Source organism: Salvia hispanica, chromosome 5, assembly GCF_023119035.1.
Source record: "Salvia hispanica cultivar TCC Black 2014 chromosome 5, UniMelb_Shisp_WGS_1.0, whole genome shotgun sequence".
Taxonomy (NCBI): domain Eukaryota; kingdom Viridiplantae; phylum Streptophyta; class Magnoliopsida; order Lamiales; family Lamiaceae; genus Salvia; species Salvia hispanica.
This window is the reverse complement of record NC_062969.1, coordinates 38,309,699-38,378,933: the sequence shown is the minus strand read 5'-3', so window position 1 is coordinate 38,378,933 and position 69,235 is coordinate 38,309,699. Positions and strand designations below refer to the sequence as shown.

Sequence of the window (69,235 nt, the reverse complement as noted above, 5' to 3'; positions counted from 1 at the left end):
ACTGGTGTTTGGTTTCTAAATATCATCATAAACCCCAACACATCAACAACCATCCATCATCCATTTTTCAAATTCATCGGCTACAAACAGAGAAGGAAAAGAGACGAATGCCAACCTTGTACAGTATACTCCACGCTCGCATCATCGAGTAAGGGCTTCACATCATTTTGAAAAATCTTCGACGCCGATTTCTTCCCTCCGTAGGGATTCACAAATATAAACAGCCGCCTCGGCCTTCCTGAATCCAAACACACAAAATTGGAGCCAGGCTGATGAAATTGAAATTCCTACCATCCAAATTACAGCATAAATGTTGTGATTACCGAGTGAATCCAGATAATCCTGAAGTTTTTCAGTCCAGATTCGAAGAGAATCGCTCGATAACAGCTCCAGCGTGAAGGTCTTCCTGATCAGGGCGGATTTACTAGTGCAGCAGCAGATTCCAGCTTCGGCTTCCGCAACCGCTCTAAATTTGATCTTCAATCCGTCGACGGAGAAACCTAATACCTGCTTCTCGATGTCCAGCCGGTGGTCGTCCCAGCGGAGTTGACCGGCGGCGGAAAAAGTCGCCGTCGTTGTGCCGCCGTTGGTGCGTACTTGGTCGGACAATATGCATTCATCCTGCTCCATTCAATTCAATACAATCAATATGAGATAATTTAAGTGAGCTCTTCCCAAATCATACAAGTGTTTTGATCCAAAGGAATTTGATTTCTTGTTGGATTTGGATTCTCCGCTTTGGTTGGTTGAATGGTTTTGTTAATTGTTGTTTTGCAGGAAAAGTTTTGTTAATTACCAAACAAAACCCTGCTTAGTGCCTATTTTAAAAAAATTATAAAGAAATGGACAAAAAACTCTTCCTAGTGGCAGTGGAAAATGGAAATATTCGGACACGTTGAATTCCCTTTTAATTAAGAAACAATTTATAAGTTGTTTTATGTAATTTATTTTCTTCTCTTTTAAAAATTATTCTTTGGTAGGGGTGGGCAACATGAGGTGGACTGTAGAGGTTTACTCGACAACTACATATACAAATAAGATTAATATAGTTATACTTCGTCCGTTTCATAAAAGATGTCATATTTATGGGACGACACGAGATTTTAGGAGGTTTTGTTTTGAGTGGTGGGTGGAAAGAGAAAATAGTAATATTTATATTAATGTGAAAGAGAATTTTTTCCGGAAAAAGAAATGTGACATCTTTTGTGAGATAAACTTTAAAGGAAAGTGTGACATCTTTTGTGGGACCGAGAGAGTAGTATTTATTAATTTGTGTACTTATTTTCTCTCTTTCCAATTTCTACAGAAGCTAAATTATCAAACAAGCCTTTTCTCCCTAAAATTTGAACGGCCCGAGATAGTTTCTCACTAGATCTTGATTGGAGGTTCATGCTTAATTGCAGTCGTATTCAGTTTATACGTGTAAAATGTATAATTAATACAACTAGTATAGTTTACTTGTGAAGCTTTATTGGATTGTTGTAACTTGTAAACTTGTTTTTGGCATGTTTGTTGATCATGCGGAGCATATGATTGGAATTCTAGACGCATCCAATATATGTGAATAGTTAAATCAAGTATTTTTTCAGTCGTTTGCAAAAACTCAACACTATTACTATTATTCAAAAAGAAAAATGTTGATAGAGAACGCGTGTTCCTCCAATTTAGTTGACTCCGAAGTGAAGAAAGTGCAAGAAAAGGAATAATTATGTAGACCGTCTTTAGATTATGGGCCATGCTTTTTTAAGTTTTTTAATCAAAGTAGTAATTAATTTGCTATGAACTATGGAAATTATATAATGCAGAATAGTCTATAAATACCTCCTCCGTCTAATTAGCCTAATTTCAGGTGATTGATTTTCATTTATATTAAAAAAATAATATATATATTCTCTCTTAATTTATTCTTCATTTATTTTACTCTCTTTTTATCTCTTCTATTTATTTATTCTCCGTACTTTATTTTCATTCAACTTAACTCAATGGAGTATAATTTTTTAAAATTTTGTACCCAAAAAATTCCAATCATTTGTAGGAGGAAGTACAATACAATGGGATACACATAAAAATTTGTAAATTTGAATAAATATAGATATATTAGGTCGAAAAGGCAAAACACAATGATAAATGCAAAAAAATAGGCCATTACTTACTCTGAAGGCAATTGAAAGTTTGGTTCTCATTAGTTTCAACTAGGAAGCAGAGAGAATATGACAAAATCATGCCCTCTCACAGTCCCCCTGTTCAACCGAAGCCTTGCCTCTTGTCGAAAATTAAAAAAACTGAAGCCATGCCTCTCGAATACCAAATCATAATGAGTCATTAACAAATGTATATTGTTTCTATGACACATGGAGAAAAAAGTTTAAAAGAAATAGAGGTTCAACATAACATCCAACTCAAGTTTTTGGTCTAGTTAGTAATGGAAGCTAAAATAAATTATATACCAAATCTTACACATACAATCTCCAATATAGATACCCTAAAGGAACCATCCAATCAGCATACATTAAAACAAAATCTCAAAGTAGATCTCCTTATTCAGTTATTGCATCAAAAAACAAAAAAATGTTACTACAATCCATCTTCAAATTAGCATACAATGAAACAGGCCGCAGGATTCTCTTCATGTGCTCATATGGAAACAATGTTGGCTCACATAAAATCATAGTCATCATAACCATCATAACCATCACATACAATGAAAGCAATTGTTTCTTCTTTCCAACTGTAAGCAATATATAACTTGTCATAAAACTAGTACCATGACAAACCAAATTCGCTAATGTAGGATGCAATTGAAAAGTGGCAAACCTGTCTTCTTTTTGCTTGCATTGGCTTCTTTTTCAGCTTTTATTGCAGTAATGGACGAGGCAACTTCTTCGGCGTCTGCTCCTTTCAAAAAAGTCAATGACAACCTCATAACAGCCTTGAGCAGACCAATGTAGTGATAGCTTTTCTTAATAGAGAAAATGTATAGGGCATCACACATCTATGCAACAAATGCAAAATAAACAGGTATAGTGAGGCAAATATCACGAACCTCATATGGACGAAGTTTATGAGAGATGAGTTCTGCATATTCCAAAAAGTCACTCTCGCTGTTTGGAATAAAATTATCCAGAGTCTTTTCATCACCCTTCTTGGAAAACAATTCTGTAGTAGCACGAGAATGAAGATGGCTGAAAAATTGAAATGCCGAGCATAAAAGACTACCTCTGCTGCCGAAGTTTTTCTTCTAAAGGATCTAAAGGCACCTCTTGTATGGCTTCAACAGCTTTCACCTTCTTTTCATCTGGTTTTGCTGCAGTCTTTTTAACAGCCTTTTCAGGAGGTGGAAGCGGCTGACGACATAAAATTGGATAATGATAAGTACCATAACATACAAGAAAATTAAGAGCAGCAATGCAACCAAATAGTGCTTAGCGTACCTTCGCAGGCTCCTCTTCAACTTCCCAAGAATCCTTGATACCATCTTCGTCCAAATCCTCATCATCCCAATTGCTCTTCAGAAGCTCCTTTTTGCTTAGGAGATCTGGAACAGGCTCATCTTCTGAAGCACAAAAGGATCATCACATTAAGATATTGGAAAAGTAACAGAGCAAACCAAGATATATTCATTATTTTACAAAAAAATAAGAAAAACAAGATGAGATGTTTAGGGTGTAGTCTAGTTGTAAAAGCCAACAAAGATCTTGTTATTGTCCACTCAGAGTTATCCATATTCACTCAATGATACAACTCTTGAGACTTTCAGTGACCAGTTTCAGCAAGAATGATCGGTATTCAAAGTCAAATTATTACATTTATTAGAAATCACAGGATATCTAATCATGGCAAGAAGTTCAGATCCTCAACCCAAATTTTTGGTAATTTCCCATGAATTTCGAGAACTGGAATTTTGCTAATGACGAAACTACCATAACTAATCCAAAAAACAAATGTTATCAGAGGCCAAAATCATATAATGAAAGTTATCCTAGAGCGATTCTGTTATAGCAAATCTAGAGTCCTAGATCAACCTCAGGTTCATGAATTGATGATGCATTATGACTATGTCTTATACTCCTGACCAAGAGTTCACACTCCTAACCATTATAAAAAAATGCAATTAATTATAATAGAATGGTGAATATTGTTGGTTTTTGGAACATTGTTGTATTTGTTGAAAATCACGACATAAATCCGAGCGTATTGCATAATAATGTGCGTGAAGGCCGTCAACAAGAGCATGTTTGATAGCCTTATGCAATGTAATCGAATAAAATCTGTTTAGCTTCAGTTTATTGTCTCTTTTCCCGAAAACTAAATACACATGTCCCTCCATTTGAAAAATTGAAGAGTTGATTTGTGGATGAATAGCAACCCTGAATCACCCTTTAAATCCCACAATACATCAACGTCTTGAAGCATCTTTGTAGTTTCACCAACTAGAAGGAGAAACGTGTGTGTCTCTGGACGCCTGCACTCAATCAAAGTGGTAATGAGTTGATAGTCCAGTAGCTTGGACTCCACAAAGTAATACACGCCATTGAAGCCCTTTGCCCCAAAACGACCTCATGCATCATGTATGCCAAAAATTTCTCGTCCAATTTACAGCATTGGATAGGCTTGCACTCAGGGACGGATCTAGAAATTCTGTATAGGTGGGGCAAAATTCCATACAAACACATTTTAAGGATTTTAGAAGGGGCATTTATAATAGTATTTCAAAAAAAAATTTAAAAATAATGATCAAAATAGCACTAATGAATTTTTTTGAGGTGGGGCATTTACCCATTGTATGATGCATGTACATCCGTCCCTGCTCGCACTCATGTCCAGCCATGATATTCCGTTAGATATGATGGTCTTGTTGGTATAGCATGGTGATTCATATTTAGGTATATCCACAAGCGTATGAAGCTAGTATAGTAAATGCTCCCTCTGAAAAATATGGTCCAAGTTTGATTCGGCACGGATTTTAAGAAATGTGAAGAAAATTGAGTTGCAAAAGTTAGTGGAATAAGGGTCCCACATTTATATATTTGTTTTGTAATAGAATGTGAGCGTAAAGAGTTAGTGGAAAGTGAGGACCATTTACTAAAAATAGAGAGAAAAAAAAAAAGGTGGACAACTTTTCACGAACGGACCACAATGGCAAAACTATACAGCATTTCACGGACGGAGGGAGTAGCAAATAAAAGTATGGACAAATGTTTTTTTTTTTGTTATATGTGATATCAAGTTTATACGTGACATATCAATGTCCTTGGTAATATGTGCAAAGCTATTTCATTGTTCAACTAGTTTGTATTCTTGTATTCTTCTACCTGAGCGACAAATCTAAAGTCACTTGGCCAGTTGCTTGCCAAGTGCAAAACATATATTGCTCTAGTTTTAGGCGATGGCGTAAAAGGCTATCAAACTATGCAAAAGTTAGAGAATTGATCAATTCAAAGGAAGCCTTTGCTCGTCGTCAAAGTGGATGGTATGTTTGTTCAGTATTTCGCCAAATAACAGCCTTTCGTGACTTGAGATGTAATGGGTGTTTAGCTCAAACACATATGTAATGGGTGTTTAGCTCAAACACATAGCTCATAACTCACTCATAACTCATAAGAGTATGAATCATATGTCGTAAATTTTCATTTTGATTTTGATTTTCATTTTCATGAATAGGGCGGTGTTGAGCTCAAACATGATATCAATATGAATCTTACGCCCTAACTATTTTTTGCATTTTAATTTTAGTTTTCATTAGGGGTGGGGAAACAGTTCTTGGGTTCTCGGTTAACCGAGAACCGAACCTTATTTTTCGGTTCTTGGTTAACCGAGAACCGAAAAAATAAGGTCAAGGTTCGGTTTCGGTTAGTGGGTTTAGGATTTAGGCGGTTCTCGATTAACCGAGAACCGAAGGGTTAAAACCGAATAACCGTTTGATTTTAATATTTAATTTTATATTTATTTTATACATTGATTTTAGAAGAGTTAAAAACTAAAAAGGAATGTAAAAAGTTAAAAACCCTACTGGAAAACCGCCGCTGCATTCCTATCTTTCTCTCACTGGAACCGTTTTCTACTTCTCTTCACTCCATACCGCTGCAACGAGGAGGCGACGACTCCGATTCCATCCTCTTCTCTCCACGCCGTTGTTCGAACTTTAAAGGTATACGTGTAATATGTAATTATGTATGTTTGAATTTGAGGTTTTGAACTGTAACTACAATAATTTAACATATCTAATGTCTTCATGTAGATTAACCTTCCCAATTATCAATTATGGAATAAGAATAATGTGAATGTGATTTAAATTTTAACATATACACATGTAGTCATGTAAATTACCGATTTGGAAATAGGAATTTAGTAATTTACTTTGAACTCAATTGATCAAACTGAATATTTAAGGAATTTAATTTCATTGGAAGTTCGGAGTTCCGAGTTCGTAAACCATTCTTTAGTCTTTCCGATTTAAGAATATATTTATTTGAAGTAGCAACATACTTTCCAGTGAGCATATTTAACCTGTAGTCCATCATGATTCATGCTTCTCAACTTGTATTGCAGAACGGTAATACAATGTCTGAATCTCTCCTTCAAGCAATAGTTAGCAACCAGCCAGAGCACAATGTCGAGACATTAGATGATATTGAAATCTCTCCTTCTCCATCAACCTCACCCAGTAACGAATCCCAGCATTAGCAAACTTTTTAATTTTACTGAATGTATACCACTTGAGTTCGGTTCCTTCGGTGGAACCGAAGACCGAACCGATCGGTTCCTCAAATAACCGAACCGACAAAGGGTTCGGTTTCGGTTCTTGAATTCAGAAAATATGGGATTCGGTTAACCGACTAATCGGTTCGGTTCTAATTGAACCGACCGAATCCCCAGCCCTAGTTTTCATGGAGTATTATTATCATAAATTAATACTTGTATTCCAAATCTCAAAAGTACAAAATTTCGATAAAGTCGTCATACTAAATTGTAAAGATTGTAAAGATTGACAACGAGCCAAGTTCTTAAATTGTAAAGATTGACAAACAATTGATGCAATTCTATTATTGAATTTCCTACTAAATCATAGCAAGAGGAGAAATTTGAAGAAACCAGAGCAAGAATATGAAGAAATCATGCCAACACACACATACGACGCCTATCCACTTATATACAATGACCAAAAAAAGTAAGTACTTAATTCATACACAAATGTATAGTTTTTGCTGAGAGGAAGAAATAGATAGTATTCAACAAAATATCCAAATCAGAAGTTTTTGGTCTAGTTGGTAATGGAAGCTAGAATAATGAATTACAACTCCTTATGTACCAAATTTTACACATACAGAAGGAACCACCATCCAGTCAACATACATTAAAACAAAATCTCAAAGTAGATCTCCTTATTCAGTTATTCCATCAAAAAAACAAAAAATGTTACAATCCAACCCCCAATTAGGGACATGAAACAGGCTGCAAAATTCTCTTCATATGCTCACATAAAATCATAGTCATCATAACCATCATAGCCATCCACCACCACTGCATCATCTTCTTGTTTGCCAACATGCAATTGTTTCTTCTTTCCAACTGTAAGCAAAATATATAACATCATAAAACTACTATCACGACAAACCAAATTCGCTAATGTAGGATGCAACTGAGAAGTGACAAACCTGTCTTCTTTTTGCTTGCATTGGCTTCTTTTTCAGCTTTTATCTTTTCGTTTGCGATTGCGGTAATGGATGAGGCAACTTCTTTGGCGTCTGCTCCTTTCAAAGAAGTCAATGACAACCGCATAACAGACTTGAGCAGACTAATGTAGTGATAGCTTTTCTGTAATAGAGAAAATGTATAGGTCATCACATTTCTATACAACAAATGTAAAATAAACAGGTATAGTGAGGCAAATATCACGAACCTCATATGGACGAAGTTTATGAGAGATGAGTTCTGCATATTCCAAAAAGTCACTCTCGCTGTTTGGAATAAAATTATCCAGAGTCTTTTCATCATCCTTCTTGGAAAACAATTCTGTAGTAGCCTTAAAATCAGCTTCCTCAACAAGCCTGTAGAAACAAAGCACATGTATTGATAGATACTCCGTGTTAGTTACTTAAGTTAATGAAAAATAGTTATTTATATTATTATAAAACTGTGACTGCAGATAATGGAAGTTCAGTGACTGTTTCTTTTGGAGTTCAATGATGTCAACCACCCCAACCCCCACAACTGCAAGAACTAAAAATAGAAACTCTAGTATGAAATATGAGCCAAAATGAATGACAGGACGTATTGCGTCAACTTTGATAGCACGAGAATGAAGATGGCCGAAATATTCAAATGTAAAGCATAAGACTACCTCTGCTGCCGAAGTTTTTCTTCTAAAGGATCTAAAGGCACCTCTTTTATGGCTTCAACAGCTTTCACCTTCTTTTCTTCTGGTTTTGCGGCAGTCTTTTTAACAGCCTTTTCAGGAGGTGGAAGCGGCTGACAACATAAATTTGGATAGGATAAGTACCATAACATACAAGAAAACTAAGAGAAGCAAAGCAACCAAATAGTGCTTAGCGTACCTTTGCAGGCTCCTCTTCATCTTCCCAAGAATCCTTGATACCGTCTTCATCCAAATCCTCATCATCCCAATTGCTCTTCAGAAGCTCCTTTTTGCTTAAGAGATCTGGAACAGGCTCATCTTCTGAAGCACAAAAGGGTCATTACATTAAGATATTGGAAAAGTAACAGATTAAACCAAGTTACATTCATTACTCAAACTAAAAACAAGAAAGGCAAGACGAGCTGTTTAGGGTGTAGTCTGTTGTGAGAGAGAACAAACATCTTGTTATTGTCCAGTCAGAGTAATCCATGATTCCATATTGACTCAAAGATACAATTCTTGAGATATTCAGTGATCAGTTTCAGCAAGAACAATTGGCATCTAAAGTCAAATGGTTACAATTGACATTTATTAGAAATCACAGGAGATCTAACCATGCCAAGATGTTCATATCCTCAACCCAAAATTTTGGTAATTTTCCCATGAATTCCGAGAACTGGAATTTTGCTACTGATGAAACTAGCATCACTAATTCAATTACCAAAAGGAGAATTATACATCTACTTTGAAAAAGAGATTATCAGAAGCCAAAATCGTACAATAATAGTTGTTGATAAAATAGCTAACAGAAAGAAAGAATGTTAACCAATCTGAGAGCGATTCAGTTATAGCAAATCTAGAGTCAGAGATCAACCACAAATAAACCCAATTTACACAAGCCAAAGCAATCGATCAAATTGGGTACAGAAACAAGTTGCATAAATGATGAAAATACTACAATTCAACAACTAAAATCAATCGAGGTAATTGAAAAAAGAAATCGACAAAAAAAAGTACCCCAATCCTCCATGTAGTTCCGCTGCGTCTGGACTCAAAACTCTTCCAACTTTCGATAACTCCTCTCTATAACAGACCAATTCAGAATATAGTGAACCAATTACTTCAGAATCATATTAATTGAGAAAAAATATAGTCACAAACCACCAATCAAAATCAACTGAAATTTCTCGAAAATTAAAGATCGAACCTTTTATGAGTTATGTGCGAAACAGCTGAAGCGCAAAAATTGGTGAGAGGAAACACTCCAACAGGGGTGCTATGTAGTAATTTTTAACACTGGGACGGCGACAAGAGAGTGAGGAAGGAGAGAGGAAGTGGTGGAGTTATTATTAGGGTTAAGCAAATGGCTGTTCATTCCTCCTGTTATCCGATATATAGAGGCGGTGTTAGGGAGGTTTATTAAATTTGTTTTTCCTTTTTTGATCTTTGGGTCATTAAAAAATTCAATTAATTTATTATGGCAAATATATGCCGCTCTCTTTTCTTGTAAAGAATATAAGCATCTAATAACTTTTTACATTTAATTGGTATACTCCATTTCTGGTAAACTATAACCAGTCCACGTCCCATAAGAATATGCATTTTTAGTTATGTACGAATTATAATGCATATTTAATAAAATAAAATAGATAGTTTAAAAAAAATATTAAAACATTATTAATAGATAATAGTTCTCATCTCTTTCAGAATTTTTTTTTAAAATTAGAAAATACATATTTTTATTAAACAGACTAAAAAAAATTGTAATATTTTTATGGAATGGATGGAGTATAACTTATTCCTTTTAATTACTTCAATATTTTATGTGTTAATGTACATATCTTCACAAGTGATGATGTATAATTGAATATTCATCTATCTTTTCATAAAAGTAATTATATCTATTTAAAAAGTAATGAATTCTAACAGAAAAAGATAAATTAGGGAAAAAAGTAAATTAAAAAGTTATATTTCTCATTTATCTTCTCAAAAAGTAATTATATCTATTTTTAAAAAGTAATGAATTATACGAGAAAAAGATAAATTGGGAAAAAAAATAAATTAAAAAATTATATTCATTTATCTTCTAAAAAGTTAATTATATCTATTTAAATAGTGATAATTCTTAGAAAAAAAGATAAATTAAAAGACAAATAAAAATGACTAACTCTTTACATTTGATATAAAAAGGAAAGATACATTTCCAAAATTTAAAAATTAATAATCACTTTACAAATGTTCTTTCTATTGAAAAATATATTTTTATAAAGAAGAGCTAAATATGATATATATTTTTCTTAACAATTATAGTGAACTACACAATTGGTCCCTAAACTATGCGTTTCGCATGCAAACGGACCTAAGCTTTAAAAATATTATGGTAGCCCCTTAAGGTGTAATCATTTCCATGGTACTTTTCACTATTCATTACAATGTACCAAAAATGCCCTCAATACATGAAGGACATTTTTGGACTTTCAAATATAGGTACGGGATATGACACTTTCTCTATCTCTCTCTAATATTAATATGATATTTTTCTTATAGTTTGAATACCTAATATGATATTTTTCACTTTACTTTTTCAATTATTTTATGTCAAATCCCCTTTCTCTTAAACTATTACTACAAAGTAAACTTTAAAATAAAAAATACTATTACTATGAAATTCATAAATATATTAATTATAAGAATTAAAACTATAAATTTAATTATCAAAATAATTTGTAGCTAAATTTAATTTTGATTGTGATTTAATTATTTTTAATATTAAAAATTAAAAATATTTATTAAGAGCATCCCCAACACATGATATGCAGACGAGCATGCTTGTGTCGTCCGTATGGCATATCGCAAGCTCGTCGTTGGGCTCGTGCAGGCGAGCTTCGCTTATTGGCAAGAGCACACACTCCTCCTCCCCCGCGAGTGGGGTGTCATTTTTATCTGTTTTATTAATTATTTAAAAAAATCAGAAACATTATAAAAAAATTTTAAAAAAAAAAACCACTTCAAAAAATATGGCCGTTTAATAACCGTATTTTCAAATTTTTATTTCATTTTTTATTTTTTTTTATCATCAATACATCCAAATTATCTATAAATAATCATTCATCACCCAATTATAGAATTTTAAATTTACCGCTTGTATTTTTAATATTTAAGATTTATATTATGCAATTTTAAGTTTCTAGGATTTTAATTAGTCAATTTAAATTTTTAAGATTTAAATTATATATTTTTTTAATTTATTAATGAAGTTTTATGACTCCATTAAATTTTTCTAGTAATTATAGTTTTAACAATAGAATAGTTGGACCCATAAATAGTGAAAAGTATGTTCTTGGAGAAGAGTATGGTTGTGGATATTATGTCTTAGTTACAAGTATGGAATAAAATATAAATAAAAGTGGTATCAGGCTATGAATAGTGAAGAGTGATAAGTCGTATTCTAAGCCTTGGTTACTGGTCAGTATGTCGTGATTTACATGTATTATCCGCAAAGAAGTTGCGTAAGTGTGCAGGAAAAGGGTCTCGATCATTAGGAGAAGGTTCGGACAACTCAGGTGAAAAGAGCGCTAGAAGGTACTAACCAGAATGCATGCCAGAAAGAAGGCTCGAGATGGAGAAGAAGGATTGCTTGGATGATCAACCACAAACAAGGGCAAATGAGTCATTTCGCGAAGGAAGTCTACCCTAAAAGTAAGGGCAAGCCTCCCTCTAAAAGGAGCCACTTGGAGAGAGAGAAGGAGTTCGGCCACTACACTTAGCTAGAATTCTCTCTCGGAAAAGATCATTTCCTTTAGCATTGTCCACATCTTCTCATTCCTCGCCCAAACCATGGTCACCTGAAGTTCCAGACATCCACCAGAGTATCACCATCTATCGTTCCAGCCAGTTCATCTCGTAGTAGTAGTAGTTTCATCGCCCGGAGTGGCAAAACAATCTTAATCGCTTTCTTAGTTTAAATCTTTACTTGTTTTCTTTCGTTGGATCTGTTGCATAACTTAACTCTTTGTTATCTTTTGAAGTATTTTGTTGAGATCCAAATGTTTTTAGTAATGAAGTTTGTTTTATGCATCTCTTTTGGTTCGAATCTGTTTCATTCTGCCTAGGTAGCTTAGATCCAGTTATCGCGTTTATTTTCTAAGTGTTTAAATATGTTTTCGTTTGAGTAGGCTAGATCTGGGTTTGTCAACTAGAATTTCGAGTTTCTTTGTTTCAGTTTAAGGTTTATGCATGAGTTTTTCATTTTACGTTACTGTCGTCACCTTACATGTTAGTTAGTAGGAGTAATCTGGAATTATTGGCTGTTAATCTTTGAGTTTAAGCTTTTAATTTATGGATCTTATGTTTGAAGCTGTAAATCTGAGTTCATCCATGGAGTTTGTGTTCATTTAAATCTTATGCATACTTGTTGAACATCACAATACACTTTTTCTAGGACCACTTTGACTTTTTAGTTACTTTTTGCTTTTGTCCTTTACTTTTAAGTTTGTACCCTCCAGACCTGTCAGAGTAGACACCCAACTACTATTCCATATTACTTTTTATAGTAACCGTTTTACTTTCCACATGTCTCCAAAACACCTTGTCCCTCGTTCTCACGTACACAACCACATGTCTATCACTTTCACGTCCTCCAATCAGTAGAGTACCACATTTAATTGCTGCTTAGGTAGAATCTCAACCCAAAAGCGTGGTAGCTAACCAAAACCTTCCAGATTATCACCACGATTATCCTAACGTATCCATCTCTGTGGGATTCGACCCTTACCTCCACTATACTAGCCAGATTATTGATACCGGCTTCCGGTCGTCGTGCCAACGACACAGCTAGGTTGGGATTTTCATCCTGATCAGTTGGATATACCTTTGCATTAACACAACACCGAAAACCTCCTCTTTCAAAGAGCATGCTCTCAGCGGAGAGTACGGTTGAGCATGCTCTAAGTCTCAATTTCAAAATGAAAAGAAATCATGTGGAGAGAGAGAGACTATGGCGGTGGAAGGGGAGGAGGCGACAAGGATGCTATGGTGAGAAAATAATTGGGGCACATGCTCATGTACAAAGCGCGCAAATGAGGGTGGGAAACGGATGTTAGGTATGGGTTACCATAATATGACTCGATACCTATCGGGTAGGGTACCCTATATCTAATTTACGAGATCTTGTATAGGATCGAACAATAAGATTTAGGATATGTCGAGTGTTGGTTATTTGTGATTTACTATTTTGAAATTTTTTAATTATGTTTGGGGTTGTTCGGCTTGGTTATTTATAATATAACACATTGGCTGCTTTTAATTATGTTTTCTAAAATTAGAAGATGAAGTATTTCTCTCTCCTCGTGCCTACTAAAAATGTAATAATATTTTGTACGAAAAATTGGTACTTGACACCTCAAGAACAAAATCACTAGACAATGAAGTGTAACTCAGTTGGTAAGACGTTCCCCCCCCCCCAACTGATAAATCCGAGGGTTCGAGTCATTTGAGGTAGATGGGAAACCATTGTTAATAAATTTTCCCTTACCAATGTCACTATCATTTCACTCACAATCCGGTTAATTCTCCTTTAATTGTGTTTTTTATATAATCGAAAATATTTTAAAAGAATTAGTGTCTCAATATACAAGCATTTGATCTCCAATTATTAATATGCCATTATATTGGCACCATTTCATGTCTTCGGGTGTACAATTAGTCTAATTCAGATACCTACCCAAAAAAATCGGTTGGGTATTAGCTGGGGTCTTAGGTTATTTTCGGTGCAGGTACCTCGTTTTATTAGATTTGACACCGAATTCGCTGCTCTTAGGGTGTCCACAGTAGAAAAGCTCATGGTCCTGCCCAAGCCACAAAAACTTGGCCAAGGCCAAGAAACTTGTCCAGGCCACAAAAAAACTTGTCCACCCTAATAGTGGACAGGCCCAAGCCACAAATTAATTATTTTTCATTTTTTGTATATGTTAATTTAACTAGAATAAAAATTATCGGACTTTAGTGATCCTGGCGTACTTCTTCTAGACCTAGTCGTGTGTACGCTCGGCGCTGCCTGGCGGTTTGAATCTGTTGCACACCGCCAAGACGCGCTTCCAGAAGCATATGTCGGTCTGATCCGTGCCAACTATGGCATCCGTCGTGACCGCGTCCCAGGCCCTGGCAATAACAATGGACTCCGCCGTTTTGTACAAAGTCCTCCATCGACCGCCACCGCCACCGCTATCGTCACCACTGCCGCCACCTCTCCCCGTCTCCACACATCTGGACGTCAGGGTCTCTGGTGTCCCCATCAACTCCTCCCACGTGAATCTATTAGATTAATCCAGAGGAGATTGGGTGGAATGGAATTGGGAGGACTGGAATTGAGTGGATTGGAATTGCTGAGAATGGGTGTCAGAACGCGGAGAGTTGATCGCGTCCATGTTGGGTCGGTAGTCGCCCAACCCCGATTGGGGACGACCCACGTTCCTCTGCTGATGAGAGGGGGACTGACCCCGATTTTGGGGTGTCAGTTGCCACGGCACCGGCGATGGCGGACTCCATATCTGGGATGGACTGGGGGCTGAGACTCGATCTCCAGGGTTTGGGAGGTGGAAAGTTGTCGTATCCCGAATCTCCATAGCCGGGGGAATTATCATCTCCACCTTGCATTTTGAGATTATAAAAATTGTAGAGAAGGGTGTAAAATATGTGGAATGAGGTATTTATAAATAATTTTTGAAAATATTAAAAATTAAAAAACAAAATAAAAAACAATCGTGACGGCGACGCATAGATGCAGTGTTAACTTAATTCATTTATCCTTCTTGTTCATGTGTTCTTTATCTTTGTCTAAAGTGTATCATCTAATGGTGTTATAAGCAATATGAATATCTATGCGAAAATTATTTGAAATTAAAATTTTGAAGGAAAGGAGAAAGTGGGGTTTCTTGAGATTGCTAAACTGCTCTCTTCCCATTTGTGAAAACGGCTTGAATGCTGCTGGGGTTCATTGTCCAAACCTCCCGAAGAAGTTGCTTGCAAGTTCTAATTTAACATTCTATTTTTTTTTGTGGAGACTTCCAATTCAATATTTTCTAGTTTTTGTCGATGATTGTCTGGATGGTGATGTTCAATTTAATTCGGGTGGTGATGTTCTCTCGATGCAGATTCAGAGAGATTAGGCGATTTATAGAAATCGAACAGAGGGAGATTAGGCGATTAAGAGAGATTAGGCAATTTCTCTGGGACAGAAATTTTAATTTTTTGCCTGACAGAGGGAGATATTATCGCCATGTATAGAAATCTGAGTTTTTTTAATAAAATTTTTTAGCATAACATAACACAAAACGACGTAGTTTTGTGTTCCGACTGCCACATAAGATAAGTTTATGCCGGAAAATTTCAGGGTTGGGTCGTTCGGGAAATTTGCACAATCCAGCAAAGTTCGTGATTTTTCACACAACTTTTAAAGTTCACGGGAAATTTCAATTTTTTTTGAAAGTTAACAATTTTAGAAGCAGTTTACCATTTTTGTTTTAATATTTAGCCCATTTCTATGGAGCTTAATGGGCCTCGAGCTATTTTAACTATCAATTCAATACGACCAAGGCCTAATCAGTCGATTCAGTTCCATCTTTTCTATATCATTGGGTATAATTTTTTATGTTTTTATCAGAATAATTTTTTATCCTCATACTGGCTCAAATTTCTTGAGAAAAAATCAATTCATAATTCTATAAGTGAATTCAAATCCAGTACCCCAATATATTTCGTTATTTTGTCCTACTATCAAATTCGTGAAGAGTTAATGGTGCGAAATAACTAAATAAATACTTAAATAAAATGTTATCCATCAACTTAATTTTAATAAATTACAATGAACTTTGATATGAAAAAATTTAGAAGCTCTTAGTATGAAATGAGTTCAATCGTACCAACGCGTTTCATGTTGAAACTGGTTCGGATGATTTCAATTTTGTATAAATTTCAGTTTGTGCAGTGATATGGTTAGTCAAATTAAAATTGGTTGAATTTAGCTACAATTCATATAAATTAAGTTGATGGCCACTTTTTGTTTCCATTATCTATAATAACTATCTCAGATTTTGCATCATTAGTTATTTCAATTATGCTTATTTTAAAATAAATTCTCTAACAATATAAAGAATCACATTTAAAATTTGTGACCCAAAACTATTTTTAAAAAAATATATAGCCTACTTATGAAATATAAACTTATACAATCAATTATTAACTAATAAAATTGAAATTAAATGATAAATGATTAAACTATTTGGTAACCAATGAAAGTAAATAAGGTCGAATTTGAATGAAAAGAGAATGTTGTTATTTGAAAATAGTACTCACAAATCACAATAGAGCACAATTTTTTTTATAGATCTCGTTGACCCCAGTGAATACAATTTTTACTGTCGTAACTTTTGATCAAGGCCAATTTTGATATTTCATGCCATCGAATTGAAGATCTTTTACTAAAAAAACAATATTGATATGCACTATCTATATCAAAATGATTTGTGCCAAACTAACTAGTATAATATCAAAATCAACCTTGACACTAAAAACACAACGTTGCATCAAACTGAAGACAAATTACGGCACCCACCATTGTACTAAACCTTGCTTGAATCGTGATACTTGATAATAAAACACATTCTAAGAGCAATAAACCAAAAAATATAGGATTTCTAAACAAAAATTAGGATTTTTAAAACAAAAAATAATGTGAATATGAGAAAGGAGACCCCTGCACATGGAAATAAAGTGTAATTTTGTTAAGCCCAATGAATATGATACCCACGTGACGGGCCATATTATTACTCTCTAATCAAAATCATTTCTCTCACAGCTTTGGAGCCATTTGAGGGAACACATTTCAACCAATTATCGTGGCCCCATTTCTTTCATTAAAACGCCCCTGCATTTTGAATAAATCGTCAATTAACCGTTATACATATTCAAAATTCATCTTTGATTTATATTGTTAATCATTATCTTGTTTACAATAACATATAATTAGTCTCATCATCATTACTCCCACTTAGTCCTTCAAATAGCAATGATCAAGACTATAGTGTATTATATAGTATTTACAGAGCAGATATTCCGCCGATACCAAAAACCAAAGATTACATATTTCACTTTGTTACTGATCATATACGTAACATCAGTAGCGGATCCAGGATCCGGAAACGGAGAGAGCGGAATATATAGTATTAGCTTGATTTAGTGCGGACATGATTATTTTTTTCGTTGTTTAGAGAGACGGCGAAGATAAACGGATGGAGCGGACATGGTAATTTTACGTCCCGATAAGAGGGAAATAGTCGCATGGAGGGGGCGACCTGCCCCCCTGATCCGCCACTCGGTAACATTTTGTTAATTTGTATTCAAATGAATTTCGAGCCCCAAAAATACAAATCCTGATCATCCATTTTCATCTTATTCCAGACCTGAAAATGAAAAGATTCACATCCTATAAAGCAAAAGGCATGATGAGAAAAAAGCTGTTTCAACAGTTACTAATCACGCAGTTTCATCCCCTCCAACACAAGTAGATTTTCCCAAACTCAAGTAAGCCAAAAACAAAAGCTTAAAGCCACATTCATTCCCATACAGGAATGCCGCGCCACACCTGCAGATTCGTCTCCACCTTTCGATTAAAACTTGAAACTAAGCTGAGAAGATGGTAACAACGACCTCCATGGCGACTCGCAGCTCGCTCGAGCTCATGCTCGATAAACTGCAGCAGCTGGAGGAGCAGCCGCCCGACACTCTGCCGCCGCTCCCCGCTAGGGCCCGGAGAGCCCGGCCGCCGCGGCCGCCGGGCAGGCATTCGCAAAGAAATGGAATTGCAGCTGCGTCTCACCATTTTCTGGAAAAGGTAATGTTGTGATTTCATCAGATTGATAAACATGCTTCGATTCAATTGAAATTGAGTTGTTTTTTCTGTTTACAGAAGCTAGAATTTGGGGAATTGAAAGAAGGAGCAGAGAGAGGAGTGTGCAAGATCCAGAAATGCTACCGCGGTTACCGTGTTCGTTGCTGCTATTGGGAGCTGAAAAGGGGAGTGATCGCCCTGCAATCGTGTAAGCGGTTAGAATACAATTTTTGAAAGCAAAACAATCTCAAAATTAATGTTCACTTCTGGTGCAGTTATTCGAGGCCAAAACGCTAGAAGGGGATACGAACAAAGATGCAGAATTCTTAGTGCTATTATCACAATACAGAAACAAGGCAGAAAGTATCTCGAGCTTCGCTCTGGTAAATCAATACGCCTTTAATTTATGCTCACGAGGATAAAACGGATGAACTTACGATTTCATCACCTGCTATTTTGATCTGCAGCCAGTCTGAATCCGAATCAAATGAAACGGCGGCAGCTAGAAGCGGAGAAAACCAAGGTTAAACGTTTGATCCGCACACAGAAATTAATCTCGATCTCCCTATTTTCGTAACAAAATCCAATTGAATTTTCCAGGATCAAACTCGAATTCCGCACACATCTCTGGTTGATCTTCAGAAGCGAGTAGTGAGAACAGAGGCCAAGCTCAGGGCGAAGAATGAGGAAAACGCCGCGTTGAAGAGGAGACTGTTGGAAATTGAGAAGAAATGGCAGCAGCGCGAGGAGAGGATGGCGTCAATGGAGAAGGAGTGGCAAGATCAATTAACATACATACAAGTGAGATCAACATATACATTTTCATTTGAAACTGTCAATTACCAAATCAACAAAAATATGAGCATGCGTTTAATCACGCAGGAATGCTTAGCTGCCACAGCTAAGAAGAATCAATCGCCTCAAATCCGATTTTCCAATCGATTCCAAAATCCAGAAAACGGAAGGGGTTTGCATATTCCGATGAAATCCAATAATAATGAGGTGGATGAAGACGATGAAGTTGGAGAGGAGCGAGTGTGCCTCAAAGTCCGCCCTCGCGAGGAGCTTCAGAAACTGAGTGTAAGATTTAAGGAATGGAAGAAAGAGTACAAGAATAAGCTAAGGAATGCACAATCAACCTTCAAGAAGACTTCAAAGAGCCACAAGAATTGGTGGGGAAGATTATCCAACTAATTAACTCGATCATCATTTAAATGTGCCAACAAGTCTCCCTATTCTTTCTCCCACTCCTCTATGCTTGCACAATTGTAAACATGTTGAATACCAAACATTATTTGAAATAGAAGATCTCTTCTAGTTTCATTAGATGTGTAGCACTAAAAGAGAAGACTACTGCTATTGTTGATATAAAATCATCTCATTCGAGAAGTACATGGGAAACTAACCGTTATTTAATTGAACTATAGTAGTACTACTAGTTAGTATATTTGTTGGGCCAAAGGCCCACAGCCAACTAGAGGCTGGAGCACTAGGTGGTGAGGAAAGGACAGTAGTAGCGGGTCCAATAGTAGTATAAACTTATTATGTACTTATAGGCTGAAATGACTAATATCCCAGTAATAACAACGATTATGAATTTATATACTTCCTACGTTCCTAAGAATTACTTTTTGCCATAAAAGTCTATCCCAGTTTAAGAGCCACATTTAGATTTTTTCATATTTGGTCATACAATTTTACCCCATTGTTTATTAAAAGTCATTATGTACATTAAAATAAACCAAAACAAAAATAAAAAGGGACCCACCTTCAACCAACTCATTTCATTTATTACATACTCCACCATCTCACTTCATTTATTACACACTTAACTCTTTCTTAAAACCCGAGCCATACCTATATCTAACTCCTAATCTGGGACAGAGGGAATAGTATTCATTTATCTTCAATCCAAACAATAAAATTTTCATTAATTTTTCTTTTTTCTCCGAGCTCAGTGCTATATTATTAATTAAAAAATTTATTATACTTAGTTAATTTAATTGTAAGTAATATTATTTCCGTCACTGCAAGGATGTGATCGATGCATGTCGGCGCGATTTCGGAATGCCACCCGTTGATGATTATGGCATCGAGATTGGGGGAGGGACGTCGTCGGAGGCGGCAGCGGCACGGGCGACGAGGACGAGGAGGAGTGAGAACCGAGGGTTGTATTTCTCGACTTTTTATGATTATGTAATTATTAAGTATTATGTAATTTTTTTAATGAAGTATTCGAATTTTCCTATATTCCGTGTCGATATTTTAATTTCGTAAATTGAATAATTGTGAATTTTAATTTTATTGCGGGAAGTCCTAGTGCAGGGGAAGTCCTAGTGATGTGGCAGTGGAATGGGAAGTCCTAGTGATGACGTGGCATGAAGTTTTTGTGGGAAGTCCCAGTGAAAGTCCTAGTGGGAGGGGCGCCACCAGAGATGCTCTAACTTAATCAAGCTCATTTTTTACTAATTAAGATACAATCATTTAACTTAGTAATGAATTACTGTAGTAATACTCCCTCAGTCACATGTTCTCGCACTTTTCATTTTAGACCGTAAATTTGGAATTGATTTTTTAATTTATTAAATTAGAATTTTAAGCATAATGAATAATGAGTGAGCTCTTAACTTAATCTAACATATTAATAAAATACATTAATTCTAACTACTGCTATTTATTAATTCTAACTACTAGTACTATTTATTAAGAACAAATTATTCGGTCCACCTCCATTGGATTTAAGCCCACTTTTATTTATTCATAAAACAACAAATAAATAATAACTTAAAAAATATAAAATGTGCACGGTGAGCAGGGCTTCTTCTTCGACCATTTTCTTATTCCACCCTCAAGGTGAGTTTCAGAAATTTTCTCCTCCCTTCTATTCTATCCCCACTTTTCAATATCCACAAAGAATTGACTTGGATGCAATATTCATAAAAATATGCGTATGTGAACAGTGCCGACCGTGTATCACTGTTCAAAAACCCAAAAAATGGGGGATTTGCGATAGGTTTCGGAACGTGGTTGGAGGTGATTCTTCCCTCAATTTTGCGTTTTCCAGTACCGTCCCCAATTTTGAGACACAGCCCCAACTCCAATTTTGAGAGAGAGACAGGACAACCCGCCTCCTCCGCCATCCCGCAGTATCAAGGTGTGCCCCCGGCGCTTCGGTTGTTAAATCGTGTTAGTTGTGTTATTCATTGAGCTGATGAACGCATCAACCGTTTTTGTTTATTTTCTGAATTGAAAAAGAGTTCTCTCTCGAACACCAGAATTGTGTTCAATAGCTCATTCACATGATCAAAGTATGTTCAATTCGACACCGATATCCCCCAAAACCTCCATATCGCCATCTCCCTCGCACCGCTAATTGATGTTTATTAGTATTATTGAGTTTTTTATTGACTTATTCTGCCATCATGAATTAGATTTCTTTTCTGCTTTCCTCAATTTCCGCATGATTAACCACTGCACTGTCATATTTTGAATCAGTTGGGTCCAACAGTTCTTCTTTGACTTGTTTTTGCGGCAGGATTATTTATCATGGTTGATGAATCATAACTCTGCTTTGGTGTGCTACTCATTCATGCTATGTCAATGACAAGCTCTTTGAGAAAGCTCGCGTCCTGCGTTATCCTTGATTTGGATGGAACACTTCTTAATACAGGTGGTGTTTATATTCTTTTGTAGAGATCTTTTATTCATATAAATGCCATTAAGATACGAAATTCCTTTAATGATTATCGTGCATAAATTGATCAAAATGGAAAGATAAGTACTTTTACTAGTCTTTCTGGAGGAATAGATTGCCATCTGCAGTAGATGATGAGCGTAGATTTACTGCAATATGGGCGCGAGATGAACTTTATAGGGCTTTATGTTGTGTCCTCTAGTGCTACTTATTTAGATTTCATTTATATTAGACGCCATTGTGCACGATGTCTTGAAGGCTTACCTGGTAAAGTATGGAAAGCAATGGGATGGAAGAAGATCTGATAGAGTCGTTGGAAAGACACCCTATGAAGCTGCAACTGCTATTGTTGAAGATTATGAACTTCCCATAACTACAAATGAGCTTTTATCAGAACTTTCTCCAATATTCTCCGAGAAGTAATGTTGCTTATCTTCTAGCTCCTCTCTTATTTATATTATTGATGAAGTTGGTAATTATTATGATCATGCATCTTCTTACTTAGCTAACAGTTGTGCATTGTTCTTTTTGAATATTTGGAACTTTTGGAATTGCATATCAATTTACGCTGGTGGGACATGCATGTTTTCCTTGTTTCATCTTACTAAAGCCTATTGTGTTATTTTGCAATGCGTTGTCTAGAAACTTATTTAGCAACTTGCTCTCATGAAGTACTCTCTCTCCATCCAACTCAAATGCCACATTTCTTGTTCATACGAGATATTATGAGTGTTTTTCAGAGTGTTAAGTGGAGAGAGAATAAAGTTGGATATAAAATAAAGTAGAGAGTGGTGTTTCTTTTTCTAGAAATGTCACTTTGAGTGGGACATCCAAAAAGGAAAATGTGTCACTTTGAGTGGAAAGGAGTGCATATTTCTTAGAGAGATTCTAATATTTTTCTTCAAATATAGAACAATGATTCTTTTTCCCGGTTTATGCAAAGTGAGTAACTTAGTTTCCAGGTTTTCTTACCTAAACTTTGCACAATTAAGGTTTGAGAAGAAGAGGCACACTTGGTTGATTGAGTAAATTATGCCATCTTTGCCTATGGAGATAATTTACTTTAGGAACATGTTGGCGCGGTTTTCATTTTCTCCCATTTGGTTTTCCTTGAGTTATTATCAAGTAATAAACTAGTATGTTTCAATTATGTTATTGGCAATATGTACCTTCTTTCTTGGTGAGGACTACCTAATTGTTATTTTAATTTCATATTAGGTGGTGCAGCATCAAAGCCCAACCTGGCGCCAACAGGTTAATTAACCATTTGAGGAGTCATGGCGTGTTGATGGGCTTGGCTTCAAATTCCTCAAAGGAAAATATTGAAACTAAGATTTCTTATCATCATGGTACTTGGATGTGAATCTGATTTTTGCACCCACATCACTGTTGTGTATGGTTTTCATTTGCATTTCCTGTGGCAATAAAAACTTGTAGGATGGAAAGAATCGTTCTCTGTCATTTTAGGTGGTGATGACGTCACTTCTGCGAAGCCATCTCCTGAGATGTAAGATTAATTAAACCTACTTTATCTTGCTACTTTGGATGCTTCTTTCAGAAAAGAAAGCCGTAATGGCCATATGACTTTGTGGTTTATCGTTGCAGATATCTTGAAGCTGCTAAGAGGCTGGAGGTAGAAGTTGCAAGTTGTCTTGTCATTGAAGATTCACTGTAAGTATTAGTGAAGTACTATGTTGCAATGGGTGGACAGTAATACTTTGAGCAAGTTGATATTTTGAGATTTGTGGTACTTGGATTTTTCTTCTGAGTACATTGAATGTGTTATTTTGCCATGGAAAACATTGCATGCTAACCAGATATGTTAGTTTCACAAAGCTTTAAGGACTAGAAATGGTATCACTCACTTTGTAGAATGAGTTTCTTATATTTTTACTCATGTACATGCTTCTTTCCTATAAATATGTTGTAAGTTTGTGTAAAATTAATAAAATTACAATGCTATTATTATTTCATGTATTATTTATAGGCCGGGTGTTGCTGCTGGTAAGGCTGCTGGAATGGAAGTGGTTGCTGTTCCGTCACTTCCTAAACAGTCCCATAATTTCACCTTGGCAGATGAGGTGATTAATTCCCTCCTAGACTTGCGACCGGAAAAGTGGGGCCTACCCGCATTTGAAGACTGTGAGCTGCTCTTTCCCGTCTTTGATTGCTTTGTTACATGCTATATTCTACATATTGATTTAGCAATTGCTGCAGGGTTGGAAGGTACTTTACCAATAGAACCATGGTACATTGGTGGTCCCGTCATCAAGGGCTATGGCCGTGGTTCAAAGGTTCTCGGGATTCCTACAGGTTTTTCCACAAACAGATGAATCAATTACTCTGGTTGTTGATAGAGTAGTTTGGTCTAACAAACTTGGTCTTGTGCTGCTCTTCCAGCTAATTTGTCGACTGAAGGTTACTCGGATCTCCTCTTGGAGCATCCTTCTGGTGTTTACTTTGGGTGGGCTGGACTAGCAACTCGAGGGGTTTACAAGATGGTAATGAGCATAGGTTGGAACCCTTACTTCAACAACACCGAAAAGACAATTGTGAGTCGTGCTTGTTTTGCTCTCTTCTGCAATCTGTTTTTTTTCTTTTCCCATTCTTATTGTATAAAATCATTACAGGAGCCATGGTTGCTTCATGATTTTAAAGAAGATTTCTATGGTGAAGACCTACGTCTTGCTATTGTCGGCTACATACGGCCTGAGGTATGTTCTCTGATCATTGTTTCACGCGAAGAAAAGATATGTAACCAACGTTAATGGTGTCGTTGTACAGACCAACTTTTCGTCGCTCGAGAGCTTGATAGCAAAGATCCACGAGGACGGAGAGATTGCTGAGAAAGCGCTTCAACTTCCCCAGTATTCCAAGTATAGGGATGATCCATATTTCAAAAGTTCCTAACACAGTTGCCAGTTTCTGGATGAAAAATTCAGACTAATGTTATTACTCAACTCATCAATTTATCAGAAGGCGAAAAATGTGATGGATGAATGCTTCAAAGTAACTCATTTTTATTTGGGGATTGTAATTAAAGAAATATCTTCATATTAAATAAATTATACTCATTGTAATTCAGCTATGAACCCTTGATCAATTGGATTGTAGTAGCGCCGAGTATTATATTCACAAGAATTCTAAGTAAATGAATGTGAGTATCGAATGATCATTTTTACCTCTATTTTCTTTTGCTTGGTATACGATATATTTCTACTAAATAAGAATCGCTATTCCTTCCCCAAGACATGGGTTCCATCATTCTATTCCTAATTTCCTATATCTATTCTTTTCCAGTCTTCATTCTATTTCTCATTTATTTCATTTCATCGTACGAAGCATGTCATAGGTTTGTACTACTAATTAACTACTCCCTACGTCCCACATTTGGAGTCACTTATTGTTATGACTCAGATTTTAAGAAAGAGTTGAAGTGTGTAATAAATAAAGTGAGATGGTAGAGTGTGTAATAAATGAAGTGAGATGGTGGAGTTGGTTGAAGATGGGTCTTTTTTGACTTTTGATTTTTGTTTTGATTTATTTTAATATAGATAATGATATTTTTATGTAATTTTGAAGAAGAATGAGATAAAATTGTATGACCAAATATGAAAAATTCTAAAAGTGACTCTTAAATTGGGACGGACTTTTATGGCAAAAAGTGACTCTTAATCTGGGACGGAGGGAGTAATGTGTTTGAATCGTCCAATTATAATTTCTTATGGAGACTTCAATAATACTCCCTCTGTCCTACATAATTTGGGACACTTTGCCCGGCACGGGTTTTAAGAAATCTAATGGAAGGTGAGTTGAAAAAGTTGGTGAGATGTGAGTCATACTTTTAAAGTATCAGTTTTATAATAAAATGTGAGTATGAATGAGTTAGTGGAATATGAGGTCCACTACCAAAAATGGTAAAAGTGAAATGTGTCAAATTATGTGGGACAGTCCAAAATGGAATACTGGGTCAAATTATGTGAGACGGAGGAAGTAGATTTTAGTTGTTAATTTGGTTGATAAGTTAATACTCTCTCCGTCCACGATTAAAAGTCTCATTTCTAGATGACGCAAGTTTTAAGAAATGTTAAGAAAAGTGGGTGGAAGAAAGTAGGAGTCCCACTTATATATATTAGTTTTAAATGATATGTGAGTGAAATGAGTTAGTGGAATGTAGGATTCATAATTACCATTTATAGTAATTATGAACCAGAACTCTTATTCGTGGACGGATCAAAATGGAAAAACGATACTCTTATTCGTGGACGGAGTCGGAGTGAGTAGTTGCTAACAGCAAGTTTTCGTTAATTGTTAAAAAACTTTACTTTTTTATTTACTTATAACATTTAATTTCTGGACCATATTGTTAACGTAAATAGAATCTAAATATTTTATTTTCTGCCTGAACATTTTATGAGTTGGTTATATCCTTTATCTTGGTAACATAGGTTACAAATTTGCTACTTCACTAATTGCTACAAAACTAATCCTAAAAAGCTTTTTGTGTTAATTTCGTGTAGCAAGATAGAGTACATTATTGTTCAGCAAAACACAGAAAAATTGGCAGCTCTCAGTAAAACAGTGCTCAAATATAGTTGGCATGTGGTTACATATATCTTATATAATTATATTCCATTCATAGACAACTCTAACCTCCATGTTTCTTGCAGCCCCATTCCTAAATGCAGTACACAGGAGCTTTGACGGGGCGATAAACGAAAGGTCTCACAGCATGAGAATAGCCAGAGGGGTGCTCGTAGCTGAACTTGACACCCGCACTTCCATCTCCAAGATGCGTGCAGTGGTTGTGGAAGCTGCTGATCGGCCTCGCTAGACAGGCATCCCAACGCTCACTCTCTGGCATCGTCTCAGCTACTGTGTATATCCCATTTGAATTTGTGAACGCCTGGTAGTTTAGGACTTCCCCGGACTTCGTTATGCAGAGCACAGCCACCTCAGCACCTGCGCAAGAATCGGAAAACTCAGGATATCTTGAACTTATAATGACTGCTTATGCCTTGAAAGGTTAACCGGGAACAAACAGGGCTAAACAGGATACTGGAAACAAGTGAAAAGGAGCAATGTATTTCATTCTCCAGCTATACCAGATCGGTTGCTGATTAAACTTGGCAAGCAATTGAAACAAATTGAAAACATGCGCGCTAATTGATATAATCGTGCATATCAGCAGAGATAAAGTGAAAACTCTATGCCTTATAGACCAAGTTCATCAGACAAGAGTGAAGAAGCCATAGGGTTCTAATCCATTGACAGAAAGATAGGGGCAATGCCCTTAATTTCCTCCCCAGTAGATATCAACACTCTCCTAATGAAGCTAGGATGCCGCCATCATAATCCTACATTATATCTAGCTTTGCGTTCCTCAATCCTTATCCCGCTGTTTATCATGAAACTTGGACAAATCAATCCTCTTGAAAGATCTAAAAACAAAAGCGACTGATAGACAAACATGGGATGTGTCCACACTCGAGACAAGCACAAAATGAGAAGCATAAAGTCATCAGGACAATCCAACATTTGCAGGTTCAGCAGAAGCAAACTTCTATGTGTCCAATCCGAACAAAAGCAACATCATCATGTTCTCAAAGAAGCCGAAGACAGCTGAATCAGTCATTAAATCATGAACTACTACACAGATCATTGATATACATAATTCACCCCAATATCTAGATTACTATTCACAGTCACTAAGAAAGTCATTTCAACAACTATATACAATTATCAACAAATCATTCTCTGGGAGTTTACATAAAAAAGGCGAATCACATCATCTTAGAGCATCACAATTAAAAGATTTATACTCCTCTTACGATACCTAATTGAACATAACCCTAAAATTTCTTATAAAATCAACTAGCTCGGTGAAAAATTGAATAAAAATTACAGGATAAATCACCCGCCAATATTGGCAAAAGCAATTAGTATAAAACTAAAATTGGAAGCAGAAATGAAAGGGGTTGCCTGCTAAAACGTGATCTTCGGGGCCGATGGAGGAGTCGGCGCACACGTCGCACACTACTCTGCCGTGGATTTCGCCGGTCCATGCCATCACTCCTTTTGCCATCAAAACCGTCATCAAAGCAGCCGCAATAAGAAGCTTGGACATTTGGTATGAAAACTACTTTCAATCTTTGCTACTGCACTAAATATGTGCTTCTTCTCATTCATTTCATCATTTCAATACAAATGCCACGCGACACTTTTATTCCTATGAATAGGAATTTTGTACAGTATATTATACCATAAAATTATCTATTTAAATGAATTTTCAGCAAATGCTAAACCGATAATTTTCTTATACTAATATAAATATTAGTAGCATTCTTTGAACCGTAGGTCATATACTAATTTAAGTAGGAGTAGCATCTAATATTCCCTCCGCTCCAATTCTGCGTATTACTAAGGTTTTTTTGTTGATGTGAAGGTGAGAGATTTGTGGACTTGCTGTTAGATTTGCTGAGGCTACCAATTATTTGGCGGAGATATATGAGTGAGTTAGATTTGCTACCTATGTCACAAAGCTTTGTTATGGTTTCTGATGGCTTAAACAAATTGTGGGGAACTTTATTTAGCCAAAAGATACTGTAGAATAGTTGGAGTTATCTGTTCTGATTCATCAACTCTTAGTGCCTATTTGGTAGGCATGTTAAGATAACACGAGATAATTAGAGTAAGATGGGCTTTATAAGTGCCTAACATGGGCCTCCTCTTATCGATCAAACAGTCAAATAAGCCCATATAACTCATATATATATAGGCTACCAAACAAGCACAATTTATGCCAGGAAAGTGATCCTCAATGTGCTCACTCTTGCTGCATACATGTCCATGCAAAAATCATGATTTATCCTTCTACTTTTACATGTGTAGAACAATATGTGTCTTGTTGAAGTAGCAGACTATATTTTTCCAAGATGTGGCCTAATGTTTTGTTTGCACTATTCAGCTTGAGTCCAATTATAAGTGTTGCAGACACTTAACTATCTTTTCTTTCTACCCATCATAACATTGAGTCACAGTTAATTACCTTACAGCAACAGCAGTAGTGTGTGCATGCCCCATTCCAATTTGGGTCTTGGGGCACATCATCATGTGATCACTCTGCCATGTTCAAAGTTGTGTGATACTCTATCTTCAACATTTCCATTTGGGGTGTCGAAAGATATTATTATCCATCTGAACTAACTTCTAACACCAACTTATTCCGGATATTCATAATTGATTAATTTGGTGTGTTTGGTATTTGATTCTGATCCTCATTCTTTGCTCAAGCCAAGAATCACCAATTTTGATCCTGGATGACTATTCTTCCTTCCCAACTAATGTGTTCATATCATACACGAGTCAATGAAATCGTTGTCTGCCATAACCATCAAGGGACCATACTCATCACCATCCACTCCATACTTTTGACCCTCTCTAAAAACACCCCTTTTTCTCCCAACTCACAACTCTGGAAACAACTGTATTTGGAACATCTGACAAATTACAGGTGACAACTTTAATGTCTTGCAACATCTGTGTGATGAGATCTTGTACATGGAAATGAGAGTAGTGTGTATAATTGAAGGGTGATAAGAGTGTGTATAAGCTTGGTATGTTGGTGGATTTAAATGCCAATTAACTGGATTTGGCGTCTGACAAAAAATACCCCTTTCTTATGGGACACCTTGCCTCTTTTTGTAAAGAAGCCGCATCATAATACTAGCTTCTTCTCCTGCTACTCCATGTGCTATGTCACCACTCCAAATTTATTCTCTAGTGAATGAATACCGACAAAATAAGTTAATAAATTATTGCCAATTAAACATACCTATGTTGCAATATTCACCTTACCTAACCTTAACTTACCTTTTAAAAAAAAAATAAAAATAAATTAATAACCTTACCTTACCTTACCTTATAAAATACTCCCTCCGTCTCCAATTAAGAGTCACACTTTTCCATTTCGGTCCGTCCCCAATTAAGAGTCACGCTTCATTTTTACCATAAATAGTAAATAGGTCCCACATTCCACTAACTCAATTCACTCACATTTTATTATAAAACCAATATAAATAAATAGGTCCCACATTCCATAACTTTTTCAACCAACTTTTCTTTATATTTCTTAAAACTCGTGCCTGGTCAAGGTGTGACTTTTAATCGGGGACGGAGGGAGTAGTTAGAAGGATTATATGATCAACAACCTATTCTTTCTCTTCCTTTGGATTTTCTAAGTAATTAATCTGCTTCTTCTTCTTTTGATTAATCTTTGTCTGTATATAATTACATAACCAAGTCCCAGGCAAACTCACTTTCACTTTCCCAATCTTCCACACACGTATTCTTGCATGGGGAGGTTTACAAGTAGACTCATCAATCCCATTTCAAAAGCCCAAAATCATGATTTAATTTGGTAAATCATGAATTCTCTCTTCTCATTCGTCACCACTCTCTACGCTCTCCTACTCCTCTACTTCCCCTCTCACTTCTACCGCTTCCTTCTCTCTCCCGCTCTATTCTCCACTTTAATTCTATTGCTTTATCTTCTCCGCCTCGGCGCCGCCCAAAGATCTACCCACTCCGACTCCACGCAACCGTCAACCGAAGAATTCCGCGAATCTACGGAAAAAAACGGATGCGATGAGAAGAAGGAAACGAGCCATTTGTGCGCGGAGTCGTTCGTGGAGTGGGACGTCCGAGCGCCGCTGGAGGTGATATACGAGGAATGCGAAGGAGATGACGATAATTCGGATTCGATCCGCCGGTACGCCTCGCTCTCGCTGTTTTACCCGGAGTCCGACAGCGACGCTTCGTCGGAGGGGGATTTCCCGGCTTGGGATGGAGAAGGGTTGATTGAGATCACGCTGGATGAGAAGAGGAGGAGTTGCGACTTTGAGGATGATAATCTGATCGAGATCAATCTCTCGCCGGGAAGATGACGTGGAATTCGGAGGGGATTGATTAACCCGTAGTTTTGGTAAATTGTGATGATGATTAATTAAAAGGAGAGACGTTTTCTGGGGTTCTGGGTTTTAGAATTGTATTACATCAAGGATTAACGCGTGGTTAGTTGCTAAACCCAAAGCTTCCTAATGATGAGCTGATTTATGTATTTACTGGTGTGCCCTCACAGGCCTAATCCAATTTTCCTTTTTATTTAAGTTTAATCGAATAGTTGTATAGTTCTTATACTCCCTCCATCTCCGATTAAGAGTCACACTTTTCTATTTTAGTCCGTCCCCAATTAAGAGTCACATTTCATTTATACCATAAATAGTAAATAGGTCATACATTCCACTAACTCAATTCACTCACATTTTATTATAAAATCAATATAAAAAATGGGTCCCACATTCTACTAACTTTTTCAACCAACTTTTCTTTATATTTTTTAAAACCCGTGTCCGGTCAAAGTTTGAGCCCTAATCGGGGACGGAGGGAGTAATTTATATGAATTCATTATTGGATCTATCAGTGAATGACTATTCATGTGGTCCTTTTTTTCATTTTCAGTCACATAGCATGGGTTTTGAATAAGACAGTCACTATTCTATTGTATGCACAAGAGATAATACGAAACTAAACGGCTAATAAATTTGGTTATAATTGAATTATTGAAAAGTTGAAACTTCTTTCTTAATTTTAGTAGTTGTAGAAAAATGATGGTAAAACTTCTCCTTTATAAAGGAGAAATCTTTTTGGGAAGTACACTTTTTTTCTCACTTTAATTTTTTCCTTTCGCGGTTCGGGCATGAGTGATTTATATACTTAAAAAGGTGGTTTCCATGGATTAGGCGAAAGGCATGTGGAAGTGAACATGGTTTGTGCTGTCCCTGAATTTCATTAGCGAAAGGGATATCACGATGAAGCAAAATTCCTTTTCTTGTGACTCTATACAATTACAATATTACAATTTCAATTTGTGTTGTGAGGTTAATCTTAACTTAGGTGACAACCATTATTTTATTAGTCTGATGTCCAAGTTCAATCATTTTTAATAACTTCAAACTTAACATCAAGATGAACTCGTAATTCATTAGAGAATTAAAATAACTCGCAACCAAACTGTTGGAATAAAGAAATCAAGTAATTGGAGAACAAGAAGCTAAGAGATGAAGTTATGACAACTGATTTCCTTATTCCAATTTTACTTGCTTGTGTTAAAAAATAAAATGCGAAAAATTAAATACTATTGCAGAAAGTAAAAAACGGGAAGAACTTTAAAGACTACATTGTGAATGACTTGAATTGAATTATCTCAATGGTTACACAACCTTTTATAGGCTCTAATTCTAGCTATACATGAAAAATATATTCTAATTATACTAATATCCTTTTATTTGATTTTCCATAATCTTTAATTGATTTTCTTCATTATTCTTGCCATAACTTCATCTCTTACCTTCTTGCTCTCCAATTACTTGATTTCTTTATTCCAACACAAACCATCTCAAAACATCTCAAAACAACTGCACGATGCAATCAAGAGTTTTATCCGGGCATTTATGATAAAAAGATGATCATTATTTTGAGCATATTCTATGCAAATCAACATAGTATATACGGTAATCATTTTTATTAAATTTCATAAATTGAATAAAATGTATAGAATTTTAGAACGAGAGATTTTGATCATGCGATGAGATTAGTGTGAGAGCTGATCATGAATATGACATAGAAATTAATCATACAAGATGTGATTAGGTTTACTGATTTGTGGATTATAAGTTTTGTATAAATCTGGAGACTTATGTGGATTTATAAACATGTATGTATATCACAATCTGTTATTGTCATGAGATTGATATTTTGTCACTTTGCTTTGCTGCAGTACTGAATTAATAGCGATGTCGACATATTAATGGAACACAGCCCCTTCCTCTCACAAACATCTTGGTTGTGCAACAGGAACAAGACCAGCAACTTTGGGTCTATATTATGTTTATCTATGCTCACATGTCTGCAAACGTTAGCCGCCACATTGATTTGTTTATAAAATTACTTATTTTATTCATACTTTTTTTATAGGTTAACTTATTATATTTTATTAATTATATTATAATCTTCACATATTCTAAAACTCTGAATCACCAAAAAAAATTGGATGTATAACCATTTTGGACTATTTGCTCCAGGCGAGGTGAGGTCTCACTTTACTTGATTAATAAATAGACTAAGTCTACGATATAAAAATGCAATTGCAATGAAACATTGGTGACTCTATGTACAGGAGATTCTACCGGTGTGACGAAAGGACCCCAGCCAGGAACTGCTTGCTACTAAATATGAATTGAGGAGAAAGCTTTACAATGCCCTTTGTCGTGAACCCGACCTTACTAGTGCTATGCGGGTGAATCCCAAGCTGCTAAGAAAAGTTCGTTTGCAAGTGTGACTAACCGATACATCTTCTCCGGTCGCTCTTGTGCTGTGTATAAGAAATTCAGAATGTGTCGTATCATTTTTCGCACACTAGCAAGTAACTTAATCTTTACTTTTACATATTACTACCAAAGGAATATGTTGAGTTTCTGTTTTCCCAAATCTAAAAGGGAGTGGCAAGCCAATTATGTTGACGTTGCTTTTTCTAAGCAAATCTATACTATGTGCCTAGATTAGGAATACTTTGCATCGAATCGAACTTTTCTTTACTAATTTTTTTGACAAAATCTATATTTGAAGACGGAATATATTCATTCAATACTAATGAAAACTAAAAATCTGAAAATTGGTCTAAATTGAAAGTGTAGTTTATTTTCTTTGAAATTATGATGCATGACCTATTCCATGTAGGGCAGATGTGGCCCGTTGCGTGTGATGGGCTGATGGAATGGAAGGGCCCAGAGAGAAAATGGGCTAGGAGTGCCATGTGGCAAGCCCCCAGGAGGATTTTAGATAATGAAATGGGAAAAGGAAATGAGATGGAGAAAAGGGATTGGACAACGATCGGAGACATGGAAGATAAAAAGGGATGATTGTTGCCCTTTGGTAACATGGGCTTTTCATTTCCAATTTAAATTTCATACATATCCATACAAATCCCTATTCCTAATCTCAATCCTAATCATATGATTAGACCTAATTCTTGGTCTTAAATTATTACTTCGTTCGTCCTATTCTAAGAAGTACATTTTTTATTTGCCACAAAATTTTATAAGTACTTTGTTTTGTGAATTGAACAGAGAGAAAAAAAAAAGTAAAATAAATAAATAAATAAAATTGAGAGAGAGTAGTGTTTTAATTATAAGCAATTTATCGAATAAAATGAAAGCGTATCAATAGTACGATAAAGAGAGTATTATATGAAGTACTCCCACCGTCCCAGATAATTCGTCCCAGTATTCCATTTCGGTCCGTCCTGCATAATTTGTCCCATTTCATTTTTACTATTTTTGGTAGTGTCCCCCCATATTCCACTAACTCATTCCTACTAACATTTTATTACTCCCTCCGTCCCGGCTAAGATGACACATTGCTTAGCCGGCACGAGGTTTTAGGATTTATTGGTTAAAGTGTTTAATTGGAGAGAGAGAAGGTGGGTGTAAGTATTAAAGTAGAGAGATAAAAAAAGATGGATATTTTAATAGGAGTGAGAAAAAGTGGTTGAGTGTGTTAATTGAAGAGAGAAAGTTACCAAAAAAAGAAATGTATCATCTTAGTTGGGACAAACTAAAAAGGAAAACGTGTCATCTTAAGCGGGACGAAGGGAGTATAAAACTCATACTTTAAAAGTAGGACTCACATCCCACCAACTTTTTCAACTCACTCCCCATTAGATTTCTTAAAACCCGTGCCGAGTCAAAGTGTCCCAAATTATCTCGGACGGAGGGAGTAGTATATAATTCCCCGAAATAAGAAAGGGAAATCGAAGGGAAAGGGGAAGAAGAAGGAGAAGGGGGGAGGGGGGCATATTATTTGGTGTTGGTGATGTGGATTCATTTCTGAATTCTTGGCCATGTACAACATTATCTCTTTCATCTTTATCTCACGTTCTCAATTCGTGTACTCTCAATCATTTATTCTATTCATAAAATCATCAAAGTTGTTATTGGTATTTAGCTTTAAGAGAAACAAGAGATGGATTATGACCTGGCAACTAAATTTGTAGATATTTTTCCTATTTCAACTATAGTTTTCTGAAAACAAACACTAAGACAAAAACTAGCCAATATTTTTTTGCGGAGACTAGGGAAGGTGCTGGATGGTGCCTTCCACATTTACTAATATTACAAGTGTGTCAACTCTTTTTGACACACTATATGTTTAGTGACACATTATTAATATATAAATGATGAGCAGGAAAAAATGGCTCTCTGAGTCAACTAACATCTCATATAGAAAAAGGTTTGTGGTTTACCTTTTGGCTTTTTTCCTTCTTCTTTTCAGTGGTTTGGTTCACTGACTTTATCCAAATTGCCATTTTTTTACAAAACTTAGGCCAATAGGCAAGCGTTGTTTATATACAATAAAAAATCGTCAAGACTTTAGCTATAATTATGCACTATATATATAATTATAAAGCGAAAAGTATATCAGCACAGTATGCTAGCAAAAGGGTGTTGGCGATTACAGTTGAAAGCTACTTCTTGATCTCACTTCAAGTTTTAATTTTTGATACTTCCTTTTCCACTCCTTTCCTTTGGGTTGGAGAGGAACAACTCTTTCATTTCAAGATTTCTCAAATACTCTAATTTTATCCTATATTGTTGTATTAGTTGCTCACCATATGAATATGTTACATTCAACTACAAGTCTACAATGGATTGTGATAATATACTAGGAAAAGAGCCTGTGAAGTTTTTAAAGTCTGATAATCTCCTAATGATTCCTTTTCTTGAGGAATGTAGATACATTTGAATTCAAGATTGTTTTCTATTACTGCACCTGTGGATAAAAACTCAAATAAATATAATGGTTGCTGTCTCACATTGTGTAAATGTGCAGGGTAGGCAGGGTGTGAGAACTTGCTGAAGCATAAATGAATCCATTCCCCAAAAGAGGAATGGATCCAGAACCAAAATTTCCTTCAAACTCTGGCAACTACCATGGGCGAGTTCACCCTCGATCACCATTCCCAGATGAAGTATTGGAGAAAGTCCTGTCATTCGTTGATTCACATAAAGACAGGAGCTCAGTCTCCCTTGTGCGCAAAGATTGGTATAATGCTGAGAGATGGACAAGATCAAAGCTTTTTATTGGAAACTGCTATGCAGTGTCACCAGAAATAGTGGCTAGAAGGTTCCGAAGAATTAAGAGTGTTACACTTAAAGGGAAGCCAAGATTTTCGGATTTTAATATGCTGCCACTGAATTGGGGTGCTAATGTGCATTCTTGGTTGGTTATGTTTGCCAAAGTTTACCCTTTCTTGTAGGAGCTGAGGCTGAAGAGGATGACCATTACCGATGAGAGCCTGGAGCTCTTGGCAAAGTCATTCCCTGGCTTCAAGGCTTTATCTTTGTCAATGTGTGATGGATTCACTGAAATTGGGCTCAAAGCAATTGCTAGTCATTGCAGGTGCCATCTGCTTTTATCTTTTATTATTAAGTTAGTTCATTTGTCTGTGTGTGTTGATTACTTTCTATTTCGGCTCCAGTTTTGGACCTTGTGGTTTTCTGGAAGCAATAGTACTTTATTTACTGGGGTTTTAATTTATTGACTTTTAGGGTGTGTTTAAAATTTAGGTTTTCTGGACAGCTGTAGCTTCTATTTTTAGATAGTGTGAAATGAACCATTTATCGGCTAGATGATGCAAAAGAAAATTTAGCTCTGTGTCCATGATAGAGAAATATGTTGCCAGCATATTGACTAATAAGCACCATATGATGACACTGAAAGAGGACATGCTTGACTATTTTCCAAGCTTGAAGTGGCTCTGAATTGATTTGTTCTTAACATTAATGAAGGAGATAATTTAATCTGTACATTTGTTTCTAGGAACTTGACTGAGCTCAACATACAGGACTGTAGAACAGAGGAGGTTGGTGGAGGTTGGTTAGGTTGCTTCCTGGAAAACTTTACTTCGCTGGAAATTCTAAACTTTACTTGTCTTATGGTGATGTAAATTTTGATGACCTGGAGAGACTTGTTAGTCGATGCAAACTACTAAGAGTTCTGAAGGTGAATGATAGAATTACTTTGGTTCAATTGCAACGGCTGATTGTGCATGTTCCTCTACTAACAGAGCTTGGCACTGGCTCCTTCCTGCAAGAACCTATGCCTCGCCAATATGAAGAGATTGAAACTGCATTTTGTAATTGTAGAAATCTCCAGGCTCTTTCGGGTTTGTGGGAAGCAACTCCCTTGTATCTCCCTCTTCTTTATGGAGCTTGTGCCAGTCTGACTTTCGTGAACATGAGCGAAGTACCCCTTCAAAGTGGTGAATTCGCAAAGTTTCTTGCTCACTGCCCCAATTTACGATGCCTTTGGGTAAGAATTTGTTTTTACTTCTTTATGAAATTTTATTATTGGAGAAACTTGATGATCATAAAATAAGAAAACGATATTGAAATCTGCTCCATCATATAAACTATCAGTTAAGTGCAAAATTAGCTAAACGCGCACTGAATGAGTGCCGTTCTCATTTTTCTATAAGACGGTTTCTCCCTGGATTGGCATTATTGCAGTTTCTTCCTTCTTTAAAGTAGTATACTTTAATGTCTCCTTACTTGTAGTCTATATCTCAAAGTTCCCTCCATATGTAGGTCATGGATTCAGTTGAAGACAAGGGGCTTGAGGCTGTTGGTTCGAGCTGTCCCTTGCTTGAAGAGCTACGTGTCTACCCTGCAGATCCATATGACAGGCATCATCGTGATGGAGTGACTGAATTGGGTTTCTTGGCAGTGTCTCGTGGATGTCCCAAACTCCACTATGTTCTCTACTTCTGCAGGAGGATGACTAATGCTGCTGTTGTCACCATAGTGCATAATTGTCCCGATTTTACCCACTTCCCCGTTAATGCATTATGACCCCGTACCAACCAGATTACTCACAAGCGGTCCCTTGGATGACGGCTTTGGTGCTGTTGTCAAAACCTGCACGAAAATTAAAAGGCTTTCAGTTTCAGGCCTTCTGACGGATCAGACATTTGCGTATATAGGCAAGTATGTTAAAGATCTTGAGACTTTGTCGGTGGCTTTTGCTGGCAGTAGCGATTTGGGAATGCAGTGTGTCTTGGAAGGCTGTCCTAAGCTGAGGAAGCTTGAGATTAGAGATTGCCCCTTTGGAGACTCTGCTCTCGTCTCTGGACGAGAGAAATATGAGATGATGCGGTCATTATGGATGTCATCGTGCAGTGTGACGATGAAAGGTTGCAGACTACTCGGGAGAGAGAATCCAAGACTCAATGTTGAAGTGATTAGAAAGGATGAAGACCAAGCTCACAAAGTCTACGTCTATCGTTCTGTAGCAGGGCCAAGGTGCGATTCCCCGCCATTTGTTCTCACACTTTGACAGTCATTCTTGGTCAGTCTTTGCTCTTTTCTCTTCTCTTATAATATAAACAAGTTTCTTCTAGATCTTTCACTAATGTCATGTTGACTAATCTGGGATTAAGGATGGATAACGAGGTAAATGTTTTAGGTTACTCTTACTATGATGTTTCTCTCCTTTGACTGTCATGATCAACATCTCCTGTTCTGTACATGCATGAATCTTTCAGTTTCAGTCTTTGTGGTGAACACTTTGTTATAATCTTATTTTAAATCCAAGGTGAAATGTTGCACTGAATGTACTTTGGTCAAGAATATTATCTTTTGGATTTTTGAATTTAGAAAATATGAAATGGCTGGAAAATGTCATTTTTTTACTAAAATAGACTGTCAATCCTAATTAACTAACTTTTGACTGGATTAGATTACTAATCCAATATTAATTAGAACTTAAATATAAACTAAATTTTTGACTTTAACATTTCTAAATAGAAATTAGCTTAATAAATAAAAGAAAATAGAATCAACAAGATCGAAGCCATCTCATTACCTTGAAACCAATCTTTCATCTCACTGTTAGCTCTCGGGGATGTGATCCTCTGCAGTGTTTATAAACACAGGATGAGGTGCTGTTCCAAAAACTACATCGTAACAATTACTTAAACAAGTCTACGATGATGAATTAAGCCATGTGTTCTCCATTGCATTTCTTCACAGTAAAAGAAATGACCATTTTTGGATCGTTTTTCTTTGTTCGGGATTCAAAGTCCAGAAGAGGAGCAATATTTTGGACACAAATTATAAAATGGTTGTACGTTTCGGACTAAAAATAGATTTTAGTCTTTCTTTTTTCTGTTCACTTAAAATGAAAGTGTTAAATTTGCAAATTACTAATGGGTACATCATAACATCACATAAGAGGACACTAGTTCCTAAATTCAGAAAATAATAGTAGTACTAACATTATATTTACAGCAGGCAAGAATTTTGATTGGCAAAAGCATGGGGGCCAACAATTATTTGTCTGAAAAGGTGAAAAACCATTATCAATAATCATTCAATGCACATATCGAGTTAACCGATCCAAGAATTGGATCACATATTTTCATGTTAGGCCACCAGTCCCCCACCTTAACTGGCATATGCATTAAATAATTAGTGCAATCCACCTTAACCTATTTCTTGTCATTGTAACATGCATGTAATTTGTGTCTTAACAAAAATAACCAGTAAGAATTAATCAGATGAACTATCACATTCTTTTTCATCAAATGCTAACCCAACAGTGATGCAACACTTGAACATGTTCTAGTCTCCACTTGATTCCATCACCATTCACCATGTGCAGAATCTGAAAATTAATCATCTTCATCACTAAAAAGGAGTGTTTCTAAATACAAGGGAAGCTCTAAAAAGAATCAAGAATGCCAGATTCCATTGAAAATGGTGCCTAATCTATTGGAAGACATCTTTCTGACAATTTTCTTAGCATCGGAGAACTGAGCCTCCGCAAGCTTCTCGATGTGTTTAAGGTATCCGGAAGTCGCAATCTTCTTCCTGGCAGTAGCGCTGCTGCTCGTCAGCGACGTCAATATCGAAAGCAGCAGCTTCTTGTTCACTGCATTGTTCACCTCCAGCATCCTCAGCACCAGTCCCAGATTCTGATCGCTCTGCACGAACTTCTTCCTATTCTTCGGAACCACAATCATGCTCGAGATCGTCTCCGCTGCCATCTCCCGAATCTCCACCGATTTCGAGTCTAGAAGCTTCACCAAAACCGGCATGAACCCGGCTTCCCCCATCACCTTCCTCCCTTCCTCCGAAGTCCCGGATAGCCAAAACGCCGTCTTCAACGAAAGCTCTTGGACGGAGACCTCGCCGCGTCGGAGGAAGTAGAGTATGTGATCCATGAATCCGTAATTCACCAGCAAATGTAGTGAATTTTGCGATGAGCAGCAGATGTTCACTATCCCTCTCAATGCCATCTCTCTTGTCTTCGTTGATAAGGCTGATTTGGGGCAGAAGACTCTCACCAATGCTCGAATTCCACCTTCTTCAATGATCATTTCCTTCACCGATTCATCGTTGCAAGCCATGGTTTGCAGCAAATCAACTGACTTAATTTTGATGATTTCATCTTTACACTTTGCGAGATTAACGAATAGAGAAATTCCGCCTTCCTCCACCACGAACCTTTTGATTTCTTCCACTCCGACGAGATTCTTCAGCACCGCACAAGCCAGCGCGACCAATTCCACACAGCCGCCGTCTCCGCCGCTGCTACAAATCTTCAAGAGGGTAGTGATCCCTCCATGTGACAAAATCGACCACGCATTTTCGGAATTCTCCGTCACTGAAAGCAGACACGTGGCGGCGAGCTTCTTACTCTCTTCTTCCCCCAATTCGAGAACCCTAATCAAAGGAGCAATCACCCCTGCACCGATCAATTCGCTCTTGCAAGACTCAATCTCTGCAATTAAACACACACACTTGGCAGCCTCTTGCTGAATTTCACCATCGAGAAATTTTACCAGAAATCCGATGAAATCATCCAGCTGCAGAGCGACGGTTACGTATCTCTCATCTTCTCGAATCACTTCACTGAAAGCGAGGAGCGCTTGCTTCTTCATCTCATCGCTCCCAATCCTGAACCTCGACAGCAAATCGACGACGTAGAATCGGACATCTTCCATCGACGCGGCGGCGCTCGGCCGGGAAACAACGATGGCGTCGCTGCGGGCGAGGAGTGCCGCGGCGTGGATGTCGAAAATGGTGGAGATGTGAGCGTCGATTTTGGCGGAGACGGCGTCGAGATCGCTCTGCATAAGCAGCTTCCCGCTGTAGGAGAGGTTCAGGCACTGCTTCGCGAGGTGGTCGCAGCTGTGGAGAGTGGCTAAGACGGAGTCGAGAAGTGGCGGGAGAGATGGAATTTGTGCGGCGGATTGGGAGTTGTGGATGGCGGTGAGATTGGAGGAGAGGTGTTGGAATTTGGAGCGGATGGTTTGCCATTTGGGGGAGAAGACTTTGACGGAATGGGAGAGAGAAATCAGTGATGAAATGAGGAGAATAGCTTGGTCCAGTGTGGATGAATGATCAGTTGTACTGCTTTCTTCATCCATTTCTGTTGCGCTTTGTGACAGAGTGCATGTGCTTCATATTAATTGGATGGTAGTATTACTATTATTATCTGAATCACTCACACCTCATAAAAAGGATAAATAAAATAAATATGCTTATATGAGATATATTTAAACAATTCAACTGATAAGTTTACTTATATTTTTATTTCTGGCAGCATTTACTTAATAAGGCATTTGCGGGAAGTGTAAGGGAGATGCAGATGTTAAAAACATGGTGATAGTTAGTTGTATGAGGGGTTTACTATTTTTAAGTGTTTTCGAGCAAGTATACTTGAGAAAAAGATTTGGAAAAATTAACACTATTCTTGATGGCGTGGACCAAGAGTCAACCATAAAAAAGTAGAAACATATTAAGAAGAAGAAATAAACAAGTGGACCAAGAAATGACCATAAAAACTTAGAAATGAAAAAATAAACAAGTGGAACTAGAAAATAGTACTAGTACATAAAATAGTACTCGTACATAAAATGGGAGTAGTAGAAACTAAAAAGGTTAAGAAGAAATAAACAAGTGGAGCATGAAAAAACCAGTAGAATCTAAGATGATAAAATTAAAAATAATATTCCTCTCGGTCCCAATAAATATGAAATGTTTATTTTTCGGCACAGAATTTTATATAGTATTGTTTTGTGAGTTATAGAAGAGATAGTAAAATAAGAGAGAGGATAAAGTAGATATAGAGTTATTTCTAATTTAAAAAATGTTTCATTTTTAATGGTACACTTCAAAAAGGAAAAGGTTTAATTTCCGGTGGGAAGAGAGGAAGTAGTAAAATAAACAAGTGGAAAACCAGTAGAATCTAAGATGATAAAAAGCCATGCGCTCTACAGCTGGGCTAAGACGGCTTTGTTTACAAATTTTGCACTAATTTTTAATTGATCTCTTAATCTAACCGACTCACTTTTGTTTTCCTTCTTTTAATCTGCCATTGACAACCTAGGTGCAAGCTCCCGAATCGGTTATCTTTGAAAGAAGTTGAAGATTTTTTCGATTGATTGGAGATGTTGAGAGTAGCAGGGAGGAGGCTGTCTTCTCTCTCATGGTTGTCTGCTCAGCCTTCCTCCGCCGCGCTCGCGACCAGTAATTCTTTCCCGGTCGCCGATACATCTTCCAACGGCCGCAGCCCATCCGTTTCTTCACCCTCACATTCATTTGCCTGCAACAACTCCTTTCCCAGTCTCTTCCGAGGTTCAGCGTTTTCTCATTTTATTATGGAGTAGTAATTATTTTATTCATCGCCCCCTTTTTAGCTTTTCGTTTTTTTGGAGATCAGATTGTAGGCGGGATTAGACAATTGAACTTTTGTTTTTTTGATCGCCCCTCTCTTCAATTCAAACACTGCCTCTTTGAATTGAACACCATTTTTTAGTTGTATTATTATTGAATTGCTCCCATTTTAGTACGTAGTATAAGATTGGGATTCTATTTAGGCGGTATTCTTTATTGGTTTCAGCATATGTTTTGACTGTTTATTTTGCTTGAGACTAGTTATGGGGATTCGCTGTCCATTTCAAATTTGTGCCACTCGTTTTCACTGGTATGATCAATCTTCTTTAGGGTCTTGTGGAACTGTTCTGTTGTGAAATAGCTCAACTTCCATAACAACTCCTTTGAAACAAATATGATTTTCAGGCATTCCAGAGTAAAGAGAGTATTATAGTTGTTATGATCTTATGGATTGTTGAATAATATTAGCTGTATGTCAGGCAGAGAATATACTTATTAGCTGAATAATATATCTTCATTCACATTATTATTCTCACTGCTATTAATTTGTCATTTTATTAGTCATTCCGTTATCTTTGAACACACTTCCTCTTCTAATTCGATACCACACTTATATCCAAGTTTATTTATTTCATGTAATTTTTAACTCCATGGGTAACTTAACTAAATGCATTAGCTGCATCTTGTCAGATGTTAAGTACTTAAGTGTGATTTGGTTCCATATAATTTGTACATAGTGAATGTGGTTCGTAAGTCAGTCAACTATTGTTGTTCACGTTATCTTGAATGCACATCTAGCTGGGCTCCTAATCTCCGCATTGTGTGTTGATGGTCGTTTCGCCATGGTTTCTTTCAGCAGGTCCTCTAAAATTGATATCTGCTACATATGTTCACAATACATGAACCTTTTGGTTAACTTTTGCAGGCTTTGCTTCTAATGCCATTGCTCCAGGACACGATATTGGTCTGGTTTCAGATCTTCCTACTGTGGCAGCTATTAAAAATCCTAGCTCAAAGATTGTCTATGATGAGCACAACCATGAGAGATACCCACCGGGTGATCCTAGCAAACGTGCCTTTGCGTATTTTGTTTTAACAGGAGGGCGGTTTGTGTACGCATCACTGGCCCGTCTCTTGGTACTCAAATTTGTTTTGAGCATGTCTGCCAGTAAAGATGTCCTTGCTCTTGCTTCTCTGGAAGTTGATCTATCCAGCATTGAACCTGGGACAACTGTTACTGTGAAGTGGAGAGGAAAGCCAGTTTTCATTAGGCGCCGTACTGAAGATGATATCAATTTGGCCAACAGTGTTGACCTCGGCTCCCTTCGTGATCCACAGGAGGATGCTGTTCGGGTAAAGAATCCTGAATGGCTTGTTGTTATTGGGGTGTGTACCCATCTGGGTTGCATTCCATTGCCAAATGCTGGCGACTATGGTGGTTGGTTCTGCCCGTGCCATGGATCTCATTATGACATATCTGGTAGGATCCGTAAAGGTCCCGCACCATACAACCTAGAGGTCCCCACATATTCCTTCATGGATGAGAACAAGTTACTGATTGGATGAGAAGTAACTTTCTTTTTTGATTTCCTGCACACAAGATCCAGAACCTGGAAGATTTTATATCTTTTTATGCTCGTTTGTAAGTTGTAATTTGTTCTTAACGCTGCCTCGTCATGCTTCATTTGACCTGAACAGAGGCTCAGAGGTTTGTCGAATGATTCTGGTAACTTTTTCTTTCATCCACCTATAAAGATTCGGTTTCTTAGATTATGATTCTCAGAAATAAGCTATGCTGTGGTGATCTGTAACTGTGTACTATGGCACATTGGCATTGGAAACTCTGTTGATTCTTTGATAATGTTCTTATCAGTAAACACTAAACATGGAATCAATCGATTAGGTTGCAGAGGTGCTGAAAACAATCTACTTAGTGTGGAAGTGCAGCGTTTTTCGTGTGCGACACGTTTTTGAACTCGAATGTCATTATGAAATAGATCCTGAGAGTTTTGTAAGTATGTTTTTATCTTACTTTATGCTGTAAAATTATCCTAAACTTGAGATATTTGTATGAGAGACAACAGTAGAATATGGGAGGCAATGTGCCATAATTGATATAGAATCACAAGCATATTAGCAAAAGAATATATGTGAATTAGCAGCCTCTCGTCTCGATCTGTATCAGCAGTCCTGAATGGGTACCAACTTCAGGGGCCCTCCAACACAATCGGGAAGCTGATCCTCATCGATATCTTGGAGCAGGGTAGGTCTTAGTTTTTTGTCCTCCACGAAAACAATCTGAAAAAAAAGACGACTCAAGTTACCGAGGGTCTTTGGAAGTGAAATGTAAGTGGAATTTGGTAAGATACCCTTCTCTTTGTGTTTTTGTCAATAAATGGGTAAACCATCTTCCATGCAGTCATGAATATGTAGGGTGCGTTGATGATCAGCAACTTGCCCAGCCTCTCCGGGTAGCAATCCTGTCACAAATTCAAGTCATGTGTTTGTGTCACTGCAAATTTTAACATAAAAACATTTCAACGAAATAATGCGTATCGAGAGAGGGAGAGGTCATACCTGCAGAATAGATAAAGCAGCAAGATATCCTCGAATATCGCTGTTAGCATAGCCCCATCCTTGTAGATCAGCAATGGTAGTAAACTTCTCATGGCCACTAGGCATTCTGAAATACAGTGTGTAAGAATAAGACATGGTTTGCTATTAAGATTTGCAGGTTTCAGTTAAAGAAGAAAGATTTGAGCAACACTATAAAACCAACCTGCTGCAAATTTTCTCAAGAATGTAAATAACAAATCCTGCAGAAATAAGGAAACAACAGTTAATGCAAACATGATACAATGGTCAAAAGGAAGAAAACTAGACTAGAGGCTTACGCTTGATCTCCTCCACGGTAGTGGATGCAGGCTTATGGCGGGCAGCGAAAACGAGCATGATGGGGCGTCCAGCCTTGTCATGACCTTGCACAAACAACTTATTCTGGGCCAGTTCATTAGGGATTTCGGAAGGAGATATGAAGCCATTTGGAATAGATTCTCTCCTCCATTTCAAGTACTTTAAAAACATGGCTGACGCCTTATCAACATCCAGATCACGAGCCCGAAGAAACCTACGGATCATCAAGTCATCCACATCCTGCAACACCCCATAAAACATAATCTCAGTAATTGAAATTTGAAAAATATACAACTCAAATTCAGTGATAGAAACGCATTAACTAGATACATTGTATATCAATCACCATTTAGATTCATATTTCCCTCTCAATGGAAAAGATGGAAGTCAAAATGCACTTAGAAAGGCATCATATATCTAACTGATTGTTGCAACACACCTTTGTTGATTGCACTCTACTCTACTTTCCTTTCCTATAGCTGATAAAGATCATCGAGGAGAAGTAATTTTTTTGATCACTCTGATTCTTCAAAGGCCAATAACTACAATGTCAACTTCTCCAATTTTCCAAATTATACTAGTCAGATCAACACATTTTTTTGCTATTGGTCATGAATTAAATTGAATATAGAAGTAAAGAAACAGATCAAATAATAACGTGATTAATTAGGCGTTGAATAAATAGGAGAGAAAGTGATTGAGGTGACCTTAGCAGAGGGATCTTGTTTAAGGACAAGGGCCTTCATAGTTTGAATTGAAGTCCGCTCCAATTCTTCTCTATTCTGTGAGTCGAGCTCATCTTGTTTTGCATCGTCGGAGACTGTGAGAGACTGAAACTTCTGCCGCAGATACGAAGTCATATCCCCCTGTGCTGCTCTGATTTGCTCTCACAACCTGCAATCAAGAGAGAGAGAGGTGAGAAGATGCCGGGGATGGCGCAAAAGTTATTATATAGATAAACTAACGTGTATTATTATAATGAAGAATATATATGCAATCAATATCTAATAAGGTCGTAGTTGACTGTACATTGCGTCAAATCTGTTTATTCTTACCGTTGTATTTTGACTATTGACAGATTGGGGAATATATGAACTCCATTTTATTTTTATTTTTATTTTCGCATTGTTTTCTTTAATTTTAACTTAGAAACGATTATAAAAGCATTTCTAACCATTTTGGATAATTAAATAAAACTCTAACCAATTTTAGTAGTATCTAATTATATAGTAATGATTTTATACCAACTATTTACACTAAATTCAAATTTTGAAAAGTATTTTATATTCAATTATTTTTTATGCTTAAACATTTCAGTCAAATTGATATATTTTACTTAAATTACACACTAATACTTTATTACTATGTCAATAACTTAACTTAAATAAAATAATATAATACTAGGATATATTCATTAATATAAAAATCACATAATTTTTAAAAATTATATAGTACATGATTTGAATCAAGTTAATAGGTGTAAAATCGTGTAATATGGGCTAATCCACTAATAAATAACTAACCTAATATTAATAGAAGATTTTTCAATGCTTTTTTTTGTATTTTTTTTATTTCTTTTCATTATCTTTTCCTATTTTAATAAATATAGATTGATTTGGACTTGATTGTAATAAATTTTAATTTAAAAATTAATTTATGATTATTTTAATGTAAATCTAAATATATTTATTTTCTATTGAAATTTTAGTCAAGAATTATCATTGGAGATGCTCTAAAATGGAAACATTAAAACATCCGTGCAACTGCAAATTCGACAGCGTGCCTCTCACTCTCTTCACGTCGTCCTTGTACTTGGCGGCACTCGCCTCGTCCATTGTGGCGGGAACAGTCACCAGGAAACTCTCTCAATGCTGCTCGGTGGCGTCCTATTCTGCACCGGTGCTCTCGTTAACGCCTTCGCTTACGCTGTTTGGATGCTCATTCTCGGCCGTCTTCTTCTCGGAGCTGGAATCGGCTTCGCCAATCAGGTACCAACCATTTTCACATTCAACTTGCTGCTACATAAAAAAAAAATGCCATTTTATATCCTTCAAAATTCATGTACTCTGCTCTTTACCTGTCGGTGATCATTATGATATTTTTAATTTATTTTCTCAATTTTCGATCACCATATGTATTATTCACCAAACGCGGAATCTAAACCAGTCACCACCATATAACTGTAAAATAGTAAAAAAATAAGAGAGGTCAAAAGAGTAAAGTAGAGAAAAAATAAACTTTTACAAAAAAAGTAAATGACTGTACAAATAATTTAGGACGATCCAAAATAAAATATATAGCAATTAGCTTCAAATTGAGAAGGTAAACGAGTACAATTATAATCTAGAACATTAAATTTGCTAAGCTACGTTTTAAATAAATATCATAATATTATTTAATGACACTATTCAAGATTTAATAATTATATAATTATAATTTTTAAAATAATATAGCAAATATAATATTATATATACAATTTTATCTTATCAAAAGTTGATTGTTATTTTAACTAGTATCAATATTGTGCGTTGCACGACCTATTGAATTTTCTCATATAAAATTTTAAATTAGATAAATTATGATAAAAAAGTAAAATTATACTTGTATAGAGTTTTTAAACCACTAATACAATATAAACCAATGACATTGATTACGAAGCAATCTTGATTATGTTATTAATAATTTTTTGTAATGTTGAAAAATTCAAATAGCTTTCCACATCATCTTGTAGATTTTTTTTAATAATATTGAAATTTTAATTTAATCCTTGTGTTGGAATTAATTACATTTGTCATCAATCCATTTAATTACTAATCGTATAACATTCAATAATGTCACTAATAGAAAATCGATTAATAATAGAAATATAAAAAAATAATAAATCAGAATGAAACCAAGAAATGAGAAATTCAACAAAATAGAATTCAAATAATTTTATGCTCATGTAGCTCTGTCCTATCGCCCATCGGCCCCCATCTATCTTCAGTAGCTTTCATCTTCTCCTCTCATCGTCTCCAACACTTTCATCGTCCTGCGTCGATACCATCTTTTCAACCAAGCTAGTTTGCTCCAGTATGTAGATAAGAACTTCAAACTAAAGTCAACTACAGACCCATACTGCAATTTCGATAAATATTTTCATTCGTTAATAATGTGAAAACAACTTAGTATTTGTACTATAACACTTCATAAAATACTTACCAATTTGTAAACCAAATTTGGCAAGGTGAATGCTTCCATGATTTCAACCTTTGATTGATAAAGTTATGGTAGATTGTAGATCACTAAGAGGGATTAATTCCATTTCCATGGTTTCAACTATCTTCACCGGTAAGAACAAAACAACAAATATTAGTAACAACATAATAATCACACTTAAACAATGTATAGAATGGAGAAATATAAAAACATACTATTGATAAAGAGCAAGAATCATATTGAAAACAAATTCATTTTGTAGAAAATTCAGTGATGTAATAGATTATAGGTAAAGGTAATGAGAATGAGAATGAGAATAATAAACTAGTGAATGATACATATATATATATATATAGACAAAAAAATATGAAAAAGTTATAGTGAGTTGAAATTTACGTTAAATTATTATTAATATAATTCCTAATAATGTGGCGGTTACAAAGCTACAAATCTTCTAATTCGTGTAACCCCTATTCCATGGTTGATCAATATGTAGTGCTTAGAATTAAATTATTGAGATTAAATCAAAATTATAAAAATTGTAACGGCCAAAAGTTTATAAACCTTTATGAAGAAAACTTCCATCCACATTTATTAAATTAATTAGTGTAACAGCCTATCATATGGATTAAATATAATTAAGTGAAAATTCAAATAATTTTTATAATTGGTGATTAAAATGTAACAACCATGAAATCATTTTTTTATTGATCAACCAAAATATCTAAATTTTATAGAACAATACAAAACTTATAAATTAATATATAAAAGTAGGACTCATATGTCATTGACTTTTTTAATTAACTTTTCACTACATATCTTAAAATTCGTGCCCGGTCGAAGTGAGACAAAATTTAAGAGATGGGAGTAATATGTATATTTAACTCTCTCTGTCCACCAAAAACAGAAAAGGTTATGAAGGATATATGTTTTAATGTATAATCGGTAAAGTAAGAGACAGATAGGAAAAAGTAAGAGTGAAGGAGGGAAAAGGTAGTGGAATGAGTGTTAGTAGATTGTGGGGTCCACATTTAGAATGATGTATATGGTTAGTATTGGTTGAAAACTTTTCACTTTTGGACTTAGTTTAATTTTGGTGAATACCCCAAAATGATAAAACTAATCTATTTTTTGTGAACAGATGGAATATAAAATTAAAGGTTATTTTTTTTTAGTTATTTATATTATAAACATAATCAATGAAGTGTTAATTAGGAGACAAAAGAACAAAACAATAGAAATTTTATCAGGTTTTCGGGCTAGCCCATCTAGTTTTCAGGTTAGCCCTATTCGGATACTCGGGTATGGGCTAATCGAGTTACTATAATTTTATTGAACTTAAAATTTTCAACCCTAATCCTCTAAATTTAACGGGCTATTCGGGCCAACTCACATGTTACGGATTGCACTAACATCTCTACTTTACTTACACAAACAATTTATTAGTCATCAATTTTTCTTATTTGTTAAAAACAAACACCTTATTAAATAATAGTACTCCTTCCGTCTCATTAAAAGAAAATTACCATATTTTTTCCCACATGATTTTATAAGACAGGTGTGATAAAAAAAAATACGTACTCATTATTTACTCAATAAAATAAATCGAATCAAATTCTAATATTATGCATAATAATATGATAAGACTATCTAAGGAGTATACTCCTATTCTTGATATATATTAGTTTCACTCAAGATATCCACATTCTTGAGTGACATAAGATTTTAGGAGGAATTGTTAGGTGAAGTAAGTAGAAAAAAAAAGTATTGGTTCAATATTTTACTTCCTCCGTCCCGCTTTAGCATTGTCCCATTGACTTTTCTGCACTCGTTTTGTAAAAATGATAATAAATAGTCAAAGTGGAGAAATAATAAAGTAAAAAAGAGAATAATATAGAGAAGAGTCTTATCTACATTATTCTCTTTTTTACTTTATTATTTCTCCACTTTAACTATTTATTATTATTTTTACAAAATGAGTGCAGAAAAGTCAATGGAGACTGCTAAAGCGGGACGGAGGGAGTAATAATGAGAGAGGAGAGAGAGATTTATTTTAAAATATAGAAAGGGACATCTTGATTGAGACAAACTGAATAGGAAATGTGAACATTTTGAATGAGACGGAGGTAGAGATGCCGAAAGTTTACGGTTCGAGTGATTAACTACGAAACCGTAATCGGCGATTACGGTTTCGAACCGTAATCGTGGGATTTAAATGGAATCGAAACAGTCACTTTCGGAACCGTGGGACAATTCAAGAACCGAAACCATGCCATAACTGTCGGTTCTGAACGGTTCCAAATCAAAATCGTGAAAAACCGTGAAACCGAGCTAGAACCGCAAAAAACCGCTAGAAATTGACAGTTCAGAATTATGAAAAACCGTAAAAAGAACCATCGGTTCAAAACCAAAACCGAAACTGAAACCGAACCGCGAAATTCGATTCGATTTAAATTAAACTCAAATTCGATTTAATAAGAAAATTAAGCAACATTCAAGCTTAGAATAAAATTCTTAAATTTGTAGCTGATCCGTCAAATTTGGTCAGATGACGACAATGATGTCAGATAACTAGTTATTACTCCTTCCGTCTGCAAATAGAAGTCTCGTTTTTTCATTTTAGTCCGTCCATGAATAGAAGTCCCGGTTCACTTTTACCATAAATGATAATATGGTCTCATCTTCCACTAACTCATTCCACTCATATTTCATTTAAAACTAATATATAAAAGTGGGACAATATTCCACTAACTTTTTTCCACCCACTTTTCTTAACATTTCTTAAAACCCGTGCCGCCCATGAATGAGACTCCTAATGACGGACGAAGGGAGTATATTTTTTTAAACTGAACTACGAAAATGGTTCCCAAACTATATGTTTTGCACGCAAACAATCCTTGAACTTTAAAAACATCATGGGTAATCTCTAAACTAAGTTGTAATCACATTTATAATACTTTTTCATTATTCATCACAATTTTGCACCAAAAATGTCCTTCAAGACATGAAAAACATTTTTTGATATTCATATCTACTGAATAAGATATTTTCTCTGTCTCTCTCTAGTACTACTAGATATAATATTTTCTTATAGTTTGTCTGATGTATTTTTCACTTCACTTTTTCTCTATCCAATACTAAGAAAAAGATAGAGTAAATATCATATCCATTACATAGATATAAAAGTCCAAAAATGTCACGTTGGAGTCCAAAGACTCTGTCCTTTCGGCGGCGGACCGCCGCATGACTTCCGGCGCTCGCCGGGCGAGACTCGTTTCCAAGCGTAAGTTTCCGAGGCGGGCCGCTACATAGCTCTGACTGCCGGGCGCCGGCGGTCGCCGTACAACTTTGCGGCGGTCACCGGTTGCCTTCTGAACTCCAGAATTCCAGACTTTGCGTTTTGACTCCCTTTTTCGGCTTAAATATGCACATTTCCCACAAAACACGTCAAAATACCAAAATAGATAAAATATGCAAATAATAGACATGTAGACTTTGACATAAAAAAACAGACCAAATAATGACCTTAAAACCGTGCAAAATCCGAGCGTATCAGTAGGTGGGAAATCCCTGGCTGGTACTTTTATTTTTAGTTTCGATTGTGTTTGAGTTGTTTTATTTTGTTTTGATTGCTTTTGAGTTGTTTTATTTTATTTCCGTGTGTTTTGCTTTGTTTTCGTTTTTTGCTGCATTAATAGGTATTGAGGCCAGTTGGGAGGGAAGAAAACTCAAGTGGGATGAAAGGAGCAAAGTTTCGGATGTCCAGAACCATTCTAGCGATGCTGGATGCACACATGCGGAGTGAGCGACTCGCTGGAATGTCACGGTAAGTCAGAGCCTATCCAGTGAATCACTGGAACCTACATGTATGCACAAAATGTTGTCAGGAACAATTTTGACTTAATTTCTTCTTCTTTTTCACAAACCCTAGGCGCGATTCTTCCCATTTTCTCTCAAATTCCTCCTAATTCTTACTAAATCACACAAACCCACTTGTTAATCTTCACTTAATCAACACCAAGGAGTATTTTGGACCAATTAAATTCCAGTTTCATCAACAAAAAACCCATAAACACTCCATGTATACTCTTCATCTATATTTTGTCAGTTTTTGTGTTTAAAGTCTCGATTTTTGTATAGATCTTGAACGCTTACTAAGATCGTGGTTGAATTTGATACTCCATATGTCCCACGGAGTCACAATTGAGTCTGTCACAGCGTTTCAAAATTGTAAAGAAAAGTTAGTTAAAAAAAGATAGTGGAATGTGAGTCTCGTTTGTATATATTAGTTTTATAATAAAATGTAAGTGAAACGAGGTTAGTGGAATGTGTGACCTATTATCATTTATGGAATTACTAAAATGGGACGGGTGGATTATTTTATTTTTATAAATTTGAATTAATATAAATCAAATTAATTAACTATGGGACATTGTTAGATGTCCAATGTCAAGTTATATTTTATGTTTCTCTCCTACTTTACCAATTACACATTAAAACTTGTGATATTTTAAAACTTGTTACTATTTTTAAGAGGCAGATTTTTGTACTCCATCCATCTCAAACTACTTGATGCAATTCTTTTGACACGAGATTTAAGAAATTAATATTTAAAGATCAAATAAAGATAATAAAGTAAGAAAGAAAATAATTTTTTACTAAAAAAGTAAATGACAATGCAAGTAATTTAGGACTACCCACAATGGAATACATAGCAATTAGCTTCAAATTGAGAAAGTAAACGAGTACAATTATAATCCAGAACATTAAGTTTGCTAAGCTACGTTTTAAATAAATATCATAATATTATTTAATGTCACTTATCAAGATTTAGTAATTATATAATTATAATTTTTAAAATAATATAGAAAATATAATATTAATATATACATTTATCTTTTCAAAAGTTGATTGTTATAATTTTTAACATCATATGAACATTCAATCTTTAGATATAAACTTGGATAGTTTCTTGTCATTCATGATAAAATTGAAACATGAGTAATATTTTGAAAAAATTCAAGCATGTGATATTAGCTATTTAGTCCTTCAAGATTTTTTTATTAACAATAGTATTTGAAATAAGACAATGTAAATTTATAAATTAGAGTAGAAAATGAGGATGTTCTATTTAGTTTTGAAATGTGAGATTTTATTTTTTCAAAATGAGATGGATTAATAATTTGTATGAATTAGTATGCAAAACCTTCACACTATAGTGAGTTAGCTTTTCATAATATGAAACAAAATTTATATTTATTGTTATGATATTAATTTTTGCTAATATTTATATTTATTTATTGCCTAATTCATCATTTTTTTATTGTCACAACTTTGACATTTTAACCATTACAAATTTTGAGACTAATTATTCCATATGTATGGTATTTTAGTATTGAACGATATATGTCGTTAAGTATGGTTGCTCCATTTAATAAATCCAATAATAATAATTTAAATAACATATGTATTTTTGTTATTTGTATTGTAAACTCATTTAATCTTATGTTTTTAGTTGTCTAATAGAGTTTATATTAAAGATATTTTAAAATATTAATTTTAAATTATTAATTAATTAAACTTGAAATAATTAATAAAAAATTATAAAAGTTTGGAGAGCTTTGATTCACCGTGCATGAATGGGCATCACTTGAAATAACATAATTTCATTAAGTTCTAAGAAGAATAAAATAAATTCGCATATCATATTAATTAAAAATACTACTCCTATATTAGAATCAATCTGAAACTATAACGTTCGAGAACTACTTTCTATAAAAAAAATTATAATCATGAATAAATAAATTTAAAACAATATTAAACTAATTCAAATTAACTTATTACTTTTTTGTTATAATTCAATGCACGTAATAACAAATTTAAAAAATTATTTGTAGTTAACAATAAAAATAATTAGCTAAATGAATTCCAATAATATTAAAATAAAAAAAATATTAAAAACAAATTAAATTATAGTATATTAAATTTACCAAGAGCATTGATACTTTCATAAATCAACCTATATAGATATGTTAAAAAATTACTAATAGCCATTATTCTAATAAAAAGACTTAAGATTTTAATGATTACTATTAGAAATAAAAGTTATAATTATGATAATATAAAATAAAGAAATTGGTGGTGATATATTAGAGTAATATAAAGAAATTGCTGGTAATATATATATTAGAGTAATATATAATTGTATCTAATAATAATATTAATATTGAAAAATATTAAATCCTGATAAGTTTGGACATGAGTATGCCAATTGCCAGCAGTGACGCTACACAGAAATCTCATCACATCATCGACCTTCGTCCACAGCATGCCCTCTACCTCATTCTATGATACAATTTGTCGTCGAGAAAAGTTAAAAACAAAACAAAACAAAACACACAACCGCAATGAAAATACAACAAATAATAAACCCGAAATTCTACTAATAATCCTCACTTCCTTAAGCATTGCACCAAACCCTGAGTGTAAACTTCACGGAAAAGTTGCTTGAATACTAATGTCCAGAGGAAAAAAAGTCTATAATTAATGATTTTATATAATTTGCATACAAGTATAAAACAACGCATTAAACAACATACCACACAGTAATGAAAAACACACTATAAACTGAGGATATTGTTTGGCTCTATAGGTGGTAGCTTCATAAACGTGAATATAACGAACGGTGATTACCGAATAAATTGTGAAAGGCTCTAGATCAATGAGCAAGGTGTGGATTGTGGAATGGTTTCATGATGTCGACCTTTCTTTCTATGGTATGAACTAAAATATCACACTTGAGTTTTGCAAGATAAGTAGGAATGTGTGGATAGAGTAAGCCTTCAAATATCATATTTATAGGTCAAAATAATCATGAGATGATTTAACTTCTCCAAATTAAAATTTATAAATTTGCACCTTTAAATATGAATAATAAGTTTAAAAACTTAATAATTAATTTAAAAATTAATTGAAAGGTGAAAATTATATAGGGACACACGTTTTTTTCATAGGATAGATTTAATATTTATTTTATTTTTTATAATTCTCATAAAGAATTCATGATAGTAAATAAGTAAAGGTAAAAGAATGATGGGCATTAATTTTCTGATATTAAATTGAGTGTTAAAAGGAAGATTAAAGGACATTTACTTAAAATAAATTCATATTATTTGATACTTATAAAATTATAAAAAAAAACAAATTGAGAAACTTTACATTTATAGAAATTTATGTCACTTATTATTTGTATCAATGCTATATTTCAATACATGGAATAAATGCGGCAGTTTCATACATTAGTTTAATAGATAATTCCTAAGACACGAATAATGGTATTTATATAATTATGAGAGTTACGAATAAAATTGAAGGTAATTCAGGAAAATTTACATCCTTAAGCATAAAATGATTATTCAAAACCTGCTAAAACTTGTCTTTTATATATGTATAGATTTGGTCAACATAGAGTATTAATGTACTATTGGACATTCACGTTATAAATACGTTGTCATCTGAATAAATGTAGTGCCAAAAACAAACGTCCAGTTTCTTTCATATAAACCCATTAAAAAATTAATTGCAAATAACATGATCTTTTAAATCGAAGTTGTAACATTAATTTTAATTCAGTCATTAAGTTTGATAACCATTTCCTCTGAAAATTAATTAATTACGTTAACACAAATAAATGAGAGGTTGATTATTAGCATATATAAACATAAAATTGTATACATAATTTTCACACACAAATATTTCCCTTTTCATATTAAAAAAGGTAGTAATAGTTAGCAAACATGAAATCGTCAAGAATGGGAGATGTGGTTACAATTCTCATACTCCTTATATTTTTTGTTAATTATGTAGCGGCAGAAGATATAGACGTCATCTGTTATGCGTCATGTACCGAGCTTTGTTTCTTAGAGCCTAGATACTTGTGTTATGACTATTGTGATAAAGAATGTGCCCAGAAGCCGCCACCATCTTACAAATCATGGCGGTCGAAAGCTCACAAACCACTGATGTAACGATTTATGACAAAAACTTATGCTAGGGCATGCTTATGATGATATATTCTAACACTTTAGAATGTCATAATATGTGTTTTACTTAATAATTATTACTCCTCAAGTATTATATATTATCTATGTAATAATTTTAAATAGCTTAAAAGATCTTCAATCTATTATGTTCATTTTTATAGATCTTGGTGACCTTGAACCTATTAATTAGTAGCATACTTAGGTTGGAAATTCTCCTCATCACCCTGCCAAGCAAAATATCAAGATGGATTGCAAACTCACATCAATAATTAATGAACAATTAAATATATGAATATTTTTATGATTATAATCAAGAATATTAAGTTTGATAGCTTCGGGGTCCTTAATATTAGTATGAACTAAGTATTTATATCTTCAATGTAAAAGTTAATTAAGTTACTATATGTTTTAAACAGGGTTGCAGCATGTATTGTGCAATAACCGATAAAATTGTTGCAAATGAGTAGCCTTAGGCTGAAATTCTTTTATCATATACTTTCAAAAATTAGCCCAAGATGGATAGTGAACAAGAGCAGTTTTCCCGCAAGGGTAGTATTAGCATTTACAAAAATTTAAAAAAAACTGTCATTTTATATAAAAGATAGATAGATTACTCGAATTTTGTTTTACAAGTGACAGGGTCATTAATATGATGGTCAAATTAATTTAAACACTAATAAAACTAAAAGTAAGGTTTATATTGGAACACGGGAACATTTTATGATTTTGGTCAAAAACATTTTATTTGTTAGCTTTGAGTCTAAACGTTATGAATTGTTCATTTTTTGCCAAAAGTTGACATAGCTACTAAACGTTATTTTTGCAACAAAAATACCCTTCAAGGCATGAAAAACATTTTTTGATATTCATATCATGGTATTGAATAAGATATTTTTTCTATCTCTCTCTAGTGCTACTAAATATAATATTTTCTTAGGGCATCCACAGTGGGAAGGACTATGCGATGCCCTAAGTCCCACCTTATGCGCCGCCACATCAGCATTTTATCCTCTGCCCATTCCACCTGCATTGGAGCGGACTATAGCCCGCCCTAAGCGACGCCCTAAGAATATTATCTATTATTTGAATATTTAAATACTTCAAAATTTGGGAAAAAAACTTCATTTCATTAAAATTAAAACATTACACTACGAAATAAAAAAACTACAAATTCTCAACGGCGGTTGCGGTTCCAAACTTCTTCAATCATGTCGGTTATGAGCTGAGTATGGTCTTGTTGGTTGCGCATTGAGGTCTGTCGCTGTAGAACCTCACCGAAGCCCATCGGTAATCCTCGAGCAACAGCGGGGTCGCCGTGCTGGAGCTAGATCCTGTTTCATCATCCACCCAATCGGTGACATGTCCAAGTTCTTGTTCGACTATCATGTTATGCATGATGATGCACGCATACATGATGTCGGCGATGACTTACTTCAGAAACGCGCCGGACCTTTCACGATTGCCCACCGCGATTGGAGCACCCCAAAAGCCCGCTCCACATCCTTCTGCGCAGACACCTGCTTTGCCGCAAACAAGACTCTTCGGTCACCAATTGGGCAGCTGATCGTCTTCAAAAAAACAGGCCACCTTGGGTATATGCCATCGGCCAACTAGTACCCCATATGATGTCTGCGGCCATTGACAGTGAACTGGATGGCCGTGCCGCGACCCCTACACTGATCGGCGAAGAGTGTGGAAGAGTTGAGGACGTTGATGTCGTTGTTCGACCCGGCTACACCAAAGTGAAAATGTCAGATCCAGAGGTGGTAGTCAGCGACGGCTTCAGGATCATCGTCGGTTGGCTGCCCTTTTAGCCACTAGTAAATTGGCCTCTCCACGGCGTCGGGCAGTTCTTCCACTGTCAGTGCATACAGTCGATGCTCCCTAGCATCCCAGGGAAGCCGTGCACCGTTTCGTGCATCCTCATCAGCTTTTGGCAATCATCAGCAGTCAGCCGTCGCAAATATGTATCGTCAAAAGCCTCCACTACTACCTTACAAAATTTCTTTAGACATTCACGGCCAGTTGTCTCCCCGACGTGAAGGTACTCGTCGAACATATCTGCTGTGGTGCCGTAGGCCAACTGCCAGATCGCAACCATGTACGTCTGCAACGGCATAGTCCGGGCTTGCCGATGCCGTCTTCCCGATACTGAAAGTACTCATCACGTCCCTCCAAAGCGTGCACAATACGGAGAAAAAGATCTTGGCTCATTCTAAAACGGCGGTGAAAAACATTCGGGCCCCACCGTGGATGCTTGGCAAAATAATCTGCGAACACACGTTTGTGAACTACGTCGTGCTCGCGGGGGACATACGTCCGACGTCGTATCGGCCGCGGGACCACCGCAACCTCCGCCTCTGCCTCTGCCTGCTCCCGCTGCATTTGTGCAAAGCATTCCCCGCGGCTTCATTAACGGCATCAACAAGGCTCGAGTCAAGGCCCGTCTGCAACCATTCGATGTACTCAAATCGTAGTCGTCGGGATTCATTTTTTAGGAGACGAGAGAGAATATTTGAAGAGATGTGAAATTGGAGTGTGTGAAATGGTAGAGAATTGTGGTGTTTAAATAAGAAAAAAAAAATTAGAAAAAATTCAAAAAAAAAAACTAAAAGAAAAAGCGTGAGCATCGTTCGTGGCATCGTCCGCGATGCCACAGTGGCGGACGATGCGACGGACGATGAGCATCGTCCGCGCTTCATCCGCGGACAATCTATCGGGCGCGAATGATGGTTAACCCATCATCCGCGATGCCACAGTGGCTATCGTCCGCCGCTTCGTCCGCCTCATTGTGGATGGCCTTATAGTTTGTTTGATATATTTTTCACTTCACTTACTCTCTATCCAATACTAAGAATAAGATAGAGAAAATATCATATCTAGTACATAGATATAAAAGTCCAAAGAATGAACAACAAAAATGGTCCCTGGACTATGGGTTTATCTCGCCCATAGTCCGTGGACTTTAAAAATATCGTCAGACATCCCTAGACTAAGGGTTTATCTTGAAATTGGTCATTTTTCACTGTTTTCGGTCGAAAATACCCTTTTTGGGGGGTGTTGGGGGGTTTGGGCAATTTGGTCTTTTTACACTTTTAACATTTTAAATCTGATATTATGTCAATTACTAAATTTGATATTATTTCAAAATTATCATTTTTCTTCTCTTTTGTCATCCTTCACTTTGTTTCTTTATTTAGATATAAGATTTAGTTTTATAAAATTCAATTTTTAAATATCAATAAATTTATTTAATTAAAACTATTAATTCATGGATACTATAAATATTGATTAAAACTATTATTTTTGTTATTTAATATAATATTCAGCTGAATTGAAGAAGTACAGAAAAATAATACTCCCTCCGTCCAACAAAAATAGATCCCTTTTTTCCATTTTGGGACGTTCACAAAAAATAGATCACTTTCTAAAAGTGGAAAGTTTATCTCTCATACTTTTCCCACTTTTTCTTCCATCTCTCACACTTTACTCACTTTTTCTCCCTATCTCTCTTACTTTACCTACTTTTTCTTCTCATCTCTCTTACTTTACCAATTCTACATTAAAACCCGTGCCGAACAACAATAGATCTATTGTTTGTGGACGGAGGGAGTATTAATCATGATGGAAAATAAGAGCTATTCTTTTTAGCCTTCGTTCGGTTATTATAATTGCATGTGATTGAATATTATGAAGTTGACTAAAAATTTGATTCTACTAAAAATTTTATATAGGAGTATTTTTGTTGAAATTTTCTAGTAAATTTTGATTGTTTTCAAATTAATAAACGAAAATTATATTAGTCTTACATTAGATGCATATTTATTTCAAAATAAATCGTTTTATATGATCTATTTATAATTAAAGCTATTAAATATTGATTAAAACTAAGGCGTTGTCATACCTTATTGATTAAATATTAGACACTATCAAATACTCCCTCCGTCTGCGAATAAGAGTCCTATTTTTCCATTTTAGTCCATCCGCAAATAAGAGTCACGGTTCACTTTTACCATAAATGGTAATAGGGTCCCACCTTCCACTAACTCATTCCACTCACATTTCATTTAAAATTAATATATACAAGTGGAATCCCTATTCCACTAACTTTTTTCCACCCACTTTTCTTAACATTTTTTAAAACTCATGTCACCCATGAATGAGACTCCTAATGGCGGGTGGAGGGTGTATTGATTGTGACTATTAATTTTTGTTATTTAATAATTTTTATAATTAAAAAAAATTATTGATATTTAAAAATTGAAATTTAAAATTTAATTTTGTAAAATTAAATCTAATATGGAAATAAAGAAACAAAGTGAAGGATGACATAAGGGTGGAAGAATGATAATTTTGAAATAATATCAGATTTAGTACATAACTGAAATAATACTATATTTAAAATGTTAAAAGTGTAAAAAGACCAAATTGCCCAAACCCCCAAAACCCCCTAAAGGGCATTTTCGACCAAAAACAGTGAAAAATGATCATTTTCGAGATAAACCCTTAGTCCAAGGATGTCTGACGACATTTTTAAAGACCAGAGACTATGGGCGAAATAAATCCATAATCCGAGAACCATTTTTGTAATTCACTCATGTCCAAAAATGTCCACCCAAATGTAAAAAAAATATGAATGTAGAAAAAGAAAGTGCTGTCAATTAATGGGAACCGACCGGGAGAGTATTGTGAAGAAAGTAAGGTTACTACATACTCCATAATCCATACTAACTTGATTCCTTTACTGCTAATTGAATATTTCGAGACCGAAAACTTTTTTAGATCCACACAAGATTTTTTAAGTTGAGAAACAACTGCAGATGTATATGCCAACAAGCCAAATACTCAAATTCAATTGCAACCGCCACATCACTCCTAGTCAATACTTTGGCGGGACACAGCTTTCACAATTATGGAATAACTACATACACTCATGCAAGTACAATGCCGTTAAAAAAATTATCCGATCAGGTACACAAGACTTTCAGGAAGAGACTTCCACTTGCTGTCGAGCCAGGTATCGTTCTCGTCTTTCTTTCTGCATAGAGGAAGAAGATATAGATCAGTCGAAAATGACACGATACCACTTTGTACAAGCAATTTTAAGGTGACATGGCTCACCCATTCGTCAATCACAAGTCCTTCTCCAACAAACTTTGGCCCTGTGTCCTCTGAGGGCTTCTTCCGAGCCTCAAGTTCAGCCTCAGCTTCAGCTAATTGCCGCTTTAGTTTCTCGAGAGCCTTCAAGTATAACGCAAAACTGATCAGCATTTCTAATTATATCAATTGTATATTAGATACACTCATACACATGATTAACAACATAATAACTTACAGGACTGGGGCGTTCAACATCCAGAAAAACTACACGAAGTATCTGCTCGACAGCTACTTGATCCTTGTGCTCATCGAACTGTGTTGAAACAAAATCAGAACATCATAGTGCGTACATAGAGTCGAGTGAGACTTCATTCAACTAAACAAACAACTCGAGGAAGTGGACTGGTGCACATGTGTTTCTTCGCAAGGCATATTAGAAACAAACAACTGCCTGTTTTCAAATGAGTGTTGCCATTGCAAGCAGTTTTATGCATGAAAAAGAGGTAGTGACAAACCAATTCTGGCACATAGTCCATTTCTTCTTTCACTTTTAGGCTCATTATTTTGAACTTCACCCTGCTTTTCTGATCCATAGGCTTTTCATTGTTCTCTGGAACCTCTACAAACTTGAAGACTGATTGAAACAACCAACACCAATAATGAAAGATTTATAAGGTTAAAAACATCAAATAATGTATGGACATGTGCACATATACACTGGCTTTGAGAGAGAGGGGGTTCAAGAAGAATACCGGTTGCTATTATACTCTCGCCAGGAACAAGAATGGCCCCAGGAGGACGCATGAAACAACTCTTTGGTTCTGTGGTTTGAAACTAAACGACCAAATATAAACAACTCTCAGAACAAACAACCAACCAGAGTATTTTCATATGATCATTAGTTCTCCAAATAGAGATAACTTAAGACTTACAAACGTCAAACAGATTACAAGCTGGTAAGAAAGATAATGAATAAATGAGTGAAATACCTTGAATGCTACAAGAGACTTGCTTGTATTCTTTATTTTGATAGCACTTCGAACTTGCTTACCAGGCTCATCTGAGTGGAGTACAAAAATAAGTAAACAAATAAAAACAGTGCAATCTCAAACCTCGAAATTTAAAGACTAGTTAGAATTTTCTCTCGACATCTCCCGGTTGGCAAACAATTCTCACATTCATGTCAGTTACTGATGATTAAGGTAATTCTTAAACTAACACCATAAAAGGAAAACTACCCAAAGAAATGCTTAGGCTTAGACCTTTCTGCATTAGTAAACAATGGAAAGTCCAATCTTGATCTTCTCTCCTAGTAAGATTAGCACTAAACCCCCCATCAAATCAAATGTAGGAAATAATAAAGGACAATAACCAATTCAAGTCAAAGTAACCCTAATCTAGTTTAATTTTCTAAAGGCCCTAACAACATGCTTTCATCCAATATACTACTACCTAAAGTGTAACACATCAAGATAACTAGAAAATCCAAAGAGAAAATGACAGACTAAAGCAATCTACAAATGATAAATGTTAGATCAAGTTTAACTAAATCAGGAAAAAAGATAAAGTTCTGTTTCAACAACAGATATATAAAATCAGCAGTCAAATCCAATAGAGTGAAGGGGAATAGGAGAGAGAGAGGAGAGCATACATGGAAAATAGAGCTTATTGGACGGATCGAGCTTCAAACGGCGGCGCGTGGGGAGCAGAGATCTAGCCACCGACGAAACTGAGCTAGCAGCCGCAGCGTGAGCACCCGATCCCTCGACCTGAGAATGAGTAGCGTTGCTGCCGTGGCCATAATTATGCTGATAATGGGCGAAATCGGAGGAAGAAGACGACGCCGGCTGCGAGTTTCGGAAGGGCATTTTGAATAGCCCCCAAACTTTACCGTCAGATTTATCGTCGGCAGTTGGCATCCGTCGCCGGTCACCTAAACGACGTCGCAGTGGAAGGGGGTTTTGATTTTGATTTTGATTTTGATTTGGGTTTCAAGCTCTGGAGAGTGCGACTTTTCTAAAGTTCTTCGTTGGTGCGGTATGAGCTTATCATTTTAAACTGGCGTTTGTACTTTTTTTTTTTAAATTTTAATACTCCCTCTGTCCCATATTTGGAGTCACTTATTGTTATAGCTCGGGTTTTAAGAAAGAGTTGAAGTGTGTAATAAATGAAGTGGAATGGTGGAGTTGGTTGAAGATGGTTCCTTTTGACTTTTGATTTTTATTTTGATTTATTTTAATGAAGATAATGACATTTTTATGTAATTTTGATGAAGAATAAGGTAAAATTGTATAACCAAATATGAAAAATTCTAAAAATGACGCTTAAATTGGGACGAATTTTTATGGCAAAAAGTGACTTTTAATCTGAGACGGAGGGAGTATTTTTTATCTGTGTCGCCTTTTGCTTTCAGTTGAGGTCGTTTTAATTGTAATCGGATTTGAACTTTGAACGAATATGATTTAAAATTTCAACTTTTGTTGAATTTGAATCATGTGGTGTAATAACTATTGGCAGTATAATCGTGGATGCATTATTAGTTGAGAAATAAAGTTACATTCAAATAAAAGGAAAGACACCTATAATTGACAAGTGTAATAATGCCGAGAAGGGAAAGGTGCATTGATTAAAGTAGGTAAGGTAACATAATCTTATATGGTAGCTGGCCAAATCCATATCAACCATGCAGCTATGCCTAAAACGACCAACTAATTTTGTTGTTAGCGATTAGGATGGCTCTCAAGTCTCAACTCCATCCCATAAATTAGTCCTCAAATTTCTTTAATTCATTACTAAAATTACATTTTCTATGCTTAGTTGTGAGGTTTCGGACATATAGTAGTACTAGTATTTAAAATAAGAACATAGAACTATTTCATGGTTTCGGAGGTATAAAGATTCAAATCATAAGTTTATAACAAATATTAGTACGGAGTAGTATTTAAAATAAAAACATAGAACTATTTCATTTATATTTCGATCATAAAAATTAATTGTGGATGCATCTTCTTTCTCGATGAATGCAACACAATAGTAAATAATTAACGAAAATTTCAATAAATTTCAAATTTTCTAATGGAGTTCATTTCTGTGGACAGTGACGGAGCGAACAATTTTACATAAAGAGGGGGCAATAAGAATTTTACGATATATCATTAATTTCGGTTCATAAAATAACTATTGGGGTTAAGAGAATTGTAGGTCCATTAACTGATTATGGAAATTAGGAGAAAGTATCTTAATAATGATCCATTTAACAATAACTAGTGAATTACATAATCAAAATTAAGTTTTCAAATCTACGCATGTATGTATACGAAAAACGCATACAAAAATTACATATAGAGTCAACTTCAAGATATAAAACTGTGCGCAATATAAATGAATCATATTTTTTTTTTCTGTATATCATGACAAACAAAGCGTACACAATATAAAGTAACGGTATATTTTTGTATTTTCAATAACATCCAAGTTTGAGCTTTAATTTCTCACCTGATTTGACCCTAGCTATTTTTTCACTTTCTATTTATTGGAAATAAGACTGTTTTTTCTTTGATTTTTACAAAAAGGACACATTTGTTCGCTAAAATTTTGTGCCTTTAGAGTTTAGGGTGATTTTGTGTTCTTTTCTCTTTCTTGGGTTGAAATTCAACGTTGACTTTGCTGCATCAACTACTTGTTCAATCCCGTACACAAAAGTCTTCAAGCTAGTTTTATTGACAATTTATATATATTGCATAATTAGAATTTTGCCTTGTGATAAATCCTGAATACAGTTCAATATATTGCAGCATTAATGTCCACTATTCTTATTATATTTGTTAGTACAAACCTATCCCACATCGGACATTTGAGGGAAGTTGGAAGGTGTATATAATTCTTGTCCAACCCTAATTAGTTTGAGGCTTTTTGGGAGTGACCCAAAAATAAATCCGTGCGGGCTTGATCCAAAGCGGACAATATCAAACTAATGTTTGCCGATGCTGACAATATTTGTCAATATTTAAAGATTTTCGATGTGTGTGAGTGATATTAATAAATCTACTAAATTTTATTCATCAAAATTTTTAAAACAATGCAGCGAGATTTTGTATTTTATAGAACTTATTAAATTAATAATGCATTTGAATTTGTTAGATTATTAATTTAATTAGCAATCATCCGTGGATCCGGTCTTAATACGAAGGAAGGGAGGAGAGTGTACGTTCCTTGTTGACTTTTACTTTGTCATAGTTTTGAATTTAGCTTACTAACCCTATTTTCCGCGTTTGATATTTAATAAGTACTTTGGCAATGAAATATGGATGGACGTTGCATAAGGATTTATTAAATTAAATTGGACTTTCCCTTGTTTTCTCTCCTTCACATGTACTACAACTCATAATTAATTATTCAAAGCACACAAGATTTGAATAAAATGTAGAAAGCACGTCGGTGGCTACTTTTCTTTATTTATACATGTACCTATATTTTTTTTTCTTTCAAATATTAAGAATGCAACATTATCTTACTTTTATAGGCCTTGGTGGTTTATCGATGTATCTCAGTTTTCCTCATTCTATAATTTTAACTTAGTTGGGAAGTGATCGTTTCAATAGGTCTTGGAGTTCAATAAGCAGACACTACGTGTAACAAACACAAAATGTAGTCATTTCAAAAAAGCATTTTACTCCCTTCGTTCCATAGTAATGGAGACGTTTCTTTTCAGTACGGAGATTAAGAAAAATTGTGTTAGATGAGTTAAGTAAAGAGAAAGTAAAGTGGAAAATGAAAAAGGTAGAGAGATAAAGAGAGATAAAGTAAGAGAGAGTAAAGTAGATGTGGAAAAAAGGAAATGACTCTATTACCATGGAACGTATCAAAATGACAAAATAACTTTATTACTATGTAACGGAGGGAGTATTAATTAAATACTCACTCTATTCCTAAGAAGATGACCCATTTCTTGAAAAATATGAAATTTTATGAAATTTAATTTTATATGTTTGAGTAAAAAAATAATGTAAGAGATAATAAACAATATAAAGATAAATAATATTTTTATTTTTAATAATGAATTATTTTAATTGAAAAAAAAAAACAAAAAAACGTCATTTTTAATAAAGAAAGTAAGTAATACATTAATATTAAGGTCATATAAATAGTAATCTCTACGTCTCATGATATAAGTCACACTTGGGAGATGACACGAGATATTAGAAGATATTATTTTATTTATTATATAGCGAGAGAAAATATAATTTTTATACTTCCTCCGTCCATGAAAATTCGTCCTGATTTGATCGGGCATGGGTTTTAAAAAATGTAATGGAAAGTGGGTTGAAAAAGTTAATGGATCGTGGATCCTACTTTTATATATTAGTTTTATAATAAAATGTGAGTAGGAATGAGTTAGTGGAATATGGGGTCCACTATCAAAAATGGTAAAAATGAAATGGGACAAATTTTGGCGGACGGACGGAAATGAAAAAATGGGACAAATTTTCGTGGACGGATGGAGTAATTAATATGGGAATGAACTTTTTTTAAAAGAAGAAATGTGACATATTTTGTAGGACAAATTAAAAAAAAAAAAGTGTGAAATTTACTACGGAACGGAGGAGTACATTAATATTAGGGTCATATTTAAGAATAAAAACATCCATGTGTTTACATTAAAATTAGGGTCATATTTAAGAATGAAACCATCCATGTGTTTTAATGGTATAATATGATAGAATAGAAGTAGTAACTAGCATAGAAGGTGACAATATTAGGTGGGGGAATGAGATGAGAATTTGAGTCAATAATATTACAGTATACACAATTATACATATAACACATTCATGTACATTTCTTAAAACACAAATCGCTGAATTAGCCCTTCAACCAAACACCGAAATTAAGTTAAAATAACATAAAAAGGGATGTTATCAATTGGGTCCCCAGCAGGTCAAGTACATAACTGTCCGCAGCGATTCTTCAGCCTCTTTCAACTTATCAGTCTTGAATTCGGTGGAGTCGACTGCACCGGAAAACTTCCTCGCCTGCTGCCTTGAAGAAGAAGAAGAAGAGTCTTTGATTGGCTTGAGTTTGATCCTCTGCATCGCCCTTATGGCCACCTGGTACTCCACTCCGCTCATCTACCTATTTTCCCAATCCCAACTTACGTCTATTTCTCAAATTGGATTTTTGTGGGTTTATCTCCCAATTTAAAGGGAATGAGATTTTGGATATACTTGCTACAAAAGAAATATCATTGTTTGCTGACATGATGTGTACGATGATGAGATTCAAGCTTATCCTCTTAATTGTTTGGATCATTATCTTTAGAAGACGCCCACGACCCACGTGCTTCTGGAAACTTCCACATACACTTAACCTTGGGCCTTGGTAGTGGCCCAAATAGCGAGCCCGTTACCCACATAAAGCTTTTTTTGGTACCTTATACTCCCTCCGTCCCATTAAATATGCAACATTTGATTTTCGGCACAAGATTTTAGGCAGTGTTGTTTTGTGAGTTAATGAAGAGAGAGTAAAGTAAGAGAGAAGAAAAAGTAGAGAGAGTGTTATTTCTATTTTTGGAAATGTTTCATTTTTAATGGGACAAACAAAAAAAGGAAAACGTTTCATTTCTAATGGGACAGAGAGAGTAAATGTTTTCAAGTCTACTTTTATGTATGTTCTAATTGATTATCATATGACGTTGTTCGGTGGTTGTGACTCATTATGGTATGATAATTCATTTAGGATTAAGTTATGAAGGTTATTTTAGTTGGAGGGCAATGGTTACGGGAGTCAGTATCATATGATTATTTATTTAGGATTAAAATGTAATATTCAATCTTATTAACCCAATGAGGTGTAATTATCCATCTAGAATTAAGTTGTGAGATTATTTTAGTTGAATGGAATAGCCATGACTCATTACATTATCATATGATTATTCATCCAGAATTAAGTCGGGTTGGGTGATTCAGTATATGATTATTCATTCAGAATTAAGTTGGGTGATTCAGTCTCATGAGTAGATAACTCATCTTCCTTTATCATGGTATGGATTGGTTCCGTTCATCCTTTTCCTTTTCGAATGTCTTTTCATTAAGACATAGAATCTTTGTTGCCACATGCTCTCTCCGTCCCACAAAAATTGTCCCATTTTTTCATTTCGGTCCGTCCCACAAAGTTTGTCCCATTTCACTTTTTACCATTTGTGGTAGTGGACCCCATATTCCACTAACTCATTCCTACTCACATTTTATTATA

General features: G+C 35.3%; 11 protein-coding genes and 1 pseudogene across 14 annotated transcripts in view; 5 read left to right on the top strand and 7 right to left on the bottom strand.

Annotated features, from left to right (window-relative positions):
- Window positions 1–810, bottom strand: part of LOC125186400 (sphingosine kinase 1-like) — a 3,517-nt gene extending 2,707 nt beyond the window's left edge. The window contains exons 1-3 of one of the 2 annotated variants that reach the window (XM_048082758.1): window positions 324–810; window positions 116–238; window positions 1–15 (exon numbers count right to left, since the gene is read on the bottom strand). The exon at window positions 1–15 is cut by the window's left edge and continues 86 nt beyond it. In XM_048082758.1, coding sequence (XP_047938715.1) covers window positions 1–15; window positions 116–238; window positions 324–630 — 445 coding nt within the window. In that variant the 5' untranslated portion in view covers window positions 631–810. The remainder of the gene's footprint in view (window positions 16–115; window positions 239–323) is intronic. The other variant, XM_048082757.1, reaches the window with a different exon arrangement.
- A 1,684-nt stretch (window positions 811–2,494) lies between these two features.
- Window positions 2,495–4,780, bottom strand: LOC125189989 (eukaryotic translation initiation factor 3 subunit J-A-like). The gene is made up of 6 exons (XM_048087194.1): window positions 4,777–4,780; window positions 3,432–3,553; window positions 3,214–3,344; window positions 3,044–3,182; window positions 2,815–2,959; window positions 2,495–2,728 (listed from the first exon to the last, which is right to left on the bottom strand). The coding sequence occupies exons 1-6, from the start codon at window positions 4,778–4,780 to the stop codon at window positions 2,538–2,540; spliced, it is 732 nt and encodes a 243-aa protein (XP_047943151.1). The 3' UTR covers window positions 2,495–2,537.
- A 2,504-nt stretch (window positions 4,781–7,284) lies between these two features.
- Window positions 7,285–9,729, bottom strand: LOC125190576 (eukaryotic translation initiation factor 3 subunit J-like). Its single transcript, XM_048087906.1, has 7 exons — window positions 9,564–9,729; window positions 9,374–9,439; window positions 8,556–8,677; window positions 8,342–8,469; window positions 7,901–8,048; window positions 7,656–7,815; window positions 7,285–7,569 (listed from the first exon to the last, which is right to left on the bottom strand). Exons 2-7 carry the CDS (start codon window positions 9,384–9,386, stop codon window positions 7,475–7,477), a joined length of 666 nt encoding a protein of 221 aa, XP_047943863.1. The 5' UTR covers window positions 9,387–9,439; window positions 9,564–9,729; the 3' UTR covers window positions 7,285–7,474.
- Window positions 9,730–18,047: 8,318 nt separating this feature from the next.
- On the top strand, window positions 18,048–19,563 carry LOC125190654 (myosin-4-like). Its single transcript, XM_048088004.1, has 6 exons — window positions 18,048–18,245; window positions 18,321–18,450; window positions 18,518–18,625; window positions 18,710–18,765; window positions 18,843–19,043; window positions 19,125–19,563. Exons 1-6 carry the CDS (start codon window positions 18,048–18,050, stop codon window positions 19,434–19,436), a joined length of 1,005 nt encoding a protein of 334 aa, XP_047943961.1. The 3' UTR covers window positions 19,437–19,563.
- A 1,460-nt stretch (window positions 19,564–21,023) lies between these two features.
- LOC125186028 (bifunctional riboflavin kinase/FMN phosphatase) lies at window positions 21,024–25,123 on the top strand. 3 transcript variants are annotated; one of them, XM_048082330.1, is made up of 12 exons: window positions 21,024–21,095; window positions 21,203–21,396; window positions 21,778–21,912; window positions 22,169–22,355; window positions 23,155–23,285; window positions 23,374–23,443; window positions 23,542–23,607; window positions 23,924–24,078; window positions 24,154–24,249; window positions 24,337–24,488; window positions 24,567–24,650; window positions 24,721–25,123. In XM_048082330.1, exons 3-12 carry the CDS (start codon window positions 21,837–21,839, stop codon window positions 24,844–24,846), a joined length of 1,143 nt encoding a protein of 380 aa, XP_047938287.1. In that variant the 5' UTR covers window positions 21,024–21,095; window positions 21,203–21,396; window positions 21,778–21,836; the 3' UTR covers window positions 24,847–25,123. The 3 variants fall into 3 exon arrangements, with proteins under 3 accessions (XP_047938287.1, XP_047938288.1, XP_047938286.1); XM_048082331.1 differs by having other exon boundaries at window positions 21,081–21,396; window positions 22,195–22,355; XM_048082329.1 differs by having other exon boundaries at window positions 21,081–21,396.
- Window positions 25,124–26,420: 1,297 nt separating this feature from the next.
- Window positions 26,421–28,173, bottom strand: LOC125187756. The gene is made up of 2 exons (XM_048084389.1): window positions 27,919–28,173; window positions 26,421–26,898 (listed from the first exon to the last, which is right to left on the bottom strand). The coding sequence occupies exons 1-2, from the start codon at window positions 28,061–28,063 to the stop codon at window positions 26,615–26,617; spliced, it is 429 nt and encodes a 142-aa protein (XP_047940346.1). The 5' UTR covers window positions 28,064–28,173; the 3' UTR covers window positions 26,421–26,614.
- A 2,104-nt stretch (window positions 28,174–30,277) lies between these two features.
- Window positions 30,278–31,133, top strand: LOC125186312. Its single transcript, XM_048082664.1, has one exon. The coding sequence runs from the start codon at window positions 30,363–30,365 to the stop codon at window positions 30,879–30,881; it is 519 nt and encodes a 172-aa protein (XP_047938621.1). The 5' UTR covers window positions 30,278–30,362; the 3' UTR covers window positions 30,882–31,133.
- Window positions 31,134–35,549: 4,416 nt separating this feature from the next.
- LOC125187890 lies at window positions 35,550–38,628 on the top strand (annotated as a pseudogene).
- A 1,156-nt stretch (window positions 38,629–39,784) lies between these two features.
- On the bottom strand, window positions 39,785–41,485 carry LOC125189988 (vacuolar protein 8-like). The gene has a single exon (XM_048087193.1). It carries the CDS (start codon window positions 41,483–41,485, stop codon window positions 39,785–39,787), a length of 1,701 nt encoding a protein of 566 aa, XP_047943150.1.
- Window positions 41,486–42,297: 812 nt separating this feature from the next.
- On the top strand, window positions 42,298–44,502 carry LOC125189022 (cytochrome b-c1 complex subunit Rieske-4, mitochondrial-like). Its single transcript, XM_048086185.1, has 2 exons — window positions 42,298–42,695; window positions 43,660–44,502. Exons 1-2 carry the CDS (start codon window positions 42,509–42,511, stop codon window positions 44,298–44,300), a joined length of 828 nt encoding a protein of 275 aa, XP_047942142.1. The 5' UTR covers window positions 42,298–42,508; the 3' UTR covers window positions 44,301–44,502.
- Window positions 44,503–44,707: 205 nt separating this feature from the next.
- Window positions 44,708–46,571, bottom strand: LOC125189023 (phosphatidylinositol transfer protein 3-like). Its single transcript, XM_048086186.1, has 6 exons — window positions 46,355–46,571; window positions 45,629–45,887; window positions 45,514–45,550; window positions 45,312–45,417; window positions 45,104–45,214; window positions 44,708–45,032 (listed from the first exon to the last, which is right to left on the bottom strand). Exons 1-6 carry the CDS (start codon window positions 46,505–46,507, stop codon window positions 44,916–44,918), a joined length of 783 nt encoding a protein of 260 aa, XP_047942143.1. The 5' UTR covers window positions 46,508–46,571; the 3' UTR covers window positions 44,708–44,915.
- Window positions 46,572–61,690: 15,119 nt separating this feature from the next.
- LOC125186310 (vesicle-associated protein 4-2-like) lies at window positions 61,691–64,027 on the bottom strand. The gene is made up of 7 exons (XM_048082660.1): window positions 63,639–64,027; window positions 62,977–63,047; window positions 62,740–62,821; window positions 62,503–62,621; window positions 62,223–62,300; window positions 62,009–62,128; window positions 61,691–61,925 (listed from the first exon to the last, which is right to left on the bottom strand). The coding sequence occupies exons 1-7, from the start codon at window positions 63,904–63,906 to the stop codon at window positions 61,872–61,874; spliced, it is 792 nt and encodes a 263-aa protein (XP_047938617.1). The 5' UTR covers window positions 63,907–64,027; the 3' UTR covers window positions 61,691–61,871.
- Between the last annotated feature and the right edge of the window lie 5,208 nt (window positions 64,028–69,235).

Excerpts from the sequence above, each read along its gene's own strand:
- LOC125189022 (XM_048086185.1), top strand. The coding sequence starts at position 42,509 with ATGTTGAGAGTAGCAGGGAGGAGGCTGTCTTCTCTCTCATGGTTGTCT. Across the intron at positions 42,696-43,659 it reads CTTTCCCAGTCTCTTCCGAG|GCTTTGCTTCTAATGCCATT; the intron begins GTTCAGCGTTTT and ends TAACTTTTGCAG.
- LOC125189988 (XM_048087193.1), bottom strand. The coding sequence starts at position 41,485 with ATGGATGAAGAAAGCAGTACAACTGATCATTCATCCACACTGGACCAA.
- LOC125186028 (XM_048082330.1), top strand. The coding sequence starts at position 21,837 with ATGTCAATGACAAGCTCTTTGAGAAAGCTCGCGTCCTGCGTTATCCTT. Across the intron at positions 23,444-23,541 it reads GCGAAGCCATCTCCTGAGAT|ATATCTTGAAGCTGCTAAGA; the intron begins GTAAGATTAATT and ends TTATCGTTGCAG. Across the intron at positions 24,651-24,720 it reads TCGGCTACATACGGCCTGAG|ACCAACTTTTCGTCGCTCGA; the intron begins GTATGTTCTCTG and ends GTCGTTGTACAG.
- LOC125189989 (XM_048087194.1), bottom strand. Across the intron at positions 2,960-3,043 it reads ATAAACTTCGTCCATATGAG|AAAAGCTATCACTACATTGG; the intron begins GTTCGTGATATT and ends TTCTCTATTAAG. Across the intron at positions 2,729-2,814 it reads TGCAAGCAAAAAGAAGACAG|TTGGAAAGAAGAAACAATTG; the intron begins GTTTGCCACTTT and ends TATTGCTTACAG.
- LOC125187756 (XM_048084389.1), bottom strand. The coding sequence starts at position 28,063 with ATGTCCAAGCTTCTTATTGCGGCTGCTTTGATGACGGTTTTGATGGCA. Across the intron at positions 26,899-27,918 it reads CGAAGATCACGTTTTAGCAG|GTGCTGAGGTGGCTGTGCTC; the intron begins GCAACCCCTTTC and ends ATTCTTGCGCAG.
- LOC125186310 (XM_048082660.1), bottom strand. The coding sequence starts at position 63,906 with ATGCCAACTGCCGACGATAAATCTGACGGTAAAGTTTGGGGGCTATTC. Across the intron at positions 63,048-63,638 it reads CAATAAGCTCTATTTTCCAT|ATGAGCCTGGTAAGCAAGTT; the intron begins GTATGCTCTCCT and ends TACTCCACTCAG. Across the intron at positions 62,822-62,976 it reads AGTCTCTTGTAGCATTCAAG|TTTCAAACCACAGAACCAAA; the intron begins GTATTTCACTCA and ends TTGGTCGTTTAG.
- LOC125189023 (XM_048086186.1), bottom strand. The coding sequence starts at position 46,507 with ATGACTTCGTATCTGCGGCAGAAGTTTCAGTCTCTCACAGTCTCCGAC. Across the intron at positions 45,888-46,354 it reads AACAAGATCCCTCTGCTAAG|GATGTGGATGACTTGATGAT; the intron begins GTCACCTCAATC and ends GGGGTGTTGCAG. Across the intron at positions 45,215-45,311 it reads CTGCTTTATCTATTCTGCAG|GATTGCTACCCGGAGAGGCT; the intron begins GTATGACCTCTC and ends AATTTGTGACAG.
- LOC125186312 (XM_048082664.1), top strand. The coding sequence starts at position 30,363 with ATGAATTCTCTCTTCTCATTCGTCACCACTCTCTACGCTCTCCTACTC.
- LOC125190654 (XM_048088004.1), top strand. The coding sequence starts at position 18,048 with ATGGTAACAACGACCTCCATGGCGACTCGCAGCTCGCTCGAGCTCATG. Across the intron at positions 18,626-18,709 it reads GTATCTCGAGCTTCGCTCTG|CCAGTCTGAATCCGAATCAA; the intron begins GTAAATCAATAC and ends TTTGATCTGCAG. Across the intron at positions 19,044-19,124 it reads ATCAATTAACATACATACAA|GAATGCTTAGCTGCCACAGC; the intron begins GTGAGATCAACA and ends TTAATCACGCAG.
- LOC125190576 (XM_048087906.1), bottom strand. Across the intron at positions 8,049-8,341 it reads GAAAAACTTCGGCAGCAGAG|GCTTGTTGAGGAAGCTGATT; the intron begins GTAGTCTTATGC and ends TTGTTTCTACAG. Across the intron at positions 7,816-7,900 it reads ATAAACTTCGTCCATATGAG|AAAAGCTATCACTACATTAG; the intron begins GTTCGTGATATT and ends TCTCTATTACAG.